Source organism: Cryptomeria japonica, chromosome 3 (assembly GCF_030272615.1).
Source record: "Cryptomeria japonica chromosome 3, Sugi_1.0, whole genome shotgun sequence".
In the NCBI taxonomy this organism is placed as follows: domain Eukaryota; kingdom Viridiplantae; phylum Streptophyta; class Pinopsida; order Cupressales; family Cupressaceae; genus Cryptomeria; species Cryptomeria japonica.
Genome location: NC_081407.1, coordinates 140,204,888 through 140,276,976, shown reverse-complemented (window position 1 = coordinate 140,276,976; position 72,089 = coordinate 140,204,888). Strand labels below are relative to the sequence as shown.

At 35.8% G+C, this 72,089-nt stretch overlaps 2 protein-coding genes across 2 annotated transcripts; both read left to right on the top strand.

The window, feature by feature from the left end:
- Nucleotides 1-7,936: 7,936 nt before the first annotated feature.
- LOC131027342 (pectinesterase inhibitor 9) lies at nt 7,937-8,829 on the top strand. Its single transcript, XM_057957370.2, has one exon. It carries the CDS (start codon nt 8,033-8,035, stop codon nt 8,612-8,614), a length of 582 nt encoding a protein of 193 aa, XP_057813353.2. The 5' UTR covers nt 7,937-8,032; the 3' UTR covers nt 8,615-8,829.
- A 46,395-nt stretch (nt 8,830-55,224) lies between these two features.
- LOC131027341 (pectinesterase inhibitor 9) lies at nt 55,225-56,067 on the top strand. The gene has a single exon (XM_057957369.2). It carries the CDS (start codon nt 55,301-55,303, stop codon nt 55,892-55,894), a length of 594 nt encoding a protein of 197 aa, XP_057813352.1. The 5' UTR covers nt 55,225-55,300; the 3' UTR covers nt 55,895-56,067.
- Nucleotides 56,068-72,089: the final 16,022 nt, after the last annotated feature.

Here is a 72,089-nt window from a genome sequence, read left to right as displayed (position 1 = left end):
CTGGAGAGTCAAATTTTATATTTGAATTTTGCAAATTTAAGGATCATATTATTTGACGTGGGATTGACCCAAAACAATAGAATAGTGAATCAAATGCTCCCAAACCAAATTTTAAATTGAATTTTGAAAATTTAAGGGAAGAATCCTTGGACATGGGATTGACCCAAAACAATAGAATAGTGAATCTAAGAAAAAAAATGAATGTCCATACAAAGAGGATGCATTAAATGTGAAGTATAAATGCTTAGGAATATATAGAATAAAATCAAATACATAAGAATAATCATGAGGCTGCTGAAAATAAGCACTAGTTGCTTATTGAAAAAGCTGATATGTGGCTTCACCATATTTTTTTCCTCTCCTTTTTATTTGCCTACAAATTTTATTTGCAAGAATAATACTAATAATTTCATTTAGAAGATTGCATAAAAATAAGTAATGATTTTATTGCTTCTCAAAAAGTTGAGAAACTATTGCTAGCCAAAATAAGCTAAGCAGCAACATGGGGACTTGCCCTTAGGTATCAAACTTATAGATGCAAGATTGATCTCACACTTTGAGATTGATACCAGACAATAAAATAGTATATCATTTGTTATTTCTGGATTTGATTGTGTGTAAAAATTTTCATTATCAATGATTAAAAAAATTGGATGACAAAAATTTGCACAATCAAATCTAGAAATAACAATTGCATGGATTGTGGAAATCTAATAACATTAAACAAAAAAAGTAAATCTAATGCCAGGAATGAATGTTCATACAAGGATTCAATAAATGTGAAGGGTATGGGAAATGTGCAAGAATGGATATGATAAGATCAAATGCATAAGAATGTGTAAATAAAAATCATCAAATAAGATCAATTTCACACAAAATCGTACCATTTATCAATATATAATTATACTAAATAAAAATTGTTATGAGTATACAAATTTCACATTATAATAAAAAATAATTTAAAAATTCTATGGTAACACTTTCATTTCTTAGCTATGTGTATAACAGTTATTAGTGTATTGCAAACAACTTACCATGATATTCATTGCATATGCAAATATATTTTGTAAAATTTGATTAAATAATCAATTAAATGTTTCTCCTTTTTTTATTTTTAAATGATTAACTTCATAATAATATTATTTATAATAATTTTTAAATTTATATATTTTAAAAATCTTTTTTTAAAAAATTAACTAACAATACTTTAAAGTGTTATTATCATTATATTTTATATATTAAAAAAATATCATATAAACCAAAGACAATAAAAAAATTACTCCATCAAATATTTTGAACAAATAAATTATGGAAGCTACCAAAGATTCTAGAAGCAACATACATGGAAATCTCTTTTTCTTTTTAGGCATTGTTTACATTTCTTTTTTTGGCAGTTTAATGCTTGCACTCAATCACAAACACAAAGGTTTTACAATAATGTAGAAGCACTTCATTGGGCTTCCCTTCAAAAGTTATCAACTTATTAAAGGTTCAAAATTACTATCATGTAGAATTAAATCCAAGAAGACAATGTATATGCTTCACAAGGAAGTGCATGTTCATTATCTTAGCTTTTTTTAAAGACATATGTTCATTGGACACCTTTTCAAAGTTACAAAGGAAGATAATGAAAATTTTATGTGGAAGCTTATAAATTATATTAATAGGTGAGGTGAATCACATCATCAAATTCATTGTTTCGCTATTTGAGTTGTTCATCATTTGAGTGGAATTTTTTATTGAATTATGTTGTCAAAATAGAGTTTGGTGATTGTGGGAAGGGTGGTTTAGAATACATAAAATCTTAATAAGATTAAGTTTCAATAATCCATGAGATATTAATCAACTATTTCTCGATTAAATTGTAAGTGAATTTTTTGCATCAATGTTTCGGATCACACTTAGTGATCCATCATAAGATGGATCGTGGAGTGTAATCCGAAACGTTGATACAAAAAATTCACACATAATCTAGAATCCGGAAACAATTTATTAATACATAAAATCTTTCCCTATCAATGATAGGTATTATAGATATTTTTTCACTAGTTTGTTTTATTTGATTTATCATTTCTAATTGTGGGTGGTTTTGTATTGTGTAGAGGTGGCATCAAGATTTTAATAGTACAATTGTAGTTAGAACAAACATTTACATCAACAAAGAGATTTTGGTATAAGGAATTCTCCTAAAACTCCATAGAATCCTTTATAGATGTCTTTGACCTCTTACCCACCAAGAAAATAAAACCTTAGAATTCTCAATAAAAGTGGTGTTGGATACTCCCACTTTTCTTAATTTTTTGATCCAATCTATGATAAGTGTATAATCCTTGACTATGTTGGTTCTATAGTCTTGTGCTATATACAAGTTGTCCTAAGTCATGATGTAAACCTAGCTTTATCTTTCATGTCTTTCATTTGTAGCTTTTGTTATATTATCATAGTGGCTTTTTTTTTTCTCTCTCTTCTGAATCATAGTATTTTAAGTTGTATTTTATGTTTCTACCATCATACGCTAACTAACCCCATCATAGTGTCCCTTTGTATCAACATGTTATTTTTAATTAGATGTAGCCTCACTTGCCAATGGTATGCTTTTGATTGCCTTATTCCTTATTTTCAAATATGATTGGGTGTTGCTCCAAGACATTATTTGTTGGCTACTATCCCCATGGTAGATATAAATTCCACTTACTTTATGAACACTTACACAACACAATGTTATGGGTAACAATTTAAGGATCAATACCATACATATCTGAATAATTCCAAGCAAAGACTATAGGAAAATCATGTAAGAGAGAAGAATGATCACGTTGTTCATCAACATCTAGACATTTTCCAATTTTAATCACTTTTTTAACATAATTATGTGGATCAGTCAAACATCAACAGTATCTCCTATAAGGAGATTGTTACATCCAGGAACATCCAACAAATGAGAAAGTTCTTGAGTCATATCCAAGGTATCATTTGGTAATTCAATGTATTTCCCAAAGTATGCTTCATTATTTAAACAATAGGGAAATCCACGACTATGATGATATTGAGGAAGATTATCCTAAACTACCAAGAATTCAGCTAAGGAATCATTTGTGGAAAAGATGTCAAATAAAGGCACGCTAGGGGCAGAACTAACATCAATTAAGTGAGGATTAGCCAGATGAAGAGATTTAAAAGAAGTAGAAATAGCATTCACATTGAGATCTATGGTCTATGAGATGCTTTGGTGGGCTTTCAAGGATTATAACCAATTCCAAACAAATCTTCATGTGTGTAAGTTCTAAAGGGACTTTCATTCCTTGTTCATTTGCACCACAACCATTGCTTATATATCCACTCTTAGCTACGATATGGAAACTAGGACCATAAAGAGATGCCATTTATGAAAGAGATGACAGAGCCTCATACATCTCAACAACATGGAAGAAGAATTAGAAGACTTAGTTGAAGTATCTAAGCAACTATGAAATTGTTATTATGTTTCTTAGAAGTTGAATCCTTTGTGGACGCCACCATATACTTCTCTTTAGTCTTAAATTCTAATGGAGGGATTTTATATTCTCCCACATAGGAATGTGTAAAATCTAGTAATCCCTAATCATCCTCTAAGAGTACCTCTTCAAGTGAAGGAGTATATTCAATAGGAGATGGTGAATCCATTTGAATTGGAGAAGGAATTGAAGAATTTAAAGGGGATTGAGATCTAGCTTTAGTATGCAAACAACTTTATACATTATATTACGACCTTCTAAGGTATACATCTTGTTGTTGTTGTTGTAAATGAACTTAAGGTTGTGATGAAGAGTCAAAGGGACTCACAGATAGATAAACAGTAAGCAACAAACAAATATAGATTTGGAACAATGATACAAAAGTGCACCTGTAACAAAAAGCATAGCCCAAAATGGTTGGTCATTGTAGCTATGCACCCTAGTCTTGACACGTACTCATTTGAGTTTGAAGATTAGATATGATATCAGGAGCCTCTAAACTACCTTCCCACCAAGTTTTAGGCCAAACAGGGAGGACATTGGCGCTAGGTCCCTTAGCCCCGAGGACACTGACGCTAGGAGCCCTAGCCCCAAGGACACTAGCTCTGGTTGCTACTATCCATAGCTTTTCTGATTAAATTTATTGGGAACCACTACTTCTCAGTCCTAGGTGCTCCCATTTCTTCAGAATTTTCTTGAGACCTATTTCTGAATCTACAAAAGAGAAAGAAGATGGTGTTGTCGCTATATAGGGGCTTGCCTTGGTCAAGCCACCATTTTAGTGATTTCCACTTGCATAGATAAACAAATTGGATCTGAAAATAATAGTGTGTGCTCTAAACCTTAAGTGTGTCTAAGTTGTGGCGAGCATAAATCCATAAATATAAATAAGAGCCTTACTCAATTTTGTTAGAGTTAACCCTAACTACTTGTGAAGCAGAATGGCTATGAATGAGCCCATCAAGGATCAAATCTTGTTAGGTGCAAGGCCTTAATACTATAAGGGATGAGGTTAAATCATGCCCTAAGAAACTTTGGTGGATGAATACCCCCGAGTCCTTGTTTCTCAGTCAAAGAGGTTCCACCCTCAGGCTCATGCTCCTATACTTGGTGGCAAAAAAATGTTGTGGATGATATAAAATCCTTCATCAATAATTAAATACATAATTATATGTCAAGGTTAAAATTTAAATAGTAGATTAAAATATCAAATTGATATTTGTTTAATGTTATGAATTTAAAGTGATATAAAATTTGTTGGAGAGTCCATGTGAGGTCAAATCATGTGGTATTATGCATAGTTGATCATGAAAATGATTCTATTTGGGGACACATCCACACGAATAATCATGTGCAAGATGAGTATCAATCTGACTCAAGTATATGGATTAGGAAGAAGTTGCTCTAATTTATAAGGACACTGACAAATTTTAACGCCACACCCATCCAAATGCATTTACAAACCTTAACTACTTGTATCCTAGAACCATAGAGAGATTATGATTGCAAATGCTAACATTGTAAATGATCATTCGAATCAAAATATTGAATAATATCTACAAATTAGAATCTAAATATGCTAGAAAATGTACGCAATTAGAAATGCAAAACATCTATGTCTTACAACTTCTAGATTCAAAATTTTTGAATCGAAAAGAGAGCAAAGCTATGTAAAGAAAAACGAGTAAGAAAAATGAAAATTTAGAATCTTCAAATACTAAATCAAACTGATAAGATCTTAAAAATGTGAATATGAATTGTTAGGGTTTTAACTCCCATCTTAAATTAGATGTTATTTCAATGAACCGTGTAATAGTAATCTATGCTTTTAAAACTTGTAATTTTTTAAATAATTTTAATAGTGTACAAATGGATTAACCAAATAAAAAGATTCCTTTTATGTTTTTTTATTTCAACATATCATCTCAATAAAAATAACATCATTACAAACATTAACTAATAGTAAAAATTAAGATCGCGTAATATTAACGCGTTGACAATTATGATTTGATTATAACTATACAAATATAAAAAAGCTTGATTAAATATTATGTCATAATCAGTATAAAATTGAGATGCGTAATACATGCATAATTGAAAACTCTTCTCACATGATACATTTATGTCAAAATTCATTGTCCACATTATCATAAGCTAATAGGTTGGATGTTTCTTTTAAAATTGAAGTAATAGGTTGGATGTTGTTTAGTTGTAATTAGGGGAAAAAAGTGGAGCACACAATTAAATCTTTCATTTTCTTAAGGAAAAAGAATGCACACCATTTATTGATAAATAATTGAGAGTTCACATTTATTCTAACAATAAAATGAATTCAATAAAGTTATTCAACCATAAATTTCGAAATTTTTGCCTATTGTTCTGTTGAAGCACATGGAGGTACAATGATAATGTAAAAGCAACATATCGCCCACATTCAAAGATGTCAATGATGTTTAAAATTGAAATATTAAAAAAATTGGTCGGTTAAGGCGCAAAGATGAATTTTGTCAAACTAAATAAAGAAAGTAGGTTGGATGAAATAATAAACATTAAAAATCATGTGTACATCTAAATTATGAGTGTGGTTTAAGTTTTGATGGATATGATATTATTTTAGTTGAATTTATCTTTAATTATATCTTAATATTTATAAAAATAAAAAATATATTTTTTTAATAGAGATTTATATAAGCATGTATTTTATTTGATATAATATTTTATGTAAAGTATGATAAAATTAAGTTTCAATAATAGTTTTTAAATATTTAATTTTAATTTTTAGTTAGATACATGAAATATAACATAAGTGTTGAAAATGAAAATATAGTGAATAATATTACATCTATTTTTTTATTTTTTTAAAAACTATGTATGGTAAACACTTCTCTTGTTGAAATCCGCGAGCACAATGGCCTAGCGAAGGCACAATGCCTTGTGAGCACAATGGCCTAGCAGGGATTCGAACCTTGGTGGCGGCTTCACCAACGAAGTGTTTAAACCGCGACACTACATGTCCGAAGACTAATAATATTACATCTATTGATATAATCACATTATAGTATTTAATTGTTGATCATTTTGAAGGGCCAACATCCTTTGAGCAATGCTTAGTACCATGTAATCAATGGATGATTTACTCTTCTCTCAAAATTATCTATTTAAACTAATTTTACCCAAGAGAACTACTAAATCTCATAATAGAATCACATTATAGTATTTAATTGTTGGTCATTTTGAGAGGCCAACATCCTTTGAGCAATGTTCAGTACCATGTAATCAATGGATGATGTACTCTTCTCTCAAAATTATCTATTTAAACTAATTTTACCAAAGAAAACTATTACATCGAGATTTTCCTTTGTTTTGAAAGATAGGCTTAAACTCAAAAATCTAATTGTGAGAAATTTTGGTTGTCTTCTCTAAATATAAAAGTAATGTCATCTAAAGTTACTGGTATGAAGTCCAAGTGTTTTAAAAAGCTAGTGTCCAAAATTAAAATAGAGTGTTTAGGGTTATAGTATTGTTCTATACATTTTCATGCAACAATGCATTTTAGAGTTCTAAAGTCTTTAAACCTCAGAAACAAGGTGGAGTTATAGAATTCTTGTTTGCCAATGTTTCACATCAAACACCGTTATGCATCATTTGGGTAAGACATCAAGAGAAGATAGAATAACAAGGTGGAGTTCAAGATGTACTTAAACCTTTAATTACTTGCATATAATTACTCATACAAACGTTTAAACCTTTTATTACAATTACACAATTTTTTGTTAGTATAATTCCGACTTCCAACACTTAATAAATTTATGTTTGAGATTGTTTTCCTTCTTTTCAATGATTTATCTTTGTTATTATAAAATTGTTAACTTCACATTATTACCACCATAAAATTTTAAAATTTAAATTTCTTTATTCTATTCTAATTATAATATTTTCTTTCAAAATTATCTTCAAATTATCTTTTTAAGTATAATTAAGTCTAACGAGACTTAATGTAATTTGATCTCTAAAACATGTACTAATAAATCATGTGATGTCTAATCGACACGCCAACAAAATATGTTTCAATGCACAACTATTGATCTGCTCTTTTTAAAGGTTTACTTTAACACTTTAAAAAAATGATAATATGACATCATACTTGAACCTAAAAATTTAATTATAAACAACCTTACCAAATTAACTATTATAAAAAATCCAAAATACTTTGAAATCATCACATCACAATTGAAAGAAGCCAAATTCCCATGAGCATTTCTAGATCTTTCTCCCATATAAAAATAAAAGTAGCTGAGTGTAATCTAGAACAAAGCATTAATATATAAATTAATTTAAGTTAAATAAATATATTTCCAAACCCTACAAGCAACGTGTTTGATTTTTGGTAGAGTTGGGGAAAACTATAATACAAAGATGCCCTGCTTGCTAGACCCCGGTCCCATCAAAGACCACCCGCTTCGTTTATTTCTCTTATAAAAGCAATCGTAACGGCCCAACAATCCTCATCACCCAGCACGTCCCGAGGTCGAATCCCAATGGACTCCACCATTGTATTTTCCCTCTTTATCCTTGCTGCAATCCTCACCTCCACTGTCGCGGCAAATCCTTCAGGCAACGACTTCATTACATCCTCCTGCAAGGTCACTCGCTATCCCGATGTCTGCGTGTCGTCTCTGAGATCTTACGCAGCCTCTCTGCAGGCAAAGCAAAGCCAGAGCGAGCTTGTGAAGGCCGCCGTCGTTGTTAGCCTTGCCAATGCCCGAAATACCTCGGCCTGGGCCGTTACTCTGTCCAAAAGTAGCAAGAGCCTCAGCAAAATAGAGCGCTCGGCGCTCAAGGACTGTGTGGATAATTTTGGCGATACTAAAGATCAGATCAGCCAGTCACTGGCCGAGCTGAAGAATCTGAAGCGTGGAACTTTCAAGTTTCAGATGAGCAACGTGCAGACTTGGATGAGCGCCGCGCTGACGAACGAGGACAGCTGCCTTAATGGCTTCCAGGCTGTTCAGAATGGGAGGGTTAAAATACTTGTCCAGGGGCGTGTGCAGAATGCTTCGAAGTTGATCAGCAATGCGCTTGCTTTGGTCAATAATCTTGCTTCCAATTCAGGATATTGAAAGCTTCTGTAATTTTATCTATTTTAGGTCTCTGTTTCTCTGCGTATGTGTGTCCTATTTTGAAAACTCTCTGTTTAGGGGCTGCGGGAGGCCGTATATTGTAAAAATGTGTGATAGTTTGGTTTTTCAGTAAAAGCGAGGAAAGGGCAGGAATCGAGAATTGGACATGTATATTTATCTGGCTTTTTAAGTATATTTATTTTTGTTCTGTGTCATGAGCGTTGCCTGTATGCTTTTTATCCATGAACCTTTTGAATGGTTATAATGATTATATCACTTCCATGAGTGTATATTATATCATATTTTGGATTATCCTAACGATTTTTTTTTCTCAAAGTTCCTCACAGCTGATATTGGAGATAAGAATTGGGACATTTGTGATTTCCGTGGTCTCGTTGATGACAGATTCTTCTTCCTGATCTAAATATAGTAGTTTAAAAACGAATGAATCAATGTATTTTAAATCACTATTAAATTTCCGTCTGATAAAAATTCTTCCTCAAAACTGTGTGGATGCTGTAAATTTCAGATTTCTTCGAACCACCGGCAACAGATTTAAATTAGTGGCAACCCCAAACATTGGGACTCTGGGGATCTTGCCACTTCAACAAAGCCTTGTAGCATTATTGAGATTTAAACCTGCTCTAGTTGAAGGTAAACTTCAATCAATATACATTTGTAGCAAATAATATGCCAGATTTTGCAGGTCTGAGAGGCCTTGACCTTAACAGTTAGTATTGGGCTGTATCGCTGAAAGGGTTCCAACATTGGGGTTAAGTTATTTAAAATTGTTGAGGCTTTTGACAGTTTTGCATGTGATTGCTGAGGCTTTGACACTGACAGTTTTTCAAATAATTATTACCCATGGATTTAGGCCTTCCTAAAAGAGGAATTGTACTAGGTTTACAGACTGCTAAAATTTCAGTAGCCATACTCTTCATGACATTAATGACTGAATTTCAGATTATCAATTGATGCATAAGTGAAGATAATCATATGATGCAATTTAGGTGAAAGTGCTACCTAATCAGCCTTGGTTTGATGAAGTTTAATAGTACATGATTCATCTATTCACTTGTTTGGATGATTACTGGCTACAGTTCACCTGGTAAAGTGTTTAATTCATCACTGCAATTAGGTTATACATCTTAGGATGCTCTGTTGTCAAAATATCTCCAATTTTCATCTTCCCGTCTCTGATTACATTTAACCATACTGAATCATAAATGTGATCCAAATATTGATAAAATAATTTCACAAAATCTAATTCAGAAAGATTCATTTGCTCTTAAGATGGATTATTCAACTTTAAGATTTGTATTCTTGTAAAATATCTTGTACATTGGAAAGCTTGGCATCCTTAGACTCGGACGCTAATTGCAGGGATATCTGGTGATATTTTCAAGATAAATCCATCTACTGGTGTGATTTTTTTATAAGAGTTAAAGATAACTTAGTTTAGGGTCGATGGCAATTTTATCATTCTGTATGCTATCTATTACTGTACTTTTCTTGAATTATTCTGCTTGGGCGACATACTTTTTTGGTATAAGAGGCATCATCTGACAAAGGCATCTGTAAGAGCTCTTTTTCTGTTGAAGATTCCACTTTCGTAGATCCTATGCATATGGTTTCTGCACTTGATTGATAAGTTTGTGACATTTTTTTCAACATGCAGGACAAGTTTCTCTTTAAGCAACAGTACAGGTCAGTATTACATAAGGTAAATTTTTTAGTAGGATCAGTGATGTTGGATCAACACACCATACATCAATGAACTGAAAGAAATTAGATGTTGGGACAATACACCATCAGATATCCAATGAACTGAAAAAAAATTAACTCTTATCAATCAAACCAAACTGAAAAAAAATTAACTCTCATCAATCAAACCAACCCCTAACTCCTTTCATACATCTTATTTAATTTGGAAGACTGAATCTTCAGTTTTTGAAGTGTTCTGACCAAAGCTGATCCTCCCAATTAGGGCTTAAAAAATCAGCCATTTTCACGTCCAAATTGGCTGTTTAAGCTCCTCTCCCTTCATAATCTTCTTCCCTGCTTGTGCGTACATGAGACTTCTATGAACCGTGTGTCTTCTTCTTTTCGGCTTGTCTCCAAAAAGGTCAAGTTTGTTACACTTATTACTTTTTCTTCCTTGGTACAGAAATCACTGCTTATTGGGAAATGTGTGATAACTTGGATGCTTGTGCCGAGAATTTGTATGGATATCTTTCATTTTCAGTTAACTTTATGATGATGCGCCGTGATATAAGGTTATAGACTTCTGGATGAGGTACATTTCATAAAGATTACCTTTTGTCACGTAATCTGGCTTTCTGGCTTTGTGACATAAGGTTCTCTGTTTGGTGCAGTAATGGAATGTTTCTATGTGGTTGTTTAGTTCATTTTTGCTAGCAATTATTTGTGGAGCTGGTGGTCTCATGAGTATTTATTTTTCTACTTATTTTTTAAGGGAAATCTTAAAAAAGAGAGAAACAAATTTGTGGAGCCATGTGGCATTTTTAGCAATATGCAGTTGCTGCTTCCCATAGCTTATTTTTCGATTCCTAAATAATAGTTGTTCCACTTAAATAGCAAAAGATGCATGGGAACACTCCAACTGCTTAAAATTAAGCAGAAAATGGAGTTAAGCAGCTGCATAGGAACATGAGGTAAGTGGTCTGAGGAAGCTGAGTCTGATCAAATATGTGGACTTTGGGTGCAGTTCCCAAATTGGTTTCTAATTACGACCTGTATTGTGATTTTTTTTTATTTTTCTTTTTTCTTTTCTTGGGAAGGATTGGGTATTTGAATATTTTAATGTGTTTTCTAGAGTTTTTAAGGATGCATTTATTAAGCATTTCAATGTGTGTATAGAGTGTTTTACTGATTTACAGAGTCAATTAGATTGTAAATCATTTTGGAACTGGATGGAATTTGAATTTCAGTTATCCATTTTAGAAAGTATTTCATTACTTGATTGAATTTTAGTCAAATTATTTTTGAAAGTATTTCATTATTGTTACACAACTCAATAAATATGTTCTGAAATTTGAATTTGTTGTGCTTATCTATTTTGTATTAAAAATGTTTGGTGTTAGTTTAGATTTATAGGAGTGTTGGGTCAGTTGAAGATTGGTTGAAGCAATTAATTCAATTGCTATAATTTCTGAAGAATTCTTCTAATCATTAAACATTGATATTTTTATAACACATATAAATGAATAGGAATGTTTTTGTTAGAAATTATGTGCATCTTTTTGTATCATCAACCCATCATTTCCAGGCCTGGATTTAAGAGCGTAGGACAAGCTCTTCGAAAGGCCCATATAAAAGTCAGTCAACCTGCCATAATAGAGATTTTATGAGAATCAACATCTCAATTTATGAAAGTAAGAGTTGAGAGCAAGCTCTTCAAAATGTTTCATACAAAAGTCAGCCATGTCAAGAAATAATAGAGATCTTATGACAATACCATAAGATTAGATATATCACTTCCTAAAAAATAAATATAATAGAGATCTTATGACAATACCATAAGATTAGATATATCACTTCTTAAAAAATAAATATATAAACATTAAATGTAACTGAACTGAAAAAATATTTAAATATTGATCTTATATATGAAAATACTAAAAAACTTTAACAATAAAGAGATAACTTCTAAAGTAATAAAGATGTGATCATCAATCTTTTGATACTTGATCAAATAAAACAAATATTAATTTTATATATGAAATCATTAAAAAAATTCAATAAACTTGATCAACAGCCTTTTTTGGGGTTCCTTGATCAAATAAAAAAAAAAAAAGCCTTCCCCTCCACTCAATTAAAAAAACAAAAGCCAGAAACCTTAATGGAGAGAACTCATCTTCTCCACCACTCAGGAAAGATTATATTAAGCAAGAATTAAAGCTGTCAACACCAAAAAAAACTTTACAAATAGAGAAACAGTAACATTCACTGTCTTAGCCAATTACCAAAGTGCAACTGATGCCTTTATTCTATATTTGTATCTTTACTGTAGCCTTTTTTGACTGCTGTTTTGTTATTGAAGTTTTGAACAATAATTTTACAACTCTTATGACTGGATACTTTTTGATATTTATATTCTGCTCTGATTTATAAAAACGTTTGGTTATCAGTTACAATATGATTATTGCCGCAATGCAGAGTCCTTATTAAAAACAAATTCAGTCACTCAGCCAAAAAACAAAAACTTTGGTAGATCATGATGTCTACAGTATTATCTTATTATATGCATATCAATAATATAATGTAAAAAAAATCTTTTAACAGCCAATTATTTATTTGTATAATAACTCCACGAGCCCAAAGACAGACATTCATAATTATGGCGAATGGTCCCAAATGAACTGGAATAGAATATCATTGCAGAGCCTGACAAAATACAGGCCATCAGAACAGGCAATTGGGTCTCACACATGTAAATTATTATAGTCTACGTGTTTAAAATCTTTGCTTGGACTAGAATTGTTCATGGGCAACTCTTCTTCTTATTATTGATGGGTGTGAATAGGACTGCCCATTTTTCTTAGAAATCCTTGATATGACACAAGGACTGTTCTAGATCATCTTTAATCAACAAGTACGGCAAGATACCCATGAATTCTGTAGGCGCTTTGAATGCATTCACATGCCTACAGTTCATCTTCATATTTTGTTTTACAATATTCCCTGCTTTTAATGTAATTGGCTCAAAAAACTTTGGGGCTTTATAATCTGCTCTATGTGAATGCAAGGTTTGGGGTTTTGTAATCTGCTATATGTGAATGCAAGGTGTTTCAATGTGTGGCTAATTTAATTTATATAAAGTTTGTCATAAAGTCATTTTACAAAATTATGAATAGTAGAGATTGATATCTTTCAATGCCTTTACTGTATTTTTACATTCATTTAATGGTTTATCTACTATTTAAGTTTTTGTTTATATATTGATATTTAGTTTTATTCAATTTATGAATGTTTTAGTTCAACAATTATTATGTAGGCATTCATTCTATTATCAATGACACACATAACATTGCATATTCCATCCTTATATGAACCAACCTAGAACTTTATAAGATCTACTCATTAAGATTTGATGCCCCTTATGTGGCCACAAAACCTTTTTAGGGTTTGGGTGCTCAATTTTCTTCAAACTAAACTTTCTATATACAATATCCTTAAACACCAAATTATTTGTGATTCAACTATCAACAATAAAAACAACATTTTCCTCTAGATTTGTATATACTTTGAATTCTTTCTTTCTTTGTATTGGTACATGCTCTTAGCTAGTTTCAACATCACTCTCTTCATGATTTCCTTGTTCTAGTTCCTTTGTGCACACGGTGAAGTGACACCTTTCTCCTTCACTCGAACAATCCAATTCCTTGTCTCATTTACTCTATACCATTATTTTACTATACTTATGGATAGTCAAATGCCCTATGACCATACACTTCACACATATAACAAGTTTCGGTAAACCTTTTGTGCCTCTTCCTCTTCCATAATAGCCTTTCTTTTCAAAAATTCCCTCTCCCTTATGTTTTGATTGTAATTGTTATCTTAGTGGTGTTAGAAACTCCTTCATTATATGATGTCTTGTATCACTTTTTGATTGTTTTCTTCCTCTAGAATTATTCTACCACTTTGTTACCAACCTCTCCTCTCCCTTTAAAGCATATTCATAGGCTTCTTGTACTAATCTCACTCCAATAATACTAAACTCATCTTGATTAAATATGTAGAATCCATTAATGTACCTTGAAATCCTTTCATCATCATCATTACATGGCCAAGTCGAACCTCAAACTTGTGGAATTATTTAATGTACACTTTAACATTCATCTCATTTTCCTTTAGGTGTTGTAACTTCTTGAGCAAAGTTATTTAATAACCTGTTGCTAGGAATTTGACTTTCAACTTTACAACTATACAATCTCGAGCTTATTTTTATTTGCCTCTCCTTTGTCTTTCCAATTGTATGTGATCCCACAACAAGGATGCTTGACAATTTATCCTAGTGTAGACAAAGTTTACTTTCTTATGATTTTCTAGTGACTTGTAATGAATATAGCTCTCCATTTTCATAATTTAATCAATTAGCTCAAGTTAGGGCTGAAACTTATATTGTATGAGTATCTAACTTTGTTTTACTACTCATCTTCAAAATAAATTTCCAAAATTTACTTTTTTTTTTTTTTTTTGATAGGTAATAGGCTGTAGGCCAAGAGTCACAGCGTAGAATTCCACTTTAGATGTCCTTATTGAGAATTGAACTTGGGTCTTCACAGTGAGAACCCAGTGTTTTAACCAGTTAAGCTCAACCCCTTGGACTCCAAAATTTACTTTTAGTTTAATGCATCAAATCTATTACTTCAAGTTTTTTACTTTATCTTTTTCTTCCATACTAATTATATCATCAACATGTACACCTCTTCTTTGTGTTGTCTTCACTACATCTAATCTAGCTATAATATCTCACAACATTTTTGCTATAACTACAACCATAGGATCTCTTTGTCTTCTCCTATGAGACATGTTTTCTCTTCATAATTCTCTATAATTGGAGGACTCTACACACAACTAACAACAATGTTCTAAGGATTCTTCAAGACACAACCAACAAAAAAAACCTTACTTTAATGTCAATTGGTGTAGTCCAGGAAAGGGTATCTAGCTAATGAATACCTAAATCTAATAGGCTACTCTCTTAAAAGAGTCACACAATCCAATTAGAACACCAAATTTTTTTCTATATATTATTTTGGAAAATATTATATTATAATTTTTTTACAAGAAAGGATAAAATTATATTCTTACTCATAATTAGATTAAACAACAATATAGGATGGTTGAACTATAGATTCAAATCTTGTAATTACCATTCGCTAAATATATATGTAAACTACTTAGTTATTGAATACCAATAACAAGTATTTAAATGGAATGCATTAGCTTTAGAAAATGGACAATTAAAGTAATTTGCACTCATAAAATGGAAGTTAATCAAAATACATTAGAGTAGATTTGTATCATTCACATATTTAGGAAAATATTGGAATACATGACAAAAGAATAATCAATATTCAACACAAATGTAATCTTTGAATGAAATTTGTTCTATAGAACGAAGGGGTTTCATCATCTAATCTCCCAATCTAAGGGATTTTGTCCTTAGATTTGATAGGTAAACGTGGTGCTTAACTTCTACAAATTAGGGTTTGCTAATATGATGACCATAAGATTCAAACCAATGAAGTTTTCCACCTTATAAAGAGGTTGAAGGCCTAGAATGGGTCCACATGACAAGAGATATTTGAAAGGTTCCTACCATTTTATTACATTCAAATTTGGGTCCATTAATGGCATCTTTGATCAACCATAGAAATTGATGGAACTCTTTGTTTGAATGATGAGGATCTAGGAAAAGGAAGGCCAAAAGATGGAGGTTTGAAAAAATACATACCAAGATGGTATATTTGTAAGATGGATTACTGAATCGAGAGTTAGAATGCTACTCAAAAGTGTTTAATTTGGTACACCATGAGCATTATGTTCTTTGAAAATTTGAATTTTTCAGGTTCAAGAAATGGGATGAAAGGATGCTAGGGTGAGAAGGGATGCAAAGGTTTGTGGAATCAGTGTGGTAGGATGATAATGATTAGCTTTCAAAGATAATTGATGTAGGAGGGAGTGGAGTTCAAAATTCAAAGATACTCAAGATGTAAACAAGAACGAGGACTACTCTTTAGAGATATCCAATGTAAGAGGGAGTGTGGATCAAGCTTCAAATATACCCAATGTAGGGTGGAGTGAAGATCACACTATAGGGATACCTAATGTAGGAGGTAGTAGGGATTTGGCTTTAGAGACACTCAATGTAAGAAGGGAGTTGGATGTGTGGGCATTGGGAACCATGGAAGGGATGCTAGTAGAGGAAGACTCAAAAATTAAAAAAATATGGGGGAAATGAGAAAGTGGGGGTGTAGAGAATGAAAGGAAGGCATGACAATATGAGAAAGTTTAAAAAATATTGTCTAGGGCTGAAAAATGATTGAAATGCCCTCATACTTAGGATTTAGGATATTATCAGTTCACCATTCCTTAAAAAAAGTCCCTTAAGTAATAGAAATTTAGATGCTTCAAGGTATGTGGCCCTTCCCAAGAAGCGTCTTCTATAGGTATATTCTTCCAGTGAATTAGTTACTTAGTAATGTTTTAATTCCTCAACTTATCAACCCTTATATCAATAAAACACAAGTACCGATACGAGTTTCCATCAACATCCAAGGGTGGAAAATCCATTGAATATGCACAACATGCTGTCCAAGTGTCCTCTTGAGGTGAGATACATGGAAAATATTATGGATCTTCCTATATTTTGGCAATTCTAACTCATATACAACTTTATCAACTCGCCTCAAGATCATATAAGATTGCTAGAAGTAGTATTTGAGCTCTTTATCTCCAATAATTTTGACAAAGGTTTTCTTAGAAGAAAACAATCTCATAAAGATGATAACCCCAATCTCAAATGACCTCTCTATGTAGTTTTTAATTTCGAATAGAATTTCTATTGATTATAGACACGCTAGAAGTGATCTCCATATATCTTGACTATGCTTCACCGAATCACCAGCACTCTACTGTTTGTGAACACTAAATCAATGAAGGTTAATGCATTATAACCATGTAATGCCATATCTTAATTCCAAATAAAAAACAACCTTGGCCGTTCAAGCTCCTCTCTCTTGCTAGTCCTCTTCCCTGCTTGTGTGTACTTGAGATTTTTATGAACCCTGTGTCTTCTTCATTTGGGCTTGTCTCCAAAAAGGTTAAGTTTGTTACATTTACTTTTTCTTCCTTGGTACAGAAATTACTCAGCTTCATTAATGGTCCCGTATGATTGCTAACTGTGTGGCGACATGGAGGGTTTGTGCCGAAAATTTGTTTGAATAGCTCTCCTTTTCAATCAACTTTATGATAATGTGCCGTGATATAAGGTTATATATAGACTTCTGAAAGAGGTACATTGCATAAAGAGTACCCTCTTGCGTAATTCCTGGCTTTGTGATATAAGATTGTACACTTTCGAGTGTCTGAAATCCCTGTTTGCTACAATAAGTGGTCTGTGAAGAAACTGAGTCTGATAAAATCAAATTCAGTCACTCAGCAAAAACGAAAAACCTTGGTAGAGCCTCTTATCATGATGTCTACTGTATTATCTTATTATATGCATATCAATTATCTAATGTAAGAAATTCCTTCTACAGCCAATAATTTATTTGTATAATAAGTATAACCCCACGAGCCCAAAGACAGACATTCATAATCATGGCGGATGGGCTCAAATGAAATGTAACAGAATATCATTGCAGAGAGTGACAAAATACAGGTCATCAGAGTCTGCAACTAGAATTCAGAAAATTAAAGATGTTGGGCTGCTTCATTCACAATGCACATGGGTTTCAATCAGAAAAGCTGGAAGAAGTTCAATCCACACTTTATGGGGATGGTTAACTTGTACAGAGCCTTAAATTATCAGTTGAATATTGGGGTTAGTGATGGGTCTTGCACATGTAAATTATAGTCTACAAATATACTTATTTAATTGTTTTTGCTGCCGACTAAAATTGTTCATGGGCAACTCTTGTTATTATGGATGAGTGTGAATAGGTCTAGCCATTCTTCTTAGAAATCATTGATATGACAAAAGTTTTCAAGGGAGCTGTTGGAACTGGTAACGAATGTTCTATTTCATGTTTAATTTACAAGTACGGCAAAATGCCCATGTATTCAGTAGGCGCTTTGAATGCATCCACATGCCTATGTTTCATCTTAATTATTTGTTTTACAATATTCCCTGGCTTTTAATGTAGTTGGCTAAAAACGGTCGCAGCTAATTCTGGTTTCAAAAAGGTCAAAACGTGCACCGTGATATTGACAACTGAAAAAATAGCAGTCGTAAATCGCGAAATCAATGGTCAATAACATGCGTATAACCTTCGTGTTATGCTAAAATAGTGATTTTTTGAAGCCAGAATAATTGCGCCCCCTAAAAACTTGGGCCTCCGTACAACCTGCTATATGTGAATGCAAGGTGTTTGAATGTGTGGGTAATGTATAGGAAGTTTGTGGTAATGTGATGTTATAAATAAAATTATGAATATGTATAGTGTAATAGTAGTAATTGTATGTCTTTTAATGTTTTTATTGTACTTTTGTCTTCACTTAAATGTTTATCTACTATAAATATTTGTCTATTATATCCATGTTTAGTTTTGTTCAACTTACATATGTTTGAGTTGTTCAACTACTAATGTGTAGGCATTCATTCTACTACTAATCACACAAGCTTCCTAAAAACACATGACAAGTGCTCATGGACACAACATTGCATATTTCATTCTTATATGAACCAACCTAAAACTTTATAAGCACTCCTCACTAAGATTTGATGCCACTTTTGTAATTACACAACTTTTTAGGGTTTGGGTGATAAATTTTCTTTGATCTAAACTTTTTATATACAATATCCTTAAACACCAAAACTATTTCTACTTCAATTCTCAATAATAACAACTTTTGTCCTCTAGATTTGCATATGGCTTTGAATTCTTTGTTTGTTTGTATTGGTTCATGCTCTTAGCTAGTTTCAACAAAGAAAGAAAGAATGAGATACATATTTGTGCGGGAAACATAACTTGCACCAAAATCAAATACCTAGATTTGTGTGGGAAACATACTTGTTCCTTTGTGCACTTGGTGAAGTGACGCCTTCCTCCTACACTCGAACAATGGGATTTCTTGTTTCATTTACTCTACCATTATTCTACTATACATATGGATAATCAAATGCCTTATGACCATCCTCTCAACACCTATAACAAGTTTTGTTAACTCTTCTACCTCTTCCTCTTCCATATTAGCCTCTCTTTTTTTCTTGTTTTCTAAAAATTCCTTCTCCCTCTTATGTTTTGACTGTAATTGTTGTTTTGAGTAGTGTTAGAAACTCCTTGACTTTCATGATGTCTTATATCACTTTTTGATTGTTTTCTTCCTCTAGAATTATTTTACTGCTTTGTTGCCAACTTCTCCTCTTCCATCAAAGAATGTACATAGGCTTCTTGTACTAACCTCACTCCAATCATACTAAACTTATGTCGATTAAATATGTAGAATCCATTAAACATACCTTGAAACCTTTTCATCACCATCCTCGACATGGCCAACTTGGATCTCAAACTTGTAGAATTATTTCATGTACTCTTTGACATTCATCTACCTTTTCTTTAGGTTTTGTTACTTCTGGAATAAACTTATTTGATAATATATTGTTAAGATTTTGACCTCCAATTTTACAACTATATTGTAATCCCAAATTTATTTTCTTCTTTCCTCTCCTTTGTCTTTCTATTTGTATGTGATCCCACCACAAGTGTACATGAGCTTTAGCCTTCACTTTCTTACGATCCTCCACTGAATTGTAATCATAACAGTTCTCCATTTTCATAATTTATTCTATTAGCTCCTTAGGACGTAAACTTCTATTGTAGGAGGGGTATCTAACTTTGGTTTTTACTACCCATCTTTCAAATAACCTTCCAAAATTTACTTTTAGGTTCATGCCTCAAGTCTTCTACTTTAAGTTTTTGACTTTATACTCTTTCTTCCTTATCAATTACGTCCTCAACATGTACAATTTTTCTTCGTGTTGTCTTCGTTGCATCCAATCTAGCTATAATACCTCTCAACATTTTTGCTATAGCTACGACTATAAGATCCATTCATCTTCTCCTATGAAACATGTTTTCTTTTTATAATTCTCTATAATTGCAATACTCTACACACAACTAACAATAATGTTCTACAATTCTTCAAGACACAACCAACAAAAAGCCTTCCTTTAATACCAATTGGTGTAGTCTAGGCAAAGGTATTTAGCTAATGAATACCTAAATCTAATAGCCTACTCTCTTAAACGAGTCACACAAGCCAAATTAGAACACCAAAATTCTTTCCATAACATTAATTAGGAAATTTTATTATATAATTTTTGACATGTTTAAAGGATAAAATTATTTTCTTAAACACATAATTAGATTATACAATAGTATAGGGATTAGATTTGAATTATAGATTATTATTTTTTAAAGACCATTAGCAAAATATTTATGTAAAATACATAGATATTGATACCAATTACAAATATTTGAATGAAATTAATTCAACACATTTTAGAACTTTACCAACTCTCCTCAAGATCTTTTAAGGCTCATAAAAATAGGATTTGAGCTTTCATCCCCAATACCTTTGGTGGAGGTTTTCTTATAAGGATACATTATCATAAAGATGATATCCCCAACCACAAATGACCTCTCTAAGTAATTTTTATTTGCATAAAAAATATATTGGTTATAGACTTGCTAGAGGTGATGAAGTTGAATGATCTCAATATGTCTTGGCCATGCTTCTCCAAATCACTATTTTCTAGCACTTTACTCTTTGTGAACACTAAATCAATGAAGGTTAATGCATTTGAACAATGTGATGGGCCATAAATGGAGACATGCCAATTGACATATGGTGAGTAGTTATAAGCAATTATCTCTCAAATGTAACCATTTAACCCAATTTTATTGTTGATTTAAAAATAATTCATCAACTAGTTTTTAAACTAATTTTACGTTATTTTTTTTTTCCCATCTATTATAGATAATAGCTTATGTTGGAAGTGATTTTTATACTTGTTAAATTAAATAAGTATTATTGAAAGGATCTAAGAAATTTTTTCTCCATCACTAATAATATCTCTGAAGAATAAATTTGTCACTAATATGCTCTAAATTATGAGGGAGTGAAAAACAAGTGTGCATAATTAGTTAACCTATCGAAATTGACATAAATACAAATTTTCCATTTAAATTTGGGAGGTTTGTAATGGAATCCATGGATATGCTTCCTGCTTTTCCTCTGGGATAGACAATGGTTAAAACTCAAGCCTATTAAAAAACATGATATACTTTATTTTCTTAACATGTCATATATTCCTTGATGTTCTTGAAGACGTCCCCTTTGAGGTCCTTCCATGAGTATCTATCTCTAATTGGCGCAAGAGCACCTCATCAAAACCCTTCAAGATGACATGACAGACTCTGATAAGGGAGGATAAGGCATTAACAATGTCTTTAGGATGTTTTATATAGGTATTTAATCATGCATTATATGTTTGTAATAATGAATCCCATCTTGTGAGCCGAACTCCTATTTTGGCATTTCTATGAGCCAATTAGGACTTTTGGAAAATAGGGATCCAATATGTTGGTTTTAAGTGTTTTAAGATGTTTTAGGAGGGGTTGAAATTGAACCAAGGCATTTTGAGGTGAAAGATGACATTTTGACAACTTTTGCAAAAGTTGTCAAAAGTTGTCATGAACAACTTTTATGCACTTTTTGCATTTTGTAATTTGTAACTTCTCCAACGACTCTAACCTCTTGATTTTCGGTTGAGAGCAGTTGAGGAATGGTTTATACACCTCGAGGATCCAATTTCTAGGGGGGTATGATTGTATGGAGAAGAGTATTGATGCAAACAAACCAATAGAATTATGAGTTTTCCTGCAATTCTAGAGTTTTGGTCCGTGGTACGGTTCTATACGAATTGGGATCCTTCCCAATGATGTGAATTGATTTGAGAGGAGAGTTGACTCTCTTTTTATTTTGACTTGGAGACTTGATTGTGTGTGTTGCTCCTAATATTTAAGTTTTGCTTTAGATACCCGAAAAACCACAGTTTACCTTGGGTTTTTCTTCATTCATGGCCATATCTTGCACTTTACCAATCTGAGGCTCATGGGATTTGGTGAAACGCAAGTATGGTCAATTTATTTTAGAGTTCCAAGAGTGTTTTGCAGGAGGAGCAAGGGAGAGAAGTGTTTGAAGCGACCCTAGGTAGACATCTCTATGTGGCTACCTAGACCTTGAACAAACAAAATCACCTTGTGTGCAAATGGTGCTTCCAGGCGTGTAACCCTGGAATCCCTGTTGATTTATGTTTTCCAACATGCCCATGGGATTGTAACCCACCGGTTCATTCATCTGAGTATAGTTGCTTCACAAAAGAGACCTAATTAGCCCTTCTAGGACAGTCAAATTCCTACCGACAGAGACCTTTATTTTCCAAACCTTGACCCTTCCTTTTGGGGACTTGTATAACTTCCAAAAGGGATTCTGAATCCATAATTTGTTTACCAAGGTGTTTGGGAAAATCTGAACTTAAGGTCCCTTTACCCACCAAATAGGGCTACAAGCGACTAGGCCTAATTGAGGAAGTTTCTTAAGGAATGGGTATGAACTCTTCTCACCGGTGCTTTGTTTGAACTTGGGGAGTTTTGTATGACCCAAAACCAGTGTGAAACTGATTTGTAACCCTTGTAGGTACCATGGAGTGTGTTGTAGCAAGATACCCCTAATTGAGTAAGAGATGGTCTTGGAGATGTTGAGAAGATTGTACTAAAGTTGTAGAGCCTCACCTTGATAGGATCCCATCCACGTGTTAAGGGGTTAGTGTCATACATTTGGAGGTGTTTGGCAGGTAACAAGGAGGGCTCTGCATCAAGTGGTATCAGAGCTAGTAATGGCTTTGGTAAAGAGAGAAAATTGAGAGATGTCAGAGGGACAAGAAGAAGAGGTCACTAGAGGACCAATCACCAACATGGAATTGGAAAAGATTGTAAGAGAGCAAGCCACTGCTTGCAAGGCAACGCAGAGGGAGCTAGAGAGGTTGAGAGGCAGAGTAGATGGAAAGGAAGATGGAGGCACTGGTAGTTGTGATGAAGGGGATGAGGATGAGATCCCTATGCCAGAGGAAGAGGCGATTCCTCCTTACTAGAGGCACTTCCTTAATGCCCTCAAATCCATGGAGAGGAGAACCATGGAGCAGAAGATTGATTTGCCAACTTTCATTGGGAAGATGGAACCAGATGTTGTGATGGATTGGATAGACTCCCTGTCTAGTTTCTTTGAGTGTGAAGACATTCCAGGACACCAGAAGGTGAAGATTGCTAAGTCCAAGTTGAAGGGAGCAACCCTAACTTGGTGGAACTTTGTCCAAGAGGAAAGAGAGAAGGACAATTAGCCCAAGATTGTTTCTTGGAAGAGGAATGGTTGCCTTAATCAAAGAGGCCTATGAACCCAAAGACTATGAAATACAACTCCATAAGAGGAGACAAAATCTCAAGCAAAAAGAGATGGATGTGAACTCATATACAGAGGAGTTCCAAAGGCTATGCATGAAGTCAAAAACAAAAGATAAAGAGAGTGAGAATGTTGCCCGGTACCTAAATGGATTAAGGTACGACATTCAAGAAGAATTGAACCTTCTTAGCCCGGATACCGTTGGTAGATGCCATCAACTTGCTATCAAGGTGGAAGAGAAGATCAAAAGGAGACAAGAGAAAAATAATAAAGGAAGAGGAAGACAACATAAGGGTGGAAGGAATTTTTTCAGAAGCAAAGGAAATGGCTTTGGAAATCAAAGTGAAATCAGTCAAGAAGGCAATAAAGGAGAGAACAGTTCCAATAACAATGGAGGATACAATCAGAGAGGTAATTTTAGAGGAAAATGACCACCATTCAGAGGGAGATCTCAAGGTAGAGGTCCAATCAGATGTTATAACTGCAATCAAGAAGGACAAATGGATAATAGATGCCCGGAGAAGCCTACTAGTTCCATAGGAGAAAGAAGAAGTAACTTGATTTTAGAGGTTGACTGCCAAAGTGTGGCAAGTGCCAACACATACCAAAGTATCAATGCCCCTGACAGTTATGCTCTGAAAGAGGTGAAGCCTTGATGATCAGAAGAGCAATAACCACTATGAAGATGTCTGATAGAGAATCCCCACAGGGGAAATCTCTATTCAAGACCACTTGCAAAGTAGGTGGAAAAGTTTGCAAGGTCCTAATAGATTCCAGTTAAACTGAGAACTTTGTGTCTCTAGATATGGTGGAGAAACTGAAATTGAGGAGACTACCTCACCCTTGCCCCTACAAGGTCTCATGGCTCACACAAGGACAACAAGTTGTTGTGGAAGAGCAGGCTTGGGTAGAATTCCAGATTGGAACCTATAAAGATAAGTTGGTGTTTGACATTGCAAAGATGGATGCTTGTCATCTCCTATTTGGGAGGCCATGGCGGTTTGATTTGAAGGCACAACATGATGGTGCTAGAAATACATATTCCATTACCAAGGATGGTAAGGTAATTGAGTTGCTACCTTTAATGGAGAGTGAGGAGGAAACCAAACAAAAGGAAGCCCAAGGTGTTGATATTAGGAGGGAAGCAGTTCATGAAGAACATGGAAAATGAAGGCATGGTCTATTTTGTCCTTATCTCTGTTCCAACAGTAACAAAGGTGGAGAGGTCTGAGGATAAGAAAGAGGACAGATTGAGGTTGATTGACCTTGTAGTGCAACAACTACTAGACAAATACAAGGGTGTCATCTCTGATGGCATGCCAAGGTCACTACCTCCCATGAGGGACATAAACCATTGTATAGACCTTATACTTGGATCCACATTGCCTAATAAAGAAGCATACAAGCTCACACCGAATCAGAATGTTGAGATGGAAAAACAAGTTGAAGAATTATTGGAATCTGGATTGATTGGAAATAGTTTGAGCCCATGTGCAGTCCCTCAGTCTTGACACCCAAAAAGGAAGGCACTTGGAGGCTTGGCACCGATTCAAGAGCTATCAACAAGATTACTATCAGGTATAGGTTTCCCATGCCTAGGATTGAGGATTTGTTAGATTGTTTGACGAGTGCTAGATATTTTACAAAAAATGATTTAAAAAGTGGCTATCATCATATTAGGATTAGGCCAGGAGATGAATGGAAAACTACCTTTAAAACAAATGAGGGGTTATATGAGTGGAAAGTCATGCCCTTTGGCTTATCCAATGCACCTAATACCTTTATAAGGTTAATGAATGAAGTCTTGAGGGACTTCATAGGGAAATTTGTTATAGTCTACCTAGATGACATTCTAGTTTTCAGTCAAACCAAAGGAGAACATCTAAAGAATGTAGACCTGGTCCTAAGGAGATTGTATGAAGAACAATTAATGATCAACTTGGAAAAGTGTTTCTTTATGCAGGAAGATATCATTTACTTGGGATTTGTGATCTCATATGGTGAATTGAAAATGGATCAAGAAAAGGTGAGTGCCATATTGTCTTGGCCTACACCTAGGACAATGAATGATGTTAGGAGTTTCCATGGCCTAGCTACCTTCTATAGGAAGTTTATAAGACAAATTAGTCATATTTGTGCCCCTATGCTTGATACAATAAAGGGACGACAAAAGAGCAGGTTTAGTTGGATGGAAGAAGTAGATAATTATTTTAAGACATTGAAGAGAAAAGTTGAAGAACAACCGGTCCTTGCCTTACTTGACTTCAAAAAGATCTTTCAAGTAGAGTGTGATGTTAGTCACATGGCCATTGGAGCAGTACTGAGTCAAGAAGGAAGACCAATTGCTTTCTTCAGTGAGAAGTTGAATGAGGCAAAGAGAAGATATTCATCTTATGGCCTAGAGACATATGCTCTAGTCCAATCCTTGAAAAAGTGGAGACACTACTTGCTACCAAAAGAATTCATAGTTTTCACAGACAATCAGACCCTTAGCTTCATAAACAGTCAAGAAAAGTTGAATCACTAGCACATGAAATGGGTAGAGACCCTACAAGATTTCACTTTCATTCTTAAGCATAAGAAATGAGTCAAGAATAAGGTGGCAGATGCTTTGAGCAGAAGAGTCCTATCTGCAAATCAAATTCAGTTGGAGAATGTTGGAATAGACTCTTTTAAAACCATGTATGAAGATGATGAATATTTTGGAGAGGCCTACAAGGTATGCACTTCATTTGATGAACGATTTCATGTTGATTATTATGAATTTTTTATTCAAAATGGATTGTTGTTTAAGGGTGCACAACTATGCATACCCAAATGATCTATGAGACTGAATATCATTAAGGAAAAACATTGTGGAGCAATGGCAGGACATTTTGGTCTTGACAAGACATTAGATTTGATAAAAAGACACTATTTTTGGCCCAAATTACAAACAGATGTTAGGAGATTTGTGGAGACATGTGTGATCTGCCAAAAGGCAAAAGGAAAGTCCACCAATGCAGGTTTATACCAGCCTTTACCCATACCTTCAAGACCATGGGAAAGCATAAGTATGGATTTTGTTTTAGGATTGCCTAGGACAAAGAAAGGAAATGATAGTGTTTTGTAGTGGTGGATAGGTTCAGTAAGATGGCACATTTCTTGCCATGCAAAACAACTTGTGATGCTTCTTATGTAGCAGATTTGTTCTTTAAGGAGATTGTTCGGATACATGGCTTACCTTTGACCATAGTCTCTGGTAGGGATGTCAAATTTGTTGGTCACTTTTGGAGGACCCTTTGGAAGAAACTTGGTACAAATTTATCCTTCTCCTTAGCCTACCATCCCCAAACAGATGGTCAAATTGAAGTTGTAAACAGATCCCTAGGGAATCTCTTAAGGTGTTTGACGAGACAACATGGAGAAAGGTGGGATAGTATATTGTCTCGGGCAGAATTCTCCTATAATGATACAGTGAATAGGGGTACTGGTAATTCACCTTTCCAAATTGTCTATGGCATCCACCCAAGGGGTGTGCTGGAGTTGAGAGAGATACCTCAAGGAGAACCCATTAGTGCAGATGGAGAAACCTTTGCTACTGCTATACAAGAGATCCATGACCAAGTGAAGATTCATCTTCAACAATCTGCAGAAAGATATAAAGCCCATGCTAACAAAAAGAAGAGGGATGTTCAGTTTGATGTAGGAGACTTGGTGTGGGTTCACTTGAAGAAGGAAAGACTTCCAAAAGGAAGATACACAAAGCTGATGCAAAGAAAGATTGGCCCCTACCAAATCTTGAAGAAATGTGGTTCAAATGCCTATGAAATTCAACCACCATTTGATCTTGGTTTGTCACCTATTTTTAATGTTTGTGACTCAACTCTTTATAAGTGTAGTGTTGATGCAGGCGAAGACACAATGCATGATATTGCTGATGATGACATTCCTAAACATGAACCACCAAAGTTGCATAAGGTTCTAGATACTATGGTTGCCAAGCAAACCAGGAATAAAGTTTACATGGAGTATTTAGTGGCTTGGAAAGGACAACCTAATACTAAAGCAGTTTGGATGACCGAGCAACAAATCAAAGATCATGGTGCAGACCTGCAAACTCTCATCTCAAGTGGACTTTAGATTTCTTCTTCCGGGGAGTATGGTACAGGAGCACCTCATCAAACCCTTCAAGATGACATGACAGACTCTGATAAGGGAGGATAAGGCATTAACAATGTCTTTAGGATGTTTAATATAGGTTTTTAATCATGCATTATATGTTTGTAATAATGAATCCCATCTTGTGAGCTGAACTCCTATTTTGGCATTTCTATGAGCCAATTCGGACTTTTGGACAATAGGGATCCAATGTGTTGGTTTTGAGTGTTTTAAGATGTTTTAGGAGTGGTTGAACTTGACCCAAGGCAATAGGAGGCAAAAGATGACATTTTGAAAGTTGTCAAAAGTTGTCATGAGCAACTTTTATGCACTTTTTGCATTTTGTAATTTGAAACTTCTCCAACGGCTCTAACCTCTTGATTTTCGGTTGAGAGCAGTTGAGGAATGGTTTATACACCTCGAGGATCCAATTTCCATGGGGTGTGATTGTACGGAGAAGAGTATTGATGCAAACAAACCAATAGAATTTTGAGTTTTCCTTCAATTCTGGAGTTTTGGTCCGTGGTACGGTTCTGTACGAATTGGAATCCATTCCCAATGATGTGAATTGATTTGAGAGGATATTTGACTCTGTAGTCACACAAATCTATCCAGCTTAATTAAATAAATATTCACTATTTATTTGATTAAAAATCCACTAGCCATCAATTAATTAAATTAATATTTAATTAATTCATCCCCAAACATTCTTCTATTAATTAAATAAATTATTCAATTTATTTTAATTAATTCATTAAATCAAATTCAAATCAATTAAATAAATAAAATCTATTTATTTAATTAAATCCCCTTTTCCTCTTTTAAATAAATTAAATAAAACATTTATTTAAATCATTATCCCCACCCCACTTGCATTTTCCTACAAATGCAACTTGCACACATTTATTGAAATAAATGAATTTTTATTTTAATAAAATCATATTTTCCCTCACCCACCAAATCCACTTGCAAAATCTAATCCCCTTCTAGATTCTTCTAACCCCTTCCTAATTAACCTAATCCATCCCCTAATTATTGTCACATTCCTAAGCAAAATGGAGTCACTTCTCAAAGACTCAAAAGTCTTTGAAAAGCATTTAATGCTTTGTGTGTTCAACAAATTAACCCCCAAAGTCTTCCAAGACCACTAATGGCTCTTACATGACCATTTATGGCTCTTACATAACCATTTATGGTTATTTCAAACTTGTCCCCCCAAACATTTATTGTTTTGACCATATTCATCCATTTCACATTTGCACAAAAATTTATTCATTGGATAAAAGCTTTATTCTTTGAATAAAGAGTTTATTCATTCAACCAACCTTGACTTTAACTTCCAAAGTCATATCAAGCATTTAATGCTTATTCCCTCCCCTCTCAACCTATCTCACATTGACACTTGTCATTCTGGGGTTGGGTTGAAAGCCCTCACATGGATTTGAAATCATTCAATCCTGACCCTTGTTGAGATTGCTCAATCTTAACCATCCATTGCTCCATTTTCCCTATAAATAGAGCCCATTTCTTCATAATCCAAATCCTGAAAACTTATATGCATTTAAGCTATAGGCATTTTAAGAGAGCAATTTAGCATACTTAACTAATATCTTGTCATTTTGGATAAAATCAATCATTTTAGCATCAATAGCTTAATATTTGCTTCTTCATTTTACATTTATAGCAATATTTCAATCTCAATCCTCCATAAGCATCCATAGTGCAAAAAGCTGTTGAGAGCTACACTATTTTGGAACTTGGAGAGGAGAGGAACAAGGGAGAAGGAGCTAAGAGCATGCTAAGAGGCATTTGGAGATGCCTCATTATCTTTGTTTCATTAGTTAGAGATATTAGCATGATTTTAGTGTCTCTCTTGATATGTCTGTTTAGATTAGTTTTTGATTAAATAACACTAACGGTTTCTTGTGTGTTTTGTGTTGTTTCTCTTAGACTAACCTTGTCCACTTTGCAGGGCATCATTTGGTGAACCCGACATGAATCGAAACACCAAAAAAATATCATCTTTTTAGCAAACTAACATGTTTGAATGTTGAAAATGTCACACAGGTTGCGCTTTGGCGCTATTGAACACGTTCTAGCACTACCAACACTTTTTCTTTTAGCGCTATTGTCCAAATTTCAGCGCTTTTGGATTTGTTTTGGCGCTTTTGTTGTTCTTTTGGCACTATTGCAAATATTTCAGCGCTTTTGCCTCTCTGGCTTTACCCTTCTTTCAACGCTTCTATGGTAAATAGGGCTTCTGTTTAAACGCAGACTAGCGCTATTGCAACAGAATGTTGTAAAACTCACCTTGTAACCAAAAAATTGAAAATTTTAGGCTTGTGGAAGCCCCCCCTTGGACATAGATTTTACTAACTATTTATTGTTTGTGCAGGTTTTAAAACTCACCACTAAAAATCACAAATTTTCCTTTGGTGCATTAAAAACTTGAAACAAAGAAAATTTTCATGCTTTCTAGTTAGGATCATTTGTCTTTTGGTGCTTAAAATCAACAAGCAAATTTGATTTCCTTGCATCAAACTAAAAAGATTTACAATCCACACTTCCAATTTTGGTGCACATAAAATACACAATCCATTTGTTTTGATTTTTGCAAACAAATTTTACTTCAAGCAAACGTGTATTTCATTAAGTTGACTAGGATTTCCAAATTCTAGATTACAAAACACATTGCCTTTGAAGTTAAAAAGAACACCATGGCTGTTGGAGCAACATCTCCAAATAGTTAGACCACATTTGAAATGGTGGATTAAAAAGAACAAGTGTCTTTTGTGCTTGGCACACTTGTGCAAAAAAGTCAGTCGAGTGGTCCTACCTCTAACACACACTATCCTCTCCCTTAGCTTTCGTGGTCCTAGGTGCAAGAGAAAAGTGTTAGTAACACTCAAAATTTTATCTTTTTAAGAGAGGCCTGCCAAGGGATCAATACTCTTGGGAACGACCTCGAGCAGTAAATCTTTCGAGCCGCTATAGAAATCGGGTGAGAGCGAAAGTTGTAGCCTTGGGTATAGCTGTTCCTACAGTGTAACTGGCCGAAAGGACAAATGGGCCCCACCACCAGTTACAAGGCTCTTAAGTGAGTCACTGCAGAATGAACTTATGTCCAAAAACATCGAACATGACTAAACACCTTTAAGTAGTAGCCCACCTGTTCTATTGATTGAGGATATTTGCGATATAATTTAGTGCAAGAGCATAGATGGTTTTTCTACCAAGATACTCACCATACATATTTCCTTGAGTAAAAACATAGCTTTTTGAAAAGTCACTTGTGGCTTGATAAAAGTGGTGACTCCCCCATCATAGGGATCATCTATTTGTTATGCTCGTGCAAGACTTAGTATATCACATCCTTACCTACCACGGCGGGATTCATAAGGTATGTAGTACCAAAGTCGAAGAAATATCAAGATGTGGGCTAAATTTATCACAACTAGCCATTTGACCTTAGGGATAAAAAGTGTTTGAAGTGTGTTCGTTTTAAAGACCAAGTGCAAATTGAGCCGACTTCAGGCTTTGAAAATACACCTTAAAATACATCTAAAAGGAAGGGTCATATACAAGTCCAAGGATTGGGTTGATCTAGACCCATACTCATTTGTGCCTTTTAGGCTACATTCTTGTGTTTGTGTGCTTGCTTTGTTTTCTTGTCAAAGAAACATCAAATCAGAAAGTCAATCCCAAAAACAAAGTATTCATCCAACCAAACATTTTTCAAAACAAACAAACACATCAAAAACAAAGTGCAAACAACAACAAATCAAAACCTTTATGACCATTCTTCACATCTTGCGAAAGAAGAAGCATCATCAGAATATCAACTTCAAAAGACGACCATTAAGCTCAAAGGCTTTGATCAAAAGGAGGAAATTCTTCTATATCAATAGACAAATCTTTGTCTCCCATAGAGTTTTTCTGCGTCACATGCGTCTCTACCTTCAAGGCAAAACAAACGAATTTGATTCAGAATCATTGAACCGCAGAGCTTTTATGCAATATAGAGCTCTGAGTTATCACAAAAACCAAGGAGGTAAGATTAATCCCAACTTTTTCCCAAACATCTGTATCACATACAACACAGCTCGAGAAATACCACCAACACCTGAAAGGGAAGAGGTAGAGTTTGTCCCCTTTGTGACACAAAGTTTTTATTGAAGTTGAAAACATTTTCATCCATCATCTTTTTCATACATCATCACTTCATCCTCAATCCGTTCCAACTCTCAAAACATTAAGAGGTTCTTGTCCCCAAGTTCTCTTTTGGATATTGCTTGAATCAAACACATCATATCACTTTTTAGATCGTTTCTACATCTAGGATAAGCTCATCCTAAGAGACACATCTACGCAGGTTAAAACTAGTTCATGAGTGAATCCTCTCATTACTAGGTAGTTAAATCTGTAACACATCTCAGATTTCTCTACACCTTATCACATCAAAATCTTATCAAACAAACAAGCAATTCAAAAAAAGGAATTTCGGTTACATCTACCTTAAAAGTGCTAGAGATCCACATGCAACACAATTCACCAATCATCAATCTCTCATTTCATCAAAAACTCATCATCATTTTCACTCAACTTCAACAAAGACTCATAAACAAAATGGCTCAAACCCGATCACAGTCAAGACAATGAGAAATAGAAATAGAAGAAGAAGAGGAAAATCTCAATGAATTTCAAGAAGCACTTGGAGGAAATGCGAATGACGAAAACCCAAGTACTCCTACTCCTGCAACAATATAAAGGGCTCAGCATAACCCTCTCTTTGACAGACTGTTTGATGAAATACTTAGGAGCAATGCGGATGCTCACTTCTTAAAACTCGCTCAAGAAGGAGCCAAACTCCCCTCTGACTTCGATCTTGCCCAATTGAGACAAGCTTCAGAAAGACAAAGTCGCCATGAAGAGGAAAGAGGTAGAGATCCCATCAGATATAACATTCCTCAAGGTAACCCACCACCTCCTCCTCCAACTGAAATGGAGATGTTGCGGCAACAAGTCAAGAATCTCGCCCAACAACTTCATAGTAGTGTCAAAACTAACCAATTCTCACTCAATGACATCTGTCCCTATCCTTTTGATAGGAATATTTATATGCCACCCTTTCCACGAGGATTCGAAACACCCAAATTCAAAAAATGTAGAGGAAAGGGGGATCCCCGTGATCATGTCAGAGAATTTCATTCTACTTGCCTCGAAGTGGCATATGAAGACACCTACCTAATGCGCCTTTTTCCCCAAAGCTTGGGAGGAACAACCACATCATGGTTTTCCAGACTACCAGGTGGCATTAGAACATTTGAGGAACTCATCCAGAAGTTTCTAGCTCATTATTCTCATAACATTGAACGCGACATTACCATGGCTGATCTGTGCAACACTAAACAAAAACCAGGTGAACTATTCTTAGTATTCCTGCAACGATGGCGCCAAATGTCTAGCAGACGTTCTCTTCAGTTACCTGAACGACAACTAGTGGAAATATTCATTTCCAACTTAAACGAAGAAATGGAATTTCACCTGGATGTCAAAGACACAGACTCTTTTCATGATATGATCACCAAGGGTTTGAAATGTGAAAGGGCACTTATCAAGAAAGCACTCATCAAAATCTTTAATGAACCAAAAGATGGTCCTCGCCCACGCTTCAATAGTGATAAACCAAACTTCTGGAATAAAAACAAAAATATCATCAACGATGGGGTGGTGGATGCCCGGACTATCCAAAATGCACAACCTGTGGTTCGGTTTGCAGGACAAAATCCTCCACCTCAGAATAACACAAATGTTCCTTCCAATCAAGGTCGCATCACATCTCATGATGAACCGAGACCTCGTCAGCAAAAACAGAAACGCACATACACTCCCTTAGGGGAACCCATTGAAACAGTATTGCAACAACTCATTTCTCAAAATTTGGTCCCTCTACCTAAACTATCAAACTATGAGCCTTAGGTCAAACCGGCATGGTGGAGAGATACTGAACACTGTGAATTCCATCAAGGAAGAGGACACAAGACAAGTAATTGTCACTGATTAAAAGATCTTATTCAAGATCTTATTGACCGAGGAGAAATTGAAATTGAAAGACATGACCCCAAAACAACTAATAATGATCATCTGATGTTCAAAAATCCACTTCCATCACAAGATCAAAGGGGTCCTTCCACTTCCAGGCGAGGCACTGATACCACTGATTATACACAGGCCGCATATAATTACACTATAAATCATCTGTATGATGCCAGTGAACAAGTTGCAACTATAACCTTTAAAAATCCCAACTCAAATTGCAATGTTGTTACGCGTCGCGGCAAAGTTACCATCAAGGCAGCTCCACAAGGCACCACCTCCATCCCAAAGCAGTACAATCTTGTGGAACAATTAGATAAAATGCCTGCACTTATATCCATTTTAGAGCTATTACGCCCATCGCCCTCTCATAAAACTATCTTGGATCAAGCACTCCAAGAGGCGTCAGTCCCTGCAAATCTGAATATAGACCAATTTCAAGCCATGGTTGGAAGTCTAAAGTCATCACCTTGTCTCACTTTTTCCGAAAGTGACAACTCTTCCCTTCAGCAACCTCATAATGCTTCGCTCTACATCGAAGGATTTATTAATCAGCATAGGATCAAGCGAGTCTTGATCAATAATGGAGCAGGCCTAAATATTTGTACACTACAATTGGTCACAGCATTGGGATATGCAGTAGAATCAGTGGATCCTCGTAAAAAGATCACAATCAAAGCCTATGATGATGCGAAGCGTTCATCCAAAGGAGCTGTGGTGCTACCAATCCGAGTGGGCCCCGTGGTAAAGCACATCATCTGTCAGGTTCTGGACCTTCCTCTACCATATAATCTATTGTTAGGGAGACCCTGGATACATGCCATGCAAGCCGTTCCATCTACCTACCATCAATGTATCAAGTTCCCACATAACGGTGTAGAGATCACAATCCTGGGCGATGCAAATCCCTTTGCGTACTGTCATAATATCAGCCATCAACTAGAGATTACCGTTCCTAATAATAGAGAAGCCATTTCTTCTACATCATATATAAGTCCCGCCTCTCTTGCCAGTTCAAACACCACTATACCAAAGCAAGAAAATCTTAAGATGAAGATAGCAGAGGAAGGTCCTGGGGAATACAACTTGAGTCAACTCTTTTGTGTGGGACAAATGCCCACTTCTCCTAGAACACATGGTAAACCACAACAATTACTTCAGCAACCACTAATCATGCCAACATGTGCTTTGACGCCTTTCATCCTTGGCAAGAGTCAAGAAGAAGATACCCAAGATGAGGACTTAGCGGACTGGATCTATAAAGATCCCATCACCACTAATATACTGCAAGTTAAACTTCCTACGGATCAGTATGGCAAAGGCCTCCTCATTATGCAAAGAATGGGATATGATGGTCAGAGTGCTTTGGGATATTGCAAACAAGGACGACATGAACCTCTGCTGCCAGAATTAAAGCCCAAAGGTAATACAGGCCTAGGCTTTGAAAAAGAGATATTTCCTAAACTCAAATTCAAAGGAAAACCCAGCAAACCATTATGTCAGCCTACGGCAAAAAGGACACCTTTCATTATCAAAGCAGCATCAAGCACCATCCCAACTGCCCCACCGAGGCTCAAAACCCCAACACAACCATCACCAATGCCACTCATCCCACCAAACGAACCCGTAATCCCATCAGCAGCACCATTAGCAACAACAACTGTATCAGAACCTACAACAACATCTATGGCACCAGCAGTTCCAGCAGAAGCACCTGAGTCAACATTACCGATACTCCCCGTACCAGATCCTTTAATCCCCATCAACCTTCCTGCAGCACCAATCACTACAAAGGTACATCAACCAATCACACCTGCAGTATTTAACTCAAAAGACATCCCAGTATGGTATAGTAATCGGATGCTGGAAAGTGACTCAGAGACCGACTCACATGAGTGGGAATTTGATTTTGTATAGCTTAACACTTCAGATGAGGAAGACACATCACCACCTCCACCACGCAAAGACATCCCTGTTTACGGAGAAGCACAGATAAAGACCACATGGGTTCCTGAACTGGAAACATCTTCCACAGACCCTACATCTCATCCTACGCCTGATTCTGACAGGGAGAGTACCATTGACGACCTTCACCATAACGTCTTAAACCTCACTGATACATCTAACGCACTTAACCTAATCGATGAAATAATGCCCATTATCCACCCTGAACTCATCGAATGGAACCAACCAAATCCCCCATGTCTTGACTTCTTCCAAAATGATGAGGCTATCATTGACTTTTTGGAATTAAGGGATAACCTACCAAGCAGGGATCACAAAGCTGGATTCGCCATAGAACTTAATAGCACAGCATACTTCGGGGCAGATGCCAAACCTTTCAGCTGCAAAAATATAACAATAAAACATGGATCTTCCAGTGAAAACCACACTGTGGCACTGTTTGATCCAACAAAAGTAAAAAGAAAGAGCGTATCCAATGGTGAAAACCTCTCTGAGGCACCTGAGGATGAAGGGTTTGACATTCTCCCTGCTAGTAGACAACAGGAATGATCAACGATTCTCATAGAGGAAACCAAAGAATACAATGTGGGGACTCCTGAAAATCCTCATATCATACATCTGGCATCTCTTCTCACTCCAGAGGAACAACCTAAATTTATAGAGTTCTTCCAGAAGTGTCAGATCAACTTCACATGGTCATATGCAGACATGCTTGGGCTTGATCCTTATTTAGTCATGCATCACCTTACCATAGCAGAAGGAGCCAAACCTGTCAAGCAAAAGCTTCGTAAGATGCATCCTCAGATTGCAGTACTAGTCAAAATAGAACTCAAGAAACTCCTAGATGTTGGTTTCATTAGACCAATTGATTATGCAGAATGGATCTCCAATATTGTGCCTGTCGACAAACCAAAAGGGGGCATCCGCATTTGTACTGACTTCAGAGATCTGAATAAGGCCTGTCCTAAGGATGACTTCCCCCTTCCAAATATCGATATCATAGTGGATCTGATAGCAGGACATGCCATGCTTTCACTCATGGATGGCTTTTCAGGATACAATCAGATAAAGATCGCACCAGAAGATCAACATAAGACAGCCTTCACCTGTCCATGGGGCACATATTGCTGGAATGTAATGCCTTTCAGTCTCAAGAATGCAGGAGCAACCTATCAAAGAGCAATGACCACCATCTTCCATGACATGATGCATACTATGATGGAAGATTATGTTGATGACTTACTAGCAAAATCACTCACCAGAGACGGGCATCTCCACATCTTAGATAAAATCTTTGATAGACTGGAACAATACCATGTTCAACTCAACCCAAAGAAATGTGTCTTTGGAGTAACCTCCGGGAAGCTTCTAGGATACATTGTCTCAAGCAAAGGCATTGAGGTCGATCCAGCAAAGGTTAAGGCAATCATGGACATGCCACCTCCAAAGAATATCAGTCAGCTAAGGACATTACAAGGACGACTTCAATCCATCCGAAGATTCATTGCACAATTGGCTGATAAGTGTCACCCATTCACACACCTGCTACACAAGAACATCCGCTTTCAGTGGGATGCCCGATGCCAACAAGCATTTCAGACACTTAAAGACTATCTCATGAATCCACCATTGCTGATGCCACCAGATCCAAGTAGACCGTTGTTACTCTATATCTCAGCGACAAGTACAACATTGGGTGTACTACTGGCACAACATAATGCGGAAGGAAAAGAGTGTGCTGTTTACTACATCTCTCGCACGCTGGTGGGCTATGAACTCAATTACACACCTATTGAGCAAGCTTGCCTAGTAGTAATCCTGGCAGCCACTAAACTAAGGCACTATCTGTTAACGCACAAGGTACAACTCATTGCAAAGATTGATCCACTCAAGTATTTACTCAGCAAAGCAGCATTGACAGGTCGCCTGGCCAAATGGGTGATGATTCTAAGTGAATTTGACATCAAGTATGTAGACCATAAGGCTATCAAAGGGCAGGTCATTGCAGATCAATTGGCTGATGCACCTCTCATAGGTGATCATCCTCTCATTTCCAATTTTCCAGATGAAGAGATATTCATGATCACAACAACACAACCATGGAAACTATACTTTGATGGCTCGTACACTAGGCAGGGCTCGGGGGCAGGCATTCTATTTATTACACCTCAAGGTGACAGCATCCCGAAGTCTTACAGGCTCACATTTCCATGCACCAACAACATAGCAGAGTATGAGGCCTTGATCATAGGACTCAGGCTAGCCGTACAATGGAAGTTACAAGAACTACAAGTATATGGTGACTCCCAACTGGTCATTCGACAAGCAACTGATGAATATCAGACCAAGGATGATAAACTCATGCCATATAAGCAAATGGTGGACACTCTAAAGACATCATTTACTACTATCACTTTTGAGCAAATACCAAGAGATCAGAATCGAGCTGCTGACGCCATGGCTACAATCGCATCTCTACTAGATCTTCCACAGAATTCAACACGCTATGAGTTCTTGGTAGAACAGCTTTGGATTCCCGCTTATGATATCCCCGAATCCGAAATGATATGTCGCCTTGTCGGTTCTGAATCCCCATGGTATGGTGAATTCTACACCTATCTCCGTGATCACACCCTTCCTCCCAACCAATCGAATAGCCAACGTAAAACCCTCATTCACCAAACTGCTCGATATACCATTATTACTAAAACCCTATACCGACGCGGTCTTGATGGTACTCTCCTTCGATGTCTGGAACAAGATGAGATAACAAATGCTTTGGAAGAAGTCTATGAAGGCATTTGCGGGACTCATTCAAGTGGTCCATCACTCGCCAAGAAACTCCTGCGCAATGGATACTATTGGCCATCTATGGAAAAGGATTCCTACTACTTTGTCCGAAAATGCAAGAAATGTCAAGTTCATGGCGACCTGATACATGCACCAGCCCAGGAACTGCAACCAATCACAGCACCATGGCCTTTTTGTCAATGGGGCCTTGACCTTGTGGGTAAGATCCATCCATCTTCATCCAATGGCCATAAATTCATTATTACCGCCACCGAATATTTCACAAAGTGGATCGAAGTTGTTCCACTTACCCAAGTCACCGACAAGCAGATCGCCTCATTCATCCTCAACTACATCATCTGCTGGTATGGTGTACCCATGTCCATCATCACAGATAACGGTCTTCCTTTCAAAAATCAGGATGTCTGCGAACTTTGTGAGAAATTTCATATCCAACACCGGTTTTCCACTCCCTACTACCCACAAGGCAATGGTCAGGCCGAGGCATCCAATAAAAACATATTGAGGATCCTCAAGAAGACAGTCAATGATGCCGGTCATGATTGGCATGTTCAACTGAATCCAGCACTATGGGCATATCGAACTAGCATTCGAACCCCTACAGGCGCAACTCCCTACTCATTGGTCTATGGTGCAGAAGCTATCTCGCCTATTGAGGTTGAGATACCATCATTACGAGTTTCCTTGCACAATCTCATCGATGATGAAGCATATAAAGTATCCCATCTTCAGGACTTAGAGTTACTCGATGAGAAGCGACAAGCTGCATACAACCATCTCAAAGCCTATCAGCAGCGCATGAGCAGAAGCTACAATCACCGAGTTAGACCTCGTACATTTGAGGTAGGTGATCTTGTTCTACGAGAGAATCCTCGCAACCAACCAAACAGATAACATCAGGGCAAGTTTGAATCAAACTAGCTGGGCCCATATGTTGTCACTACTATGTTCGGGTCCGGGGCATATCAGTTGGCTACATCAGAAGGAGAACTGCTTGCAGATCCAATCAACAGCATGCACCTAAAACGGTTTTATACCTAAGGTGTCCAGAGCATCACGCTCCCCTACATACCAGAAAATACCAAAAACATCCAGAAAAATGTCCTGAAGAAAATACAAAAACATTCAAAAAAGTAAAGAAAAATCATGCATCCAAACGGTGAACAACCACTCCGATGGCACCTTGGGTAAGTACGATGGTGAAAACCTGGCAAACAAGCACCACTCATAAAGGTTATGGCTCCATTGTCTTTCAGACTTGTTGCGATCACATCTACTTCATACATACATCCATCCATCCAAAACCATGGCTTGTTATTCCTCTGCAATTATGATAGTACTCCATACATCTTGCATCCCGCTTTTTCATAGTCATGTCTAAAACTGGGGGCAATGCCTTTAACCTATTGATGGAAGTGGATTCTACATTGTCTTATGATTCATTAAGTTCTTCATTCAAGCAATCCTCAAAAATCCAAAAACATTGGAAAATGTCTCACAAAATACCAAAAACATTCAAAAAACTGTTTCACAAAAATCCAAAAACATTCAAAATGTCTCACAAAATCCAAAAAACATCAGAAAACATAAAAAATTACACAAAAAAAATGGCAACACCTTGTACATACTCATCCATGCAGATACCAAAGCAAACATTGACAAAATACTCACACGATTACCATTTACCAATCGACCACACAATCCACATCAACACTCAAACTGTCTTTAACAAGGATGCATCCTTCCTTACCAAAACAAAGACAAAAGTGACGTTTTCTTTGACAAGAAAATTATGTTAAGCTATCAAATACTTGGTTGATTTGTGAGTACAATCCTTCGTTTATCTGTATCGGGATCTTTCAGCATTGTTTTGTATCGTTTGCACATTATTTTCGATGAAGTTCTGGGGCATGTACTAATGGTGTCTACGTGGGAAGTTCACCAAGCTACGTGATCTTATGCCAAAAATGCAGTCATAGATCATTACGGCTTGCTGACTACAGCGTATACCTCGACCATATGAACATGAACCATTACCAAGGATCCATATTCTTTATTCTTTATGTATATACTGTTTGTTTGCAGGTACAATGCTCTTCCTTTGGTTCCTCCTACCTCATCCAAATTGGATAAAGGTTTTATCTCTTAGTACGACATGCACTTGTCTCAGGATATGATCAGCCTAAGATCAAGGAGGACGATCCAAGTCATGCATGAACGGAGATAATCCTTGTCTATTCCGCAAGCAATACTCTGGTTGACTTGACCCTTATATCAAGTCGTTTGTATTAATTTGCTATATAAAATCCATGTAAGGAATACTCAGGTCATCTTGAATCATTATGTCAAGATGCTTGTATTCTCTTCCAACATTTTAAAGCTCAATGATGAAAATAGAGCACTATGGATCGTCATTTCATCTCATCTGTTTATATATTGCATTCCATTGCATATCACCCATCCATTCACTCATTCATATATAGGATTTATATGCAAATGTGAAAATTAAACTGGTCTTGGATACAATCACGACCGAGTACTCTGATACATCATCAAGGCATCATGCAAAGTCTTACAAACCTTGCATTCCTCATAGTCATATCATCATCACATTTAGTTGTGTCTCGCATTAAGTACATTCATGTCATTTTTAACTTAACATTGCATGTAGTTCATTTTTGACATTAGTTTTCATTAAACATTTGCATCATTGCATCAATCATAAATAATTAGATTCATTCATGGGATCAAATTGTCTTTGATTATATTAAGCCATTTACTATGCATTCCTTTAGTGTCAGTTATCCATTATCATTTTATTATCCTTTATCATTTATTATTGTATACATTCATTTATCCATTTAGTGAAAAAGAGCATTCATTCATTCATTACTAAGTATCTTATTATGCTCATTTTAGGATTCATTCACATTGCATTCATTATCCTCTTTTTAATTGCATTAAGGTGCAGTTATTAAAACATAAGTTATAGTATCATCACATTCTCATTTGTACTTAAATTATATTTAAGCATTTAGAATCATAAATCCATTTGTTAGCAAGAACATTGGTTCTTAGCATTTTATATCCATTATGCATATGCATTCATTTAAAACATTATCATATAAACATTTGTACTTTACATTTTGTTTATCCATATTACATTCATTTTAACAAACATCTAGATGCATATTCATACATAACATCATTCATTCCACCATTGCATTAACATCATCACATAAATCATCTCATCATTATATTAAAATAGGAAACACCAAAATCCTGTTCATAAATCATCATAAGCATACATCATCATCATGGCATTACATATATAAAGCATTACATCAAAAATCAAAACAAATCATACATATATAAATCTGCATTCATATGTCAGTATCCCACATCATAAATCATCATAAAAACATGCATATAAGAAACATCTCATCAAATGCATACATATACACACATCCATCTAAGCAATAAACTCATCATCCTGCATAAACATTCATACATAATCAAACTGCATATCATCCAAATATGGGATCTCCTCATATATATCTCATCTCATATATCAGAGTGCAATGAAGTCTACAAAAATTGGCTACCAAGAGCCATCCAAGATACAGTCCAAAAAATAAACAATGATACAAATACATATATGCATGAATGCTCTCTCAAATGCCACTCTGGCCAGATGCTGTCCCAACACCTACACCTGCTCCACCACTGGTGCCTGCACCACCTGATCCATCTCTCCATGGAGGCCTCATCGAACCACCACTCACTCCTGCATCCCTTGATCTCTCCCTCCGCAGCGGACCCATCACACCCCCACTGCTCTGCACCCTCTGCGATCGCTCTGATCTAGCCTGCCGCATCTGCGAATAACTAAGAGCTCGCTGACTAACTGGCACCACCTGCTCGTATAAACCCCGCCAGTACTCTATCTCAGCCTGTGCTCGTCGCATCTCCCTCATCACCTCCCCTGTAGGCCCCTATGCTCCTACTCCAATTCGCACTCTCTCCTGCAGCTCTGCCAATCTCTCCACTGCACTATCTCTCTCCCGCAGCACCACCATCAGCTCTGACTCCCGTGCAAATAGTTGCACATCCCTAGCTGCCACCTCCACCTCCAAATCCTCTATCCGCATCTGCAAGCGTACTATCATGTGATCCCGCAGATCTCAAATGGCTCCCGCCTCGGTATCCATAGCTGCCTCCCCTGTACCACCCTCTCCAGTAATCCCCTTCCCTCTGTCCATCGGGATCTCCCTCTCCATCCCCCTCCCACTCAGCTGAACTCCTCCCTGTATCAATGGTCCCTGTGATATCCGTAAAGGCAGTCCACCTCTCCCTCTCCGCTGACTCCACATCCCCAATCCTCCTCCATCTCCTCCTCCACCTCCTACTCCTCCTCCTCGACCTCCTACCCTCCTCTGTCTCCATCCCCTCTCATCCTCAAAAGCTGGGATCGGCTCTGCTGGATCCGATATCCGTGGGATCGGGTGCTCTGCCCGGTACTGCGTATACTCATCTGTCACACCTGCATCCACGACCCTCGGTCGTATGTCCCATGGTCTCGCCTGCAGTGTCCGGAACTCTGCTAGTGCCTGATCATACGGTAGCACTGGACCCCATGCATACCTCTCCCGAATAACTCGAGCATACTCTCCTGATCCCCTAGGCAATCCCTGTTGCCGCCCAACCTGTCTCAGCACTCGTCCGGGCACCTGTCTCTCCACGTGGTATGAGGTCCTCCCAATGAGAAATCGAGTCATAAACACATATGGCAGTGCCTCTGCGTCATCATCCCATGGCTCACACTCCAAGTATGGCCACCATATCACTGCATCCAGATCGTCTAAAGCCCGCCGCCACCACTCTAACTTCCCCAAGTGGGGCTGACTCATCATGCCGCTGTACATAAACATGTACAGCTGGTCTACTGCACGGAATCTAAGACTCACCGGTCGAGTCACTGGTAGGTGCTCCCAAGCCCAAATATGCAGCAGCGTCATGCCCACCGCTAAGGAACCCCTCCCCCGGTAAACCACCTCATGGAGCTCCTGGTACATGTGCGCCAACACGCACGGCCCCCATGCAAATCAGGTCCCCTTGGTCATCATCTCGATAACCTACCCCCATCCCACGGCCAAACCATGTGAACGCCTGTCTGGACACATCAGTCCTCCCACAATACCTGACAAAACTGCTGGTAGAGGCTCATATAATGCCGCTAGATTCTCCCAAGCCATGGAGCCATCATCAATATAAACGTCTTCATCAAAAATCCTCTGCACTGCAAGAGTCCCCCAGGATCTGTCGTATGTGACTAGCTCCCCCCAAATCGAAATCCGTAGGATGCGCCACACATCCTCCAAGGTCACTGTCATCTCCCTCTATGCCAAATGGAAGGTGCACGTCTCGCTGTGCCACTGCTGTGACCAATCCGTGATTCATACGAATCACGGGCATGTGCATCACCTCATATAGACCAGTCGTGGCAATGCAGTCTATCTCTGCTTGTGTCAATCGGTCCTGCAACCCCTGTGTCGCAGGATGTCGCTCCCGTAACTGCAACACGCGCAGCTCCTCCTGCACATGGACATCCATCAATCGCCATCAGTTGTTTTGTTTTCAAACTTTCTTAAGTTTAAACCTAGACTATCAACAGATACTTTGATCAAGTATCTTCGGGTCTCAACAGGTAAGCAATCATGACCACCTAGACTTCAATGGGCATTTCTCCTAACAAATGACCTAAGTCTCATCGGGCTGCTATGATTAAAAACAACTCCCACTTCACCTCGCCATCCATCAATCATTGGCATTGAGAGATTTTCTTCATCCAAACTGGGGCATCTCTTTATCCTAAGGCAAAAGCGCTATTTTACCAACAAAAGCGCTAGTTTCTCAACAATAGCGCTACAACCCTAACAAAAGCGCTCAATCAGCTATACAAAAGCGCTCAAACTGCAACAGTGCTAAAACAACTATACAGTAGCGCTACTTTAAATCAATAGCACTCAATTGAGCCCTCAATAGCGCTTACTAATCAATAGCGCCCAAACTTGCCTACAATAGCGCTACTACAAACCAAAAGTGCTCAAACAATGGGGCAATAGCGCCATTGCCATGCAATAGCGCTAGTTTATGGAGCAAAAGCGCCAAAACTATAGTTCCAGCGCTCTTGCTCCAACTTGACTTGGACTCGGCTAAAAACCTATCAAAAATGCATAAAAATTAAATTTTCGAATTTGCGTATCGCTGGTCCATAGCCGTCTAGGCGCTGGAACCATCGAACTCACTCAAATCTATGCTCGGTGATCGGAATCGGCATCCTGACTGCTACTCGCTCCTCCAAATGTCCCTATCAGAGCTCTGATTTCCAAATGGTCGTGGTCACAAATGATCCTGTTTTCACCCCTTTCACCCCATTTATACCCTTCGTTGTCACCGTAACTTCCCCCCGCTCCTCGCCGTGGTCCCCATGAACTTCCTGAGCCCCCCATTTCTCCATTTTTCCCCTGTTCTCTTCTAATTTTCACCCGTATGGATAACTTATTCTCTTCTACCACCTCGCCAATTTTCATTCTTTTTCGAGAGATCGCCCAATTTTTTTGAAATTTTTTGGCCCATCTCTCGAGGGGGCATACCACCCATTAAATTTATATTTTATGGGGCATTTTCTTCACACCAGTTTTTCTTTCTTTGAAACGATGCGATAAATCGCACCGTCTCAAAGAGGGGCAAATGTAGTCACACAAATCTGTCCAGCTTAATTAAATAAATATTCACTATTTACTTGATTAAAAATCCACTAGCCATCAATTAATTAATTAATATTTAATTAATTCATCCCCAAACATTCTTCTATTAATTAAATAAATTATTCAATTTATTTTAATTCATTCATTAAATCAAATTCAAATCAATTAAATAAATAAAATCTATTTATTTAATTAAATCCCCTTTTCCTCTTTTAAATAAATTAAATAAAACATTTATTTAAATCATTATCCCCACCCCACTTGCATTTTCCTACAAATGCAACTTGTACACATTTATTGAAATAAATGAATTTTTATTTTAATAAAATCCTATTTTCCCTCACCCATCAAATCCACTTGCAAAATCTAATCCCCTTCTAGATTCTTCTAACCCCTTCCTAATTAACCTAATCCATCCCCTAATTATTGTCACATTCCTAAGCAAAATGGAGTCACTTCTCAAAGACTCCAAAGTCTTTGAAAAGCATTTAATGCTTTGTGTGTTCAACAAATTAACCCCCAAAGTCTTCCAAGACCACTAATGGCTCTTACATGACCATTTATGGCTCTTACATAACCATTTATGGTTATTTCAAACTTGTCCCCCCAAACATTTATTGTTTTGACCATATTCATCCATTTCACATTTGCACAAGAATTTATTCATTGGATAAAAGCTTTATTCTTTGAATAAAGAGTTTATTCATTCAACCAACCTTGACTTTAACTTCCAAAGTCATATCAAGTATTTAATGTTTATTCCCTCCCCTCTCAACCTATCTCACATTGACACTTGTCATCTTGGGGTTGGGTTGAAAGCCCTCACATGGATTTGAAATCATTCAATCCTAACCCTTGTTGAGATTGCTCAATCTCAACCATCCATTGCTCCATTTTCCCTATAAATAGAGCCCATTTCTTCATAATCCAGATCCTGAAAACTTGTATGCATTTAAGCTATAGGCATTTTAAGAGAGCATTTTAGCATAATTAACTAATATCTTGTCATTTTGGATAAAATCAATCATTTTAGCATCAATAGCTTAATATTTGCTTCTTCATTTTACATTTAGAGCAATATTTCAATCTCAATCCTCCAAAAGCATCCATAGTGCAAAAAGTTGCTGAGAGCTACACTATTTTGGAACTTGGAGAGGAGAGGAACAAGGGAGAAGGAGCTAAGAGCATGCTAAGAGGCATTTGGAGACGCCTCATTATCTTTGTTTCATTAGTTAGAGATATTAGCATGATTTTAGTGTCTCTCTTAATATGCCTGTTTAGATTAGTTTTTGATTAAATAACACTAACAGTTTCTTGTGTGTTTTGTGTTGTTTCTCTTAGACTAACCTTATCCACTTTGCAGAGCATCAGACTCTGTTTTGATTTTGACTTGGAGACTTCATTGTGTGTGTTGCTCCTGATATTTAAGTTTTGTTGTAGGTACCCGAAAAACCAGGGTTTGCCTTGGGTTTTTCCTCATTCATGGCCATATCTTGAACTTTACCAATATGAGGCTCATGGGATTTGGTGAAAGACAAGTATGGTCAATGCATTTTAGAGTTCCAAGAGTTTTTTGCAGGAGGAGCAAGGGAGAGAAGTGTTTGAAGCGACCCTAGGTAGACATCTCTATGTGGCTATCTAGACCTTGAACAAACAAAATCACCTTGTGTGCAAGTGGCGATGCTTCCAAGCGTTTAACCATGGAATCCCTATTGATTTATATTTTCCAACATGCCCATGGGATTGTAACCCATTGGTTCATTCATCTGAGTATAGTTGCTTCACAAAAGAGACCTAATTAGCCCTTCTCGGACAGTCAAATTCCTACCGGCAAAGACCTTTATTTTCTAGACCTTGACCCTTCCTTTTGGGGAATTGTATACATTCCAAAAGGGTGTCTGAATCCATAATTTGTTTACCAAGGTGTTTGGGAAAATCTGAACTTAAGGTCCCTTTACCCACTAAATAGGGCTACAAGCAACTAGGCCTAATTGAGGAAGTTTCTTAAGGAATGGGTATGAACTCTTCTCACCGGTGCTTTGTTTGAACTTGGGGAGTTTTTTATGACCCAAAACCAGTGTGAAACTGATTTGTAACCCTTGGAGGTACCATGGAGTGTGATGTAGTAAGATACCCCTAATTGAGTAAGAGAGGGTCTTGGAGATGTTGAGAAGATTGTACTAAAGTTGTAGAGCCTTGCCTTGATAGGATCCCATCCACGTGTTAAAGGGTCAATGTCATACATTTGGAGGTTTTTGGTAGGTAACAAGGAGGGCTCTGCATCACTTATTTTCTTATAGATCTTAAAGTATTCTAGGTGTCTTTCTAGTGATGCATCATAAAATGCTCTCAAAAGTTTCTTCTTCATATTAGATTCAAGAATTAGGAAGATTCTAGTTTATAAAGAATTAGGACATTTTATAAATTGAAAATCCTCCCTCACTCACATTCCCATCAAGGAGATTAGTATCAAATGTATTTTTAACATTTGTTCTATAATAGCTACCTTCTAGTCAAGCAAAATAACATAAGCAGAACATAGAGTAGGTTTCCTATAAAGAACATCAACCACAACATTATTTTTTCCTTTCATGTACACTATGTCAAAAGCATAATCTTGGAGCTTACTCACCCATTTTTGTCCCCTATAATTCATCACGTTGCCCAAGAAAGAACTTCAAGTTGTTATTGTTAGAAATATATGTTTGGTTGTCATTGATGTCAAAACCGATGATCCGAATATAGCAAGTCAATGTATAGGTGTTGCAGAGTAGTGATATGTATGTAGGAAGGTGTTGCAGAACAATGTAAGATAGGTATGTATGCATGGAGATGAAGAATTTTGTTGATATATCAAGTTGCAGATGTGTTACAGTTTTTGCAGATATTGTAGATGTGTTTTCTGGAAGGGTGTTTCTTTGGAAATGTGTGTTGCTGGTATGTGGATATGTTTCTCATGCTGTCTGAGTTTTGGGGTTGGTTGTGGTAATTGATTTTGTGCTCCAAAATTTTTGCTTTGGAAGTGTATTCAACATTGATGGTATTCAACAGTGATTGCAATGCTCTGCATTCCTCCGCATTTTGGTTTCTAGTGATGATCTTTTGGAAATACGTTGTTTGTGATCTTAATTTATTTATGTCAAATTGGATTGTGTTTTTGTGCTTCGAAAGTGTGCCTGCGGAAGTTCAAGGATATGATCATTCTGGGTCTAACCAACCTTGAATTTTTTGTGAGGGAATCTCTAACTCTAAAGGCATAATAGCATCAACACCATAAACAAGATTGTAGGGAGTAGTACTAGTAGCTATGCACACACTTGTTCGATAGGCCTAACGGGCTTAGGTCAACTTGGTATGCCAATCCTTACCATGCTTGTTTACACTATTATGAAGATTTTGTTCAAAGATTTTGTTAGAAGACTCAACTTGGTCGTTAGATTGAAGATAATAGGGTATGGAAAAGTGATGTTGAATATGGTATTTCTTGAGGAATTTCTTCACATATTTGTTCTTGAATGAAGTCCCATTATCAAATATTAAAGTGGAAGGTATTACAAATCGAGCAATGTTGTTATCTAAGATGAATTGACAAATTACTTCAGCAGTGGTGGATCAGAGAGGAACCACTTCTACCCACTTCATAAAATAATATATACCAGTTATGATGAAAGTATGTCATTGGGATGAAGGAGGAGAAATTTTACCAATAAGATTCAAACCCCATATGGAAAAGGGCCAAGAGGCCACTTGTGACCTAAGTTCTTGTGCAGAAGCATGAATCAAATTATTGTGTTGTTGATACTAATGACAATTCTTAACAAACACAAAGGAATATTTCTCCATGGTTTTCCAATAATATCGCATTAGAGCAATCTATGAACTAAGGTTTTGCCCCCAAAATGCCCCCCGCAAGCACTGAAATGTGCCTCTTCAAGAGCAATCAGGATCTTTGTTTTATTAGGACAACGAAGGAGAAGACCATTATAACCTCTCCTATAGAGGACATTGCAAAGGATAATGTATCTTGCGGCTAACTTACAAATCCTAGCTCTAGCTTGTGGAATCTGGAAATGTACTATCGGTCAACTATGTTGAGATATGTGAATACCATTCATCAGAATCTATAGTATAGCAATAAGCCACATCACTAGGATTATCACCAATAGCCAGAGAAGAAAGGTTATGAATAACAAATTTAAGATCTACCATGGGGTCCTATAAGGATAAAAGGGAAGCAACACACACCATCGCATCGACATGTTGATTATCCTTTCGAGGGACAAGCTCCATGGTATGGGAATTGAATTTTTCTAACAAGGATAAAGCTAAGTCTCGATATTGTGACAATTTGTCTTGTTTAGCCTGATAAATTCTTATAACTTGTCTAATGATCAATTGGGAATCATCATAGATATGTATATGCTTAACATTCAAGGATAAAGATGACTTAAGACCATATATAAGGGCTTCATACTCGACGATGTTCTTTGTACATAAGAAGTTAAGATGGTAAGATAAGGGAATATGTTTTTTATTATGATAAAATAGAACAACACTTGCCTCTGAGCCCGTACGACACTTAGAACCATCAAAATATAGCTGACAAGTTTCGTCAGTCTCAATGGGAAGGATAAACTCGTCAAGAAAGGAATCTTGATTAGGTAATGTGAGAGGTGAAGGAGCGTCAACTAGGTGGCCGGTCAATGCTTGTCCTTTAATTTCTTTTTGAGAGACAAATTTAAGGTCAAATTTAGTCAATATCATAACCCACTTTGCTAAACATCCTGAAAGGTTTGTCTTAGAAAATAGATGCTTTAAATGATCGAATTTAATGAATACATGAACCTAAACATTCAAAAGGTAATGCCACAACTTCTGAGTTGCAAAGACAAAAGCAAGACATTGCCTTTCTATCACAGTATACCAGACTTCATAATCGAGTAAAGTGTGTCTTATGTAATAAACTGAACATTCTTTACCATCACCACTATGTTGTGCCAATAAAGTTGGGAGAGCATGAGAAGAAGCAGTTGTATATATAAGAAATGGTTTAGTAGGATTAGCAGGTTGCGAGATGGGAGGATTGGCCAAATAGGACTTTAAATCCTCAAAGGCTTGGTGACAATCCTCATTCCATTGAAAGGTGACATTTTTCTTAAGCAATTGAGTGAAAGGGAAAGTTCGATCTGCAAGTTGTGACACAAACCTACGAATAACTTGTATCTTTCCTTGCAAACTTCTCAATTGGGAAATATTTTTAGGTGATGCAATGTTAACTATAATATCTATTTTCTTTGTATCTACCTCAATACCACGATGTGAGACTATGAACCCTAATAGTTTTCCACTATCCACACCAAAACCACATTTTTGGGGGTTCAAGCGCTTGTTGTATTTACGAATTCTTTCAAAGACTCGACGAAGGATCTTAACATGGTCTTGACAAAGTATAGATTTAGCTAAGATATAATCCACGTAATCTTCTAAGATCTTATGCATGTAATCATGAAAGATGAGAGTCATAACACATTGATAGGTAGCGCCTGCATTTTTCAATCCAAAAGACATCATAACCCAACAGAACGTGCCCCAAGGGGTGTGAAAGCATTTTTAAATTGATCTTGAGGATTCATGAAGATTTGATTATATCTTGGGAAATCATCCATAAAGGACAACAAAGCATGTCCATCAATAGAATCCACTATCATGTCAATGTTTGGAAGTGGAAAATCATCTTTCAATGAAGCCTTATTGAGATCTCAAAAATCATTGCACATCCTAATCTTGTTATCTGGTTTGGCTACAACAACAATATTTGAAATCCAAGGAGAGTAATCAATAGGGTGAATGGATCATGCGCCCAATAGTTTTTCAATTTCAGCTTTGACAAGTAAAGCTAGTTTGGGATTCATTTTTCTAATCTCCTGTTCACAAGTTTAGCGTCAAGAATTAGAACTATATTATGAGTGACAATCTTAGGGTCAATGCCAAACATGCCAGAGTACATCCAAGCAAATATCTCAGAGAACTCGTGTAACAACTTAGAATATTCCCTTTGTTCTTCTTCAGTTAGGCACTTCCCTATCTTTATGATCTTATCCTCACTACAAGGATCCATCTTGATGTCTACAATGTCGCTTATAAGGAGATTACTTTATCGAGGAACATCCTTTAGTTGAGGGAACTCCTTAATCATCTTATTGTTATCTTTGGCTAATCTGGAATCTTTCCCAAAGTATGCTTCCACATTCAAACGATAGGGGAATCCACTGTTATGATGGTAACGAGGAAGATTATCGTAAGCTCCTACAAACTCAGCTAAGGAATCATCAATAGAAAAGACATCTAAAGAAAGCACACGATAATCAGAATCAATGTATTCGGGGTGGTTTAATGAAAGAGATTTAGAAGAGAAGGAAATGACATTAACACTAATGGATGATCTCTTGGAGGCTTTGGTGGAAAAAGTTAAAACATGCTCTCGAAATTCAGGGAGAAAAAGTCGTCCAACCAACTTTTCATCAAATTTTTTGGGAAGCAAGATATTGTGATATTAGAGCTAATTCCAAGAGTATGTGGAAATTTGTGATGTCTAGATATGCGAAATTAGGCCTTGAAGGTCGAAATAGGACATAATTAGGGTATTTGATGAAATTATTTATTGGAGGAATAAAATAAAAAGGGGCACACTTAGGGTTAAGGGCCCAATTTTATGATGTGTAGAGTGATAAAAGAAGACTTTAGATTTAATTAAATTAATTAATTAAACGCTTAAATATAATTTTAAATGCAATATGCACATACACTAAGGCCGGTGCTAACCTAAACATGAAATTATACCACCCAATTAAGGGTGTATTACATTGATACAATCTTATATGGGGGCTATACAATAAAGAATAAGTAGACGAGATTGAGAAATCGCCTAAAGGGTTTGGTCTCCACACCCATTCATCTTGCTTGTTCGCACGCAAAAGAGAACAAGCTCCAAAAAATTCCATAATATCCTTTATGCTTCTTTCCCATTCAGGCTACCAATTGTTCCTTAATTGTTGGTTTCTGATTAGCTGATCTTTTATGTTAATCCAAGAAAGATTGCTATTATCCTACTTAATATAGTCATGAACTTTCCTTCCCACCAGTAATCTGCAAGAATCTTTTAGGCATTCATTTGTATAAACTAAGGATAGAGGAAGGTCCCTCTTCGAAACCTCTTTCGAGAACAAAGTATCTTTACCATTTCCCACCACCTTTCCATCTCTCCTCCTTATCACCTCTCTGCATATAAGAAGATCATTCCATATAACTAGGCCCTATGATAGCCCCTCCTCATGAAGGAAAGCAATAGGGTCCTCCCCCTTAGAGATACTTGACCTTTAAAATAGACACCCAATCTTTTGGTCCCTAAAGAAATTGTCAACCTCTCTTAAAAAGAAGGGCCTTATTAAAAGGTTTAAGTCTTCTTATACCCAGACTGCCTTGATGCTTAGGGGAGCAAAAATTTTCCCAATTAACTAAGGAGATTCTTGCCTTGTCTTCTACCAATTTGGATAGAATTTTTTAGATAGAATTGCATAGACTAATAGGACGATAGTCCTGCATAGAAGAGGCGTCTTCCTTCTTAGGTATCAAGGCAATAAAAGTGGCATTAATCTGATTTGAAATTCTTTTAGACCTAAAGAAGTCTCTTGCCATCTTAAAGATATCATCAGTGGCTCAACTAAATCCCAATGATCTTGGAAGAAGGCTGGGGGGAAACCATTTGCGCTAGGAGCTTTAAAAGAACCCAAAGAGAAAACGACCTTCTTCACCTCTTCCAAGGTCACAAGCTTAAGCATTTCTTTCAAGTCTGAATCAGTAATTAAGCTTGGAATAACTTCAAGGACTTGATCCATCTTTTCACAGTTCAAGTTAACATGTTGATGAAGGTGGGAAAAGAACCAAACAACTTCATCTGCTATCTCCTCTTCCTTACTAAGAACAACACCATCCTCTTTGATCAGCCTCCTGTTCTGTTTTCTAGATCTGTGTTTCATGGTGAAATGGTGAAAGAACTTTGTGTTCTTGTCCCCCTCTTATAAACATTGAATTTTGGACTTCTGTTTCCAAAAGACCTCTTCCTCTTTTGCAAGCTTGAACCATTGAGATCTCAACTCCCTTTCTCTCAAATAGATATCATCATCCATCAACCCTTGTTCCATTTTATCCCAAATCTCTTTCAAATCAAGAGAAAGGGAATTCTTCCTTTGGAAGATGTTTCCAAAAGAAATTTTGTTCCATCCTTTGACCATCTCCTTAACCTTCTTCAATTATTGAGTAAGAATGAACATGGGAGTGCCATTCCACCAATCCTTAACTAACATTTTAATATATGGGTGGTAAGACCACATAATTTCATGCCTGAAAGGAAAATGACCTTTTAGACCAACCTTTCCTCCCAATTGAGGAGTAAGGCATTATGATTAGACCCTATTCTAGGGAGAGAAGACAAAGCGAGAGCTGGAAGAATGTTCCAATGACTTCTAATCAGGAACTTGTCCAATTCGACCTGAATTAAGTTGTCTCCATGTCTTATGTTACTCCAAAAGAACTTTGTCCCCTAAGATCTATGTCAATCAATCCCATCGTCGAGAAGAAGTCAGCCAAATCTATCATACTATTCAAGAAGTCCTCTTGACCCCCATTTTCTTCGAAGGGCAAAGGAGAGAATTGAAATCTCCACCTAGCATCCAGTGTTCCTTTTTATTATTCTGAATACAATCTGCCAATTCATTCCACAATTCTACCCTACCAACTCTAGTATTGGGAGCATAGATGTTTATCAAGTTCCATCTTTCCAAAGAGTTAATGTTCTCCATTTGAACAATTATACCGTTCCTTTTAACAGACATAGGGGATCCTCCAAGAGTCTAAGGAATCCACTGAATAGAAAAATCCACTAGAGCCCTCTTCAGAGTCAGAAGCTATAAACTGAGACAAATGCCAAACATTCTTTACTATTTTTTCAGAAAACCTCTTTTTTAATTTTAGTTTCCTAAATCAGAATAATATCCACTCTATTTCTATCACTTAAACAAATGTTGTTTAGTAAGACTATTAAGCCCTCTCAAGTTCCATGAAAGAATCTTCATTAGAAAGAAAGGAAGCAAAGCCCACCTTAACCGCCATAGAAACAACCATAAGACTATTTCTTTTTGTTCTTCACCTCTGAAAGATTTTCAAGAGTTTTTTATTTTCCGCTTGCTGCATCTCTAGATTGATTCCTAAATCTTTTTAAGAAGGCCTTCCCACTTTTTATAATTAGTTACAAGTGATACGTAATCTATAAATAAAAACTTATTGATTTTAATGACTAGAAAAACCATGTCACTATAATAGTAACCTACAAATAAGAACTTGTTGATTTTAATGACTATGAAAGTCACTATAACAATAAGAGATGAAAGTAACAAATAAGAACTTGTTGATTTTAATGACTATGAAAGCCATGTCACTATAACAGTAAGAGATGAAAGTGGCTACGTAGGGACCTAAAAGCAAGGTATACAAGGGCATATTCCAATGTGCCTTTTCCCTTGCCTTTTAGGTCGGTTGTTGGATATTGATTTACTTACATTATGACCCTTATATAGCAGTCGCAACGGCCCAACGATCCTCATCATCGAGCACGTCCCGAGGTCGAATCGCAATGGACTCCACCACTGTATTTGCCCTCTTCATCCTCGCTGCAATCCTCACGTCCACCGCCGCTGTGAAACCCCAAGGCGGCGACTTCATTACATCCTCTTGCAAGATCACTCGCTATCCTGACGTCTGCGTGTCGTCTCTGAGATCTTACGCAGCCTCTCTGGAGGCCAAGCATAGCCAGAGCGAGCTCGTGAAGGCCGCCGTCATTGTTAGCCTCGCCAATGCCCGAAATACCTCGGCCTGGGCCGTTACTCTGTCCAAAAGTAGCAAGAGCCTCAGCAAAATAGAGCGCTCGGCGCTCAAGGACTGCGTGGAGAATTTCGGTGATACTAAAGATCAGATCAGCCAGTCACTGGCCGAGCTGAAGCATCTGAAGCGCGGAACTTTCAAGTTTCAGATGAGCAATATGCAGACTTGGATGAGCGCCGCGCTGACGAATGAGGACAGCTGCCTTAATGGCTTCCAGGCTGCTCGTAATGGAAGGGTTAAAATGCTTGTCCAGGGGCGGGTGCAGAACGCTTCTAAGTTGATCAGCAATGCGCTTGCCTTGGTCAATAATCTTGCTTCCACTGCAGGATATCGAAAGCTTCTGTAATGTTATATATTTTAGGCCTATGTTTCTCTACGTATGTGTTTGGGAAGTCTCTGTTTAGGGATTATGGGAGGCGGTATATTGTAAAATTATGTAATGGTTTGGTTTTTCAGTATAAGTGAGGAAATGGCAGGAATTGAGATTTGCAAATGTATATTGTTGTGTTTTTTGAAATACTTTCTTCTTTGTTGGATTCAAATGTCTGTACGCTTCTGATCCATTTACCTTTTGAAAGCTTAGATCATATCAGTTCTATGTATGCATATTATATCATATTCTGGATTAACTTAAAGGATTTTCTTTCTCAATGCTCCTCACAACTGACATTGGGGATAAAATTTGGGACATTTGTGACTTCCGTGGTCTCATTGATAACAGGTTCTTCTTCCCGATATAAATTTAGTAGTTTAAAAACAAATTATTATCAATGAAATTCAAATCAGTAGTAAATTTCTGTCTGGTAAAAAATGTGTAACGGTCTGGTTCTTCAATACAAGTGAGAAAATAGCAGGAATCGACATTTGCATTGTGAATGTCAAACGCCTATTGGTGTGGTTTTTAAATTTATTTTTTTCTGTTGTGTGGCATGAGCGTTGTCTATCTCCGGCATTCAAATTTCTGTAGGCTGCTGATCCATTAACCTTTTGAATGCAAATAATGATTATATCAATTCCATGAGTGTATATTATATCATATTTTGGATTAACTGGACATATTTTTTTTCTCAATGCCTCACAGCTGATATTGGAGATAAGATTTGGGACATTTGTGATTTCCATGGTCTCGTTGATAACAGATTCTTCATCCTGATCTAAATATTATAGTTTAAAAACGAATGATCAATTTAAATCACTACTAAATTTCCGTCTGATAAAAATTCTTCACCAAAACTGTGGATGCTGTAAATTTCAGATTTCTTCGAACCACCGGCAACAGATTTAAAGAAGCGGCAACCCCAAACATTGGGACTTTGGGGATCCTATCACTTTAACCAAGCCTTTAGCATCATTGAGATACAAACCTGCTCTAGTTAAGGTAAACTTCAATAAAAAACATACACAAATCATATCCAGAAACAGCAGCTAGTAACTTCAATCAATTCACATCTGTAGCAAATAATGTGCCAGCTGTTGCAGGTCTGGCATGCCTCGACCTTAACAGTTACTGTTAGACTGTATTGCTGAAAGGGTTCCAACATTAGTGTTAGTTATTTAAAGTTGTTGAGGCTTTTGACTGTTTTGCAAGTGATTGTTGAGGCTTTGACAGTGACAGTTTTTCGAGTGATTGTTAATCAAGGATTTAAACCTAACTAAAGAGGAATTGTACTTGGCATACAGGCTGCTAAATTCCAGTAGCCTCACTTTTCATGACATTAATGACTCAATTTCAGATTATCAGTTGATGCATGAGTTAAAGATCATCATATGATGCAACATAGGTGAAAGTGCTGCTTAATCCCCTTGGTTTGGTGAAGTTAATAGTACAGGATTCATCTATTCACTTGTTTGGATGACTTCTGGCTACTGTTCACCTGCATAAAGTGTTTGATCCTTCACTGCAATTAGCTCATACATCTTAGGATGCTATCATTTTCCAACAATTCTGAATCATAAAATGTGATCTTATATATTGATAAAAGAAAGATTCATTTGCTCTAAGATGGACTATTCCAATTTAAGATTTGTATTCTGGTACTTGTACATTAGAATGCTTGGCATCCTTAGACTCGGACGCTAATTGCAGGGTTATCTGGTGATATTTACAGGATAATTTTAACTTTAGGGTCGATGGTAATTTACTTTTCCTGAATTATTCGGCTGGGGTGACAGACTTCTGTATCAAGGGCATCATCTGACACAGGCATCTGTAAGAGCTTTTTTTATTATTGAAGATTTCACTTTCACAGAACCCATGCATATGGTTTTTTGCACTTGGTAAACATGCAATAGTATATATTAGTATTATATCGGATAAAAATTCAGTAATGTTGAAGCAACACATCCTCCCATACCCCATATATATTAAAAAAAACTGAAAACTCTTGAGAATCAAAACCAACCCCAACTCCTTCATACATTTTATTTTATTTGAAAAACCGAATCTTCAAATTTTTTATTAAGTGTTCTGACCAAACTGAACCTCCCAATTAGGGCTAAAACAAATAAGCCATTTTCAAGTCCAAACAAAAAAACCTCCTTGGCTGTTTAAGCTACTCTCCCTTCCCTCTTCCCTGCTTGTGTGTACATGACATTTTTATGAGCCATGTGTCTTCTTCATTTGGGTTTGTCTCCAAAAAGGTCAAAGTTTGTTACATCTACTACTTTTTCTTCCCTGGCACAGAGATCATTTGGCTTCATGAATCTTTCCGTGTGATTGCTAAATGTGTCATGACTGGGATAGTTGTGCCGAAAATTAGTTTGGATAGCTTTCCTTTTCAATCAACTTTACGATAATGCGGCGTGAAATAAGGTTGTAGACTTCTTGGAGAGGTGCATTGCATACAGCTTACCTTCTGTGGCGTAATTCCTGGTTTTGTTTCTACCGAGGCTCGAACACGTTACTGAAATCTTTGTTTGGTCTGCGAAGAAGGTAAGTCTGATCAAATATGTGGACTTTCGGTTTCCAAATTGGTCTGTATTTTGACATTTTTGTAAAGGATTGGGTATTTGAATTTGTGATTTTTTCTTTTCAGAGTACAAGTTTTCTACCATAAGGTCAATTCAAACTGTATTGAATGAAATCTTAATTTAGTTATCTATTTTTCAATTTATTTCAGTAATATTACACAATAGAATTTAAGCATTCATTTTTTAAAGTACATCATTATCATTCAACAAACTATTGTAATAAATATGTTTGGAATTTGAATTTATTGTGTTTCATTATTATTCAACAAATTCTATTAAGATGTTTTGAATTTTAAATTTGTTGTGCTTGAATTATTTTCTATTAGAAATTTTTAATGTTAGTCTATATTTTTATAATTGTTGGTCAGTTGCTGAAACAATTAATGCAATTGCTATAATTTTGGAGAAGTGTTTTAATCATTAAATATGGATATTTCCATAACTGGAGTATATGAATTAGAATGGTTTTTACAAATTATATGAAGTTTTTGTATTTAATTATTTGACAAATAAAAGTAAGTTAAAATTTTCTAATTATTTCGGATGGGGCTAGTATAGGGGAAGAGCACCAATAGCCGTCATAATTAACTTTGCGCACCCACAGATCCTAAACGGTACATCGGATTTTGATTTATTTATTCTAGTTGTCTTCGTATGGGACTTAACTACTTATAGCTATTGATCTGGCTTCAGGGTAGTAACAATGTACATTGTGGAATCAATTATGCGCACAAAGGTCAAAAAGTACAAATTTCAAAGTGTCACCTAATGCCTAACTAAAGTTGTTCTAGTAACCAACTCAAAATCGTTAGTACTTGTTGACAAATGTCCCAATAGTGGTGCACAAATGTTCCAATAGTGGTACACAAATGGGACAAATGTTCCAATAGTTGTGCACAAATGGGCCAATTAATTACAAAAAATGATCGGCTATTAGTACAAAATAAATTTATTAATGGTATTTTCACTATGACAGCTATTGGGGGGTCAACATGACAATAAGATGACGGATATTGGAACTATGTTATCTATTGGTGCTCTTCCCCTATATTAGTATTATCAACCTGAAATAAACGTCCCATGCAAAAGTTAGTCATGAAAAGAGATAATAGTAATCCTATGACAATGGCCTAAGATTATATAGACCACTCCCCAAAAAATAAAATATATGAACATTAAATACAACTCAACTAAAAAACTATTTCAACATTGATCTTACATATGAAATCATTAAAAAAACTTTAATAAACAAAAATAACATGTAACAAAGAATCATTATCAATCTTTTTGTCCTTTATCAAACAAAAGAAATATTGATCTTATATACGAAATCATCAAAATTTTAAAAAAATAAACAGAAAGACAACATCAAAAACAGATGTGATCATCATCCTTTTTATTCTTGATCAAATAAAAAAATACACAGGATACTTAATAAAAAAGGAAACTATGTTCTCCACCACTTCAAGTCATCAGTTGAATATTGGGGTTAGTGATGGGTCTTGCACATGTAAATTATAGTCTACATATATACTTTATTTAATTGTTTTTGCTTGGACTAAAATTGTTCATTAGCAACTCTTCTTATAATGGATGAGTGTGAATAGGACTATCTATTTTTCTTAGAAATCATTGATATGACAAAAGTTTTCAAGGGAGCGGTTGGAACTGGTAAGGAATGTTCTATTCCATCTTTAATCAACAAGTAGGGCAAAATGCCCATGTATTTAGTAGGCGCTTTGAACGCATCCACATGCCTATGTTTCATCTTAATTATTTGTTTTACAATATTCCCTGGCTTTTAATACAATTGGCTAAAGAAAAATGGGGCTTTATAATGTGCGCTGTGTGAAGCCAAGGTGTGAATGTGTGGCCATTGTAATTTATATCAAGTTTATTATAATGGAATGTTATATAATTATTAATGTGTGTAGTGTAATAATAGAAATTGCATCTCTTTCAATATTTTTATTATACTTTTCTTTTTATTTAAGTGTTCATTTAGTATGTTTTAGATTTTTGTTCATAGTCATGTTTAGTCTATATCAATTTACATATATTTTGTTGGAGTAATTAAGACATTATCTAATTATTTAATTAATTGAGTACTTTAATTACTTTATTCAGTCAAGCTAAACTTAGTTGTATTTATCTTTTATTAGATTAGGCTAATAATAGCCCCACTTAATTGAGCTAATTTTAGTTTTTTAAATTTTAGATTAGGTTTCTCAAGTGCTTTCTATAAAGCAAGTCATCCATTCATTGCAAATTATCCAATCTATTTATAGGTCAATCCATATATCAAATTCCTCTTTAGATCAATTCTCTGTCAAGGTTGCATAGCATCAATCAAACCTTCATATGTTATAGGTATTTTTCTTGCAGGTGATTGATGGACTACTGGGGTTGAGTTTAAGTTACTCCAACATATTTTAGTTGTTCAACTAGTATAGTGTTGGTATTCATCCTACTATTAATGACACAACCTTCTTAAAAACACATGACAAGTTTCCTTGGACACAACATTGCATATTTCATGGACTCAATATTCAACATAAATGTAATCTTTGAATGAAATTAGATCAATAGAATGATGGGGTTTGATCATCTAATCTCCCAGTCTAAGGGATTTTGTCTTTAGATTTGATAGGTAAACATAGTACTTCACTTCTACAAATTATTGTTTGCTAAAATAATGACCAAAAGATTTAAACCAATGAAGTTCCCACCTTATATAGAGGTTGAAGGCCTAGAATGGGCCCACACGTGACAAGAGATGTTTGAAAGCTTCCTACCATTTTATCACATTCAAATTTGGGTCCATTATTGGCATTTTTTTATCAACCATATAAATTGATGAAATTCTTTGTTTGAATGATGAGGATGTAGGAAAAGGAAGGCCAAAATATGGATGTTTGTACATATACAAACCAGGAGGGTATATTGGTAATATGGATTGGTGAATCAAGAGTTGGAAAGCTACTGAGAAGTGTTTAATTTGGTACACCATGTGCATTATGTTCTTTGAATGTTTGAATTCGGGGATTAAAAAAATGGGATGAAAGGATGCTAGGGTGATAGGGGATGCTAGGGTGATAGGGGATGCAATGGTTTTTGGACTCAGTGTGGTGGAATGATGATTATTGGCTTTCAAAGATACTTCATGTAGGAGGGAGTTGGGCTTAAAATTAAATGATACTTGATATAAAGAGGAGTGAGGACTAATCTTTAGAGATACCCAATGTAAGAGGGATTGTGGATCAAGCTTCAAAGATACCCAATGTAGGGAGTGAAGATCACACTTTAGGGATACTAAATGTAGGAGGTAGTAGGGACTCAACTTTAGAGATACTCAATGTAAAAAGGAAGTTGGGTGTGTGGGAATGGGGAACTATGGAAAGTGATGATAGTAGATGAAGTCTCAAAATTATGAAATATGGGGGAAAAAAGCAAGTGGGGGTGGAGGAAATGAAAGGAAGGCATGACAATATGAGAAAGTTTAAAATGTTTTCTAGGGTTGAAAAATAATTGAAATGCCCTCATAATTAGGATGTTGGATATAATTTATTCACCATTCCCAAAAAGTCCCTCAAGTAATACAAATTTTAGATACTTCAAGATATTTTGCCCTTACCAAGAAGCATCTTTTGTAGGTATATTCTCCCAATGAATCAATTACTCAGTAATGCTTTTATTCCTCAACTTATCAACCCTTATATCAATAAAACATGGGTACCAATATGAGTTTCCCCTCAACATCCAAGGGTGGAAAATCCACTAAATATGTACAACATGTTGTCCAAGTGTCCTCTTGAGATGATATACATGAAAAATATTATGCATCTTACCATTTTTTGGCAATTCTAACTCATTTATATCTTTATCAACTCGCCTCAAGATCCTTTAAGGCTCATAGAAGGATTTGAGCTCTTCATCTCCAATACCTTTGGTGGAGGTTTTCTTATAAGGATACAATGTCATAAAGATGATATCCCCAACCTCAAATGACCTCTCTATGTAGTTTTTAATTTCATAGAATTGCTATTGATTATAGACTTGCTAGAAGTGATCATTGAGTGATCTCAATATGTCTTGGCTATGCTTCACCAAGTCACTAGTTTTTAGCACTCTACTATTTGTGAACACTAAATCAAAGATGGTTAATGCATTATAACCATGCAATTTCATAAACAAAGACATACCAATTGACATATGGTGGGTAGTTCAAATAAATACTCTCAAATGTAACTACTTAATGAAAGCTTATTGTTAATTTGAAAAATAATTCATCAGCTATTTTCAACCTACTTTTACACTATTTTTGGTTGTCCATCTATTGTGGATGATAGTTTGTACTAGAAGTGATTTTTTTACTTTTAAATCAAATAAGTATTACCAAAAGGAGCTAAGAATTTTTTTCTCTTATCACTAATAATATTGTTATGCTATCCATGCAACTTAAAAACTCTTTTGAAAAATAAAATTTTCACCTAATGTGCTTTAAATTATAAAGGAATGTAAAAGAAGTATGAATAATTAGTTAAATTATCAAAATTGACATGAATGCAATCTTTTCCATTTACCCTTGGGAGGTTTGTGATGGAATCCATTAATATGCTTCCCACTTTTGATTTGGGATAGACAACATGGCTAAGCTCAAGCCTATTAAAAACACTATTTTCTTTATTTTTTTAGTAGGCCATACATTCCTTGATGTGTTTGAGGATATCCCCTTTGATGTCCTTCCATAAGAACCTCTCTCTAATTTTCTTGTAGGTCTTATAGTATTCTAGGAGTCTTTCAAGTGGTGCATCATAAAATTCTCTCAAAATTTCTTCTTCATATTAGATTTAATAATTCTAGGAAGATTTTAGGCTATAAAGAATGAGACCATTTTCTAAATTAAAAATACTTCATCTCTCAGATTCCCATCAAGTATATTAGTGCCAAACATATTTTTAACATTCTTTTTTCTATAGAAACCTTATAGTCAATAGAAATAACATAAGTAGAACGCAGATTAGGTTTTCAAGAAAGAATATCAAGACTATATTTGTTTTATCCTTTCGTGTATTCTATGTCAAAAGCATAATCTTGGAGCTTACTCACACATTGGTGTTCCCTGTCATTCAAGTTACATTGGCTAAGAAATAACTTCAAGTTGTTATGATATGTTTTCACTACAAGTCTTCCAAAAGCTGAATAATATCAAAACTTGGCTAAAGCATGTATTATAGCGAGCTAGCACCTCTTTAATATAAATAAAGTACTTTTTTGGTTCTTTTAATTTACCACTTTTAAATTCTATGAGATGCCTCTTCTACACTGAGACGATTCCAATTCCCCCTCTTATAGAATTACATTCTACAACAAATAATTGTGTGAAAATTGTATTAGCAAGAAAAGGACATGATCTCCATTACCAATTTAAGCTTATCAAAATATTCTTAAACTATATCTATGTAAGATCCTGTATTTCTTTTTCATACTAATTAAGGGTACTAGTAGTTGTGAAGACCTCTTAAACAATGTTTTAAAATAGCCACAAATGTTAAAGAATTCTATCAACTATGTCAATGTGGTAGAAGGGGGTGAGCCCAAGATGGTTTGTATCTTTTGTTGATCCACCAAAAGACCTTGAGCACTAATAATGTAGCCCAAGTACACGATCTCTATCTCTACAAACTCACATTTGGATTTTTTCAAAGAAATAATATTGCTCTACTATTCTAAGGACTATATATAAATGTTTTAGGTGATCTTCTCAATTCTTATTGTAAACCAAAATGTCATAAAAGGAAAAAAATCTTTATTGATTAAATACCTATTTATGCATGACTAAAAAGTAGTTGGTATATTTATCAAGATGAAAGACATGACTAGGAGTTCAAAGTGCCCAAAGTGACACCTAAATTTTATTTTACATGTGTGCGTAGAAATTATGTGTCAATCCATTAAAAGCATACTAAACACATCAATGAGACAAATTGTAGAAAGCAAATCAAGAACATAAAATACAAACTCAGCCTTCTTAGTATCGTCCCATTGTCCTCTATCTTCAAGGACCTTTTGGATGTATGGGTTGGCTCTTAGCAACAACATGATCAACAAGATGACTACTTGGAGAATGAGTAGCTACATGATTTTAAAAGCTATACGATTTCCACGATATCATGATAAAAAAGCTATGCTAAATCACAATGCTAAGGATGCAAGATCTTAGATTATGTAATCTAAAATGCAGGAATAAAATTGTAGCAGGAGGAGAGCCATGAATGCAAATGAAAGATATTTATATCCTTTCCAAGGCAAGAGGTGAGGTGGCAGGATTCAATGGTGGAGATTTGGCCTGGAGAGATGAATGGCTAAAGATGAAGAGGTTAGAGGGAATCAAGGAGATATGACACTTGTCATCCTAGAGAGGACAAGTGGCATATAAGAACTCTAAAAAGGTCACACGTGTCCCTCAAGAGGGCAAGTGTCATAGAAGAAGAAGACATGTGGCAAAGATGCCATGTGTCTTCAAGAGAAGATAACCACCCATAAGGAGTTTAGGATAGAATTGGTTAGAAGAGATGAGGTTAGGATAACCCATGATTGGATTAGAGGTTGAGTTGGAGGGAGGTTAGAAGGTGGTTAAAGATTAGGAGCTATGTGTCAATTTGAATTAAAAATTCAAATTTAATGAAAATGGATAATCAAATAAAACCAAATAATTGAATTTGTTTATATAGTTAGGAAAATGGAAGAAATGAATTATGATAAGAAGAATTAGAGAAATGAACTATATAAATAAATTGTTAAATTTATTTATAAGTAGAAGAATAAAGGTTTTTTTAATTAAATAACTTCATATTTAATTAATTATCTCCAACCAATTTTAAGTGTATACAACATGTACTTCCTCATTCCGTGGAGTAATCTAATGGAAACTTGATCCCAAATCAATCTTAAAAAATATAGGACTCCAACATATTATCAATTAGCTCATCAATCCTGGAAATATGATACTTGATTTTTATTGTTTCCTTGTTCAATGCTCTAGAATCAATACACATAAATGCATCGTGCCATCTTTTTTCTTGATAAAAACTATGAATGAAACAAATATGATAGAACTAGGCCTAATTTGACCCATTTCTAAGTGTTCTTTTATGATATTTTCTATCTCCTTTTTACGAATTCCTAGATGGTAATAGGAAGTAGTCATGAAGACTTAGAGACTAATTTGAACGCTATGATATGTTAGAATCTTCTATTGATAAACATTGAACTATGGTTATCCATAGTAATCTAAATGTCGATATGATACATACCTTGTATTCCCGTGATTGTATGTTTTGACGTAACCAAATAACTTGTTTCCCAAGCAGCTTATTTCTTGTGGAAAATCCTCTACAGGAGAGGGCCCGATAGTGGAGTGGGGTGCTATAGTGGGTATAGGAGTTGATGGAAATGAGCCCCTCATGGAGCACTTAATTTAACCATTACATATTCAACTTATCCACAAAAAATAATTAAATACAAACCAAACAGTCAATTTTCATGATATTTTTGTTTTATAATTTATCTTTATTTGTCCCAAAAAGATGGAGGTCATAAAAGTCTTACATGTTAGAGAATATTAGATTTGCTTATGATAGAACCCTTATACATTCCATGTTGCTAAGAGATGCAATGTTCCATATATTTTTTATCCGTAGATTTAAAAATTACACTTCAATACTCTCACCTACATATGCTAGGTGTACCCTTTATAAAGTTTTGTGATTAATAAAATAACCACTACATTATACAATCAAACATGAGTCATAGTATATAATCAAACATGAGTCATAGTATATCTTAGTATTCCAAATATAAAATCTTATTTAAACAAAAAGCAAGGTCATGTGTCTTATTGATCAAACCCATACGCATAGCTACTGGTCTCTTCCTCCTTTAATACCTGCATGCAATGGCCAGCCTTAAACCACACACTAAGCAACATATGAAGCCTAAAGAATGTTAGTCAATTCTGAGTGTTTAAACTTAGAAGTTAAAGCTTAATGTGTGTGATTTAAACGGTCCCACGTACAACATACTCATGGTATAAAACTCACTAATGAAGCTACTAAGATAAATAGAAATAAACAATTCAGACCATACAGACATTCAACCAATTAATTAAATAAACAAAAAAATCCTTCAAACCTTTCAAGCAACATAATGGATGCCAGATTAACCTAATGGATTTTCTTTTTCAATGATCCTCACAGCTGATATTGATGGTAACATTGGGGACATTTGTGATTTCCATGGTCTCATAGATAACAGATTCTTCTTCCTGGTCTAAATTTTTTAAATTAAAAACAAATGATTATCAATGAAATTTCCTTCTGAGAAAAAATCTTCCCCAAAACTGTGTGGATTTTCTTTGATCCACCGGCAACATAATTAAAGAAGCGACAACCAGTGGGGATGGGACTCTGGAGATCCTGTCACTTCAACCATGCATTATTGAGATTTAAAGCTGCTCTTTTTAAAGGTAAACTTCAATCAATTCACAACTGTAGAAAAAACAATTGCCAGCTGTTGCAGATTTGATAAGTGTTGTCTTTATCATTTAATATTGGGCTCTCTTGCTTAAAGGGTTCCAACATTGGTGTGTGTTCTTTATTTATAGTTGTTGAGGCTTTGACAGTGACAGTTTTTCAAGTGATTCTTAATCAAGGATTTAGACCTAACTCAAAGAGGAATTGTACTAGGTTTACAGTCTGCTAAATTCTAGTTGCCTCACTTTTCATGACATTAATGACTCAATTTCAGATTATTAGATGATGCATGAGTTAAGATCATCATATGACGCAATTTAGTTGAAAGTGCTACCTAATCACCCTGGATTTGATGAAGTTAACAGTACATGATTCCTCTATTCACTTGTTTGGATGAGTACAGACTACTGTTCACCCCATGCATATGGTTTCTGTTGAGGATTCCACTTTGGTTGAGCCCATGCATATGGTTTCTGCACTTGATTTACAACTTTCTGCCATTTTTTTCCAACATGCAGGACAAGTTTCTGAAAGATACTTATGAAGAGGACTAAGAATTTTTAATCAACAGTACAGGTCAGAATTACCATTTTTATTTCATCATCTTATTTTCTTTGAAAGACTGAATCTTTTAAGTTTTTGAACTCTTCTGACCAAAATTGAACCTCCCGATTAGTGCTAAAATAATCAGCCATTTTCAATTCCAAATAATAAAACAACCTCGTGGCTGTTGAAGCTCATTTCATTTGTCTTCTTCATTTGGGATTCTCTTCAGAAAGGTCAATTACTTTAGAAAGGTTCACTTGTGTGGTTTAACAGTGAAATATAATAGAATATGTATTTGAATGTTTGTCTTATTAATATCAAAAAGATGGAAGCTTTTGTTTTAGATAAATTTTATGAGTATATATGGAAAAAGTGTTAGAGAAAAAAATATTATTTTGAAGAGTTCAATTTTAAATGTGATCATTTACAAAAAAAAAGCATACATAACAGTTAATATTTCGTGGAAAGTTAAATTTGTTTCTGTTCAATTAAAAACCAACTCTTATCAACTTGGATTTAAAATAGGGAGGTGGAAAAGACTTGAAATATGGGAAGTAAGAGTGTATATTTTTTGTAACATGGGATCAATGGAATCAGGAAAACACTTTATTATGGAGTGTAATGCTTTCAAGAACATTAAAGATAAACATGCCAACATAACGACATTCTTTTCTTGACATGATTTATTTCACGAAAAGATTATTGGAAAGATAATGATGCTTATCAACTCTTTGAGTTAAAAAAAACTAAAATACATAAAACCAAAATAACAAGAGTGACTATCTATCTATCTTCCCTGATATAAAGATCACTATCTTCATGCATCTTCATTTGGGTTCATCAAGTCTTTGTTTGGTGTAATAAATGGTCTGTGAAGAAGCTGTCTACATAAAAATATGTGGACTTTGGGTTCATCAAATGCAATTCTCAAATTGGTTTCTAATTGGGATGCTGACCAGTATTTTGACAGTTAATTTCATGACATTTTTTAAAGGTTCGGTATTTGAATATTTAAATGTGTTTGTGGATTTCTTTTGTAAGGATAAATGTTTAAGATTGTCGATGTGTTTCTATTATATTTTGTCATTTTAAGGAGTTCATTAGATGGTAAGTTATTTTAGTTCAAATTGGAATTTAAATTTTAGTCATCGATTTTCAAAAATATTTTGTTGAACAAGAAACAGTGGCAAGCCAACTGTCAGCAGAGCAACAACAAAATTACAGCCCCCTCAACTTTCTTCTATCAAAAACAATAATCATTCTACGCATGTTCATCAAATATATAAAAGTCTTAATAAACATTTTAAACATTTGCCACACAGGGCAATAGGTAGATAAGTTCAAACATAAACATAAATTAAAACTATAAGCCCAGAGGCTACTAGAGCTGATAAAAAAATCAGAGGTCCAAGACATAGGCGCAGTCTAATTCTTTTTCCCATGGCTCCTCTTGGGGAGGAGCTTCCTAGCCCATTCCTTGGTGAAGAATTTGAAGAGGGCCTTGTAGTCATCACCCTCCTCGCCTTTGCCTTTAATAGTACTTTCCTGCAAAAGACACAAAGTGGTCGCCGAGCAATGCATAACATTCAAAGCAAACCTGGAGACGTCCTACAACTTGTTTTCCATGGCCTCCATTCTGCTGGTGATTTCTTGCAAATTATCAAACAAACCCTCCACTTTCTTACCCAACTCTGCTAGGTTGTTGTCCTCTTCCTCCTTTATGCTGCTCACTTCCTCCACCACCATCATCTTATCGAGCCTAAGGGTTGGGGAGGGAGAGTTTCTCTGGGATTTGGGGCCGGCCTCCAGACTCATGGAATTTTTTGGGCTCTCAGAAGCATGGGTGGAGCTAACAGAGTGGGGGGTCGAGGTAGACTGAAACGGGGCCACATTCTTAGAGGGGATGGAATTCCTAGTTTCATGGGATGAGGAGGGGTCTCTTAAGGATTTCTCATAGGGTTTGGAGGCCAATCTCACAAAACGGCAAGGGGTGTTGGCCTCATATGTAATCTCCAAATCGGAATCAATCTCCTGAATTCTAACTTTCTTTGGGGTTCTAGACTCCTCAGGGTGACACTTTTTGTTCTTCTTACTGTAGGAGCCAATTTCAGGCAGCCGAAGAGGGCTAGTATTGGGTTTCTCAGTGGCAATGGCTAGGGGACAACTTTCAGCCACATTCTGGACAAAGAGAGTGCAAGGTGGGCAAAGGGCCAGGTGGAAATTGTAGAGGCGAAGGATGAGTCCTTGGTGCAAAACGGGAAAGTCTTTTCCTTTTTTCTTGGCCTCGGCAATATCTTTAACATTAGAGTCCAGCGAGTGCAGTAGAAAAAAAGGAATGGAGATAAGATCTTTATTTCTAAGGTGGTTAAGGAAAGGGAGGTGATAATAGTGAAAGATCTCATACCGTCCTTCCAAGAGTGAAGTATTCCATAATGATATAGCAAACCTCGTCCCACGGTGGCGGAAGCTCCTCCCGGCTGAAGCCGCCCGCCCTCTTCACGGGGTTCTCCCCTTCATGAAAAAATATTTTGTTATTATTACATCACGATTCAATAAATATGATCTGAATTTTGAATATGTTGTTCTTGATGTTAACAAAATTTCATATAGTAAATCTAGAAACAAAACAATAATGATCTATTTTGTGTTAGAATATATTTAATATTGTCTAATTTTAAACAATTGTTGGATTGAGAAAATTATCTTAACCAAGATGAATATTTTACTTAATTGTTTGGATTATGGGGGCGACATATATTGGTATCATCAATCTAGCATTTACTGGATACTTCTTAATATTTATATTGTGCTATGCTTTATAAAACATTTGGTTGTCGGTTGCAATATGATTATTGACCCAATGCAGAGTCCCCATTAAAAACAAATTCAATCACTGAACAAAAACAAAAAATTTGGTAGAATTCCTTGTCATGATGTCCACAGTATTATCTTATTATATGCATGTCGATTATAAAGTGGAAAACAAATCCTTCTATCTTTGTATAATAACTGCAAGAGCTCAAAGACAGACATTCATAACCATGGAGAATGGGCCCAAATGAAGTGCGACAGAATATCATTAGAGAGCCTGACAAAATAGAGTTCATCAGAGTCTGCAACTACAAATTAGAAAATTAAATATGTCGGGCTGCTTCAATCATGTGGGTTCCAACCAGAAAAGCCGGAGGAAGTTCATTCAACACTTAATGAGGATGGTCAACTTGTGCAGAGACTTAAATTCATCAGTTGAATATTGGATTGAGTGATGGGTCTCACACATGTAAATTATAGTCTCCATATATATATATATACTTATTTAATTGCTTTTGCTTGGACTAAAATTGCTCATGGGCTACTCTTCTTACTATGGATGAGTGTGAATAGGACTGGGTGCCCGTTTTTCTTAGAAATCACTGATATGACAAAAGTTTTCAAGGGAGTGGTTGGAACTGGTAGTGTGACTGTTTTGTTTCATCTTTAATTAAGGAGTACAGATGGCCATGTATTCGCCACATGCGTATGCTTTATCTTAATTTATTTTCTCAGTATTTTCTGGCTTCTGATGTAGTTGGCTATAAAAGTTGGCAACGTCTATCCAGTCCTTATGATGCACCAACATCCTATACATACAATACATGTTACACATCTTATGCATACAATACATGTTGCATATACATATAACAGCATGTCAATGCATCTTAGAATCCAAGGTGTTAGAATGTGTGGCTAATGATATTTATGCTAAGCTTATAGAATGTAATGATATAGAATTATGAATACGTATTGGTGTAATAGTTGAAATCATAAATTTTTTAATTATTTTTTTATATTTTGTTCTTTTAATAAAATGTCCGTCTTTCATATTTTAGATCTTTGTTTAGACTAGTGTTTGACTTATACTTTATATATATATTTGATGTGTCCACCTGCTATAGTGTAGGTATTCATCTTATCAGTATGTACAACCAATCTATCAAAATTGGACAATGTTTAAAAAATGACTAGTGTTCGTGGACATAATATTGCATATTTCATCCTTATATGAACCAACCTAGAAGTTTATTAAGCACCACACTTACTAAGATTTGATGTCCCTTTTGTAGTCACACAAATTTTTAGGATTTGGATGCTAATTTTTTCTTCAATCTAAACTTTTTATATGCAATGTCTTTAAACACCAAATTATTTGTGCTTCACCTATCAATAATAACCTAGCAACATTTTCCTCTACATTGAAATATGATTTTTGTATTGGCTCATGTTCTTCCTTAGTTTCAACAACACTCTCTTCATCCTGAGAAGTTGTCTTTTCTCTAGTTGCTTTGTGCACTTAAGTGACATTTTCCTCCAATTAAACAATGGGATTTCTTGCCTAATTTAGTCTACTATTGTTCTACTATAATTATGGATGATCAAATACCCTATGACCATCCTCTCCACACCTATAACAAGTATCAATAAATCTTCTACCTCTACCTCTTCAATAATAGA

Coding starts and splice junctions, on each gene's coding strand:
- LOC131027341 (XM_057957369.2), top strand. CDS start 55,301: ATGGACTCCACCACTGTATTTGCCCTCTTCATCCTCGCTGCAATCCTC.
- LOC131027342 (XM_057957370.2), top strand. CDS start 8,033: ATGGACTCCACCATTGTATTTTCCCTCTTTATCCTTGCTGCAATCCTC.